Source organism: Schistocerca serialis, chromosome 5, assembly GCF_023864345.2.
Source record: "Schistocerca serialis cubense isolate TAMUIC-IGC-003099 chromosome 5, iqSchSeri2.2, whole genome shotgun sequence".
In the NCBI taxonomy this organism is placed as follows: domain Eukaryota; kingdom Metazoa; phylum Arthropoda; class Insecta; order Orthoptera; family Acrididae; genus Schistocerca; species Schistocerca serialis.
Genome location: NC_064642.1, coordinates 757,605,809 through 757,677,897, shown reverse-complemented (window position 1 = coordinate 757,677,897; position 72,089 = coordinate 757,605,809). Strand labels below are relative to the sequence as shown.

At 42.1% G+C, this 72,089-nt stretch overlaps 1 long non-coding RNA gene across 1 annotated transcript; it reads right to left on the bottom strand.

Moving 5' to 3' along the window:
* Window positions 1-30,303: 30,303 nt before the first annotated feature.
* LOC126482276 (uncharacterized) lies at window positions 30,304-53,385 on the bottom strand. The gene is made up of 3 exons (XR_007587619.1): window positions 53,324-53,385; window positions 42,230-42,300; window positions 30,304-30,567 (listed from the first exon to the last, which is right to left on the bottom strand). It is a non-coding gene; the product is annotated as an uncharacterized LOC126482276 (long non-coding RNA).
* Window positions 53,386-72,089: the final 18,704 nt, after the last annotated feature.

Genomic DNA, 72,089 nt, shown 5'->3' with positions numbered 1-72,089 from the left:
GCAAAAGTGGGGAAAGTAGCTGCCCAATAAGCTGAAGGAAGTCTTCCCTGGTGACATGAAATGATGGAGGGACATAAATGGTACAGAGGTAAAAAGTCAGGTAGGGAAGGAAAAGGCAAACTGCAAAAGCCTGAATGTGGGTAGTGAGGGCGATGGGTTGACTATGGATGTCATCCTGTATGAGCAGCATGATCCTCCCTTGAAATGGAATGCCAACCTCAGAGGGAAGGTCAAAACAAATTGGTAATAAATGTGAAAGCGGTCATGAGGGCGCAATTTCGTTTCTTGAAGGCAGAGCACAAGGGGATGCTGTTATGCTAAAAGCAGCCACAAATCCTTTTTGAGGGAATGAAGGCCGCGAATGTTGCATTGGAGGAGAGTCATGATGAGGAAGAGATGTAGGGATGTCACCTTGGTGGCTGCCGAGTGGCAGCCGGTGAAGAGTCGCTACTAGATGGCACAGAAGTAGGAGGATCCTGCTCCATGGGGTCCACAGAAGCATCAACTACCTTGTGCTGTCGACCTTTGGCGTCCAACGCTGAAAAGCGGTTGGTGGTGTGCACCGGCGACATGGAGGCCAGACGGGCTAAGGTATCACGTGGCGATACCATCGAAGACGATCTTCGAGTTGGCGAAGGAAAAGACTGTTTGCCTTTTGTGGACTACTTCGAGCCTTTCCGGTTAGAGGAAGACCCGGGTGTTGTTTGGCTGGAGGGGCAGATGAAGTCTTCACGGCACCACTCGTCCTGTCCTTTCCAGCCTACCAGTTGTCCGGGCTACGAGTTGTGTAGCCGGTGGCTTCGCCGCTTGAGGCGAGAGTTTGATGGCTTGTTGCACAGGTGGACAGGGTGATGGCGATGCTACCTTAACACTGGGCGATTTCACAACCTCAGAGCTGAATTGGAGCGCGCATGTCTGCATCGCCATGTTCTTCATGGAGTGAGGGGTAACAAAATCAGAACTATACGTACTAGACGGGAGAATACAGGGTTTGCGACTAGCCAGTAACTTGTGAGCGACTAGGTAAGGCACTTTTTCCTTTACCCAGATCTCTTGGACAGCCTGCTCATCAAGATACATGGGACAATCCCGGGAGGAGAAGGCATGGCCATCATTGCAGCTGATACAGCGGGGAGAAGGATGCACACAAGTGTCCTCATGCACATCCTTATTACAGATTACACATTTGGCTAGGTGTCGACAAGACATTCTTATGTGGTTGAAATGGTGATGACACTGGTAGCTGTGTATCACGTTCGGAATGTGCGGCCAGACTGATAATTTCATAGCCAACTTTGATCTTGGAAGGAAGCATTATTGTAACAAAGTTGAAAAAAAGAGTGTGGGCGGCCGCTGAGGAGAAATCTTATCTTTTTTGATTACAAGATGGATGGCAACGACACCCTGATCAGAGAGGTAAGATTGGATTTTAGCCTCAGTTAGACTGTCGAGCAGCCTGCTGTAAATTAAACCATGGGAAGAATTCAAAGTTCTATGGGCCTCAACAGAAACAGGGTAGCTATGGAGAAGCAAGGCAGCAAGCAGTTTTTGCGCTTGAGGATCAGAAGTAGTCTCCAAAAGCAAAGTGCTATTGTGTAAATGAGAGCAGGATTTCAATGGGCCAGCAAATGCATCAACACCATTCCGAATAATAAACGGTTTAACTGTGGTGATGGAATGACCATCTTCAGTATGTAACACCATGAGGAACCATAGCGCAGCGGAAAGGGTCTTTGAATCATTAGCCACACTACATATACGTTTCGCAGACTTCGATTGGGAAGATGATTGACTCATTTCGAGAAAATACTCCATGGTTGCCAGTGTCTCCGATAGAGTGCTCCTTCCAACTGGGGGCCCCCTTCACAAGTGGGCGCACTCTCCTTAGGTGATTCTTCACACGTCAGGTCACACCTCCCAAACACCTGACAGAGGGACCAATCGAGAGTTTGGGAAGGTTGCAGCTCAGGCAACCACCTCTCCCTGGGCCTGGCCTGTACCAGAGGGTATGTGTGAGCCCTACCTGTCGACCTGGGGTGGGGAATTACGCGGTACCCATTCACCTGTTATGCGTTAGACGTGTGGGCCGACCTTCAGCAGCGCAGAGGGAGGAAGAAAAAAAACAGAGGAACCTCAAACGCTGAAGTGGAGGAACGAGTGGAGAAGAGAAACAAAAGAAAGGAAAAGGGAGCTATAAACAAAGGTGAGACTGTTCCTACATCAGCGACAGACAATGCAGAACATTCCCAATAACATCCCAGACATGTTCCCCAAGGGAGGGCAAAAAGAATAGCAAGAAGATAGACATGCTGCACGGAGGTAAAAAAATAATGCTGCAAAGGCTGGGGTCCCGTGGTAGCCAAGCACGATCCCAGTAAAGAGTGGCGAGCCTCCTGGGTGGCTGTTAGACAGGGATGTTCATTATCGACAATACTGTACGCTTTAGCATTAGAGTCTTTGTTGCGCGCTCTGAGACACCACCTCATTGGTTTGTCTCTTGTGGCTTCGTTTTTAGGTGCACTGCTTATTCAGATCTGATGTTAACTCTTCGTGATGAATATGATGTTTGCAGAGCCTTAGATTGGTTAGCTGTTTATGGTGAAGCTTTGGGGAGCCGTAAAAATGTACATAAATCGATGACTTTGACTATTGGCACTGGGATGAAACGTGCAAGCGTCGCCCCGATCAGACTATGTGATAAAATCCGTAGCCTTGGTATCGACTTCACAGACGACATTTCACGCACGACGATCGTTAATTATCGGAGCCTCCTGCAACACATCCGCGATAGACTTGGGGATCATCGACTTCGTGCATTGGACCTTGATCAACGAACCTAATTTGTTGTCTATGAGGCATCACGAACTCCGCATGTAGCGGAAATACTACCAATGCCTAGACACATAGCTTGGAGCATCATGGCATCATTCAGTTCCTTTGTCAGCGCTGGAATGATATTCAAGGTGCGATACGCCTCCCTCACCGTTCCTAAAGAACGGGGCGGACTTGGTCTTGTCAGCGCTCGTGGTCGAGCCGCGTGTCTATACGGTAGTATGCATCTCAAGCTTTGGCGACTGTGCCCCACCAGCCTCATGGGATTACTGATGGAGGCTCTGGCACCGTATTCCCTTGACCCTCCTGTGCCGCTTACTGAGATACCAGTCCCCTTTTCCTACTTTGGGATGTTTTATCTGGAATATAGCTACCTATGGGACGTTCTCTCCGCCTCTCCCTTACCAACGACCAGTGACATCTATCACACACTGCTTCACGGCCGGTCGCCTAATGTCGTCAAAGTGACATATCCTGCCGTCCATTGGAACGTAGTATGGCGAACTGTCAACGCGATAACGCTAGACTGAGACGTGTGTTCGACCACCTGGTGCTTTCTCCTTTGTGTGTGAACTGCAGTGTCCAGGATACAGACGAACACCGGCTCCACTGTGGGCCGGTGGAAGACATTTGGTATTTTGTTTGTCAAATTTTGGCGCTCTTTTTACTGGTGTCGCCCTCTTACGTCGATTCCCGCAGTCTCCTCTACCGGAATGCTCTTTAATACGAGAGGACGAAACACAACGCTGTCACGTGGATCAGAAGTCACGCGATTCATTATTTATATGGGGATGGTGTCATAAAACTCATGGATTTTTGGAACTATTTGAACGATCGTCATTGTGCCATTGTAAAGAAACATAAGTACAGTCAATACTTTCAAGACTTCTTGCGGAACATCTTCCACGACCAGTCCTGCAGCTGGAATAGTCATCGCAGGAGATAAATATTATTTGTCAGTAAATAAATAAATATTCGCCTGTAGCCGTTTATCCCTTCCATACGTTCCTGTCTGGCGACCTCGACATCGTGGCCAGGCCTCGTACAATGACCCCTCCCCACCTTGGCCCCGAGACCATTCCTTCTATTCCTTTACTCTTACAAAAAGTGGTTAGCGTTTGAGTTCGTAAGACGAACGCATAAGTGGCGACGGTTCGAGTCCCGCTCAAACCTTCGTTTTTGTAGTACAAGCATACATTTTCACGTACACTATTCATTCTTGCTACGTTAGCAACGTCCCACCGCCACGCAGGTTAACTGCCAAATGGGGCCTGCCTCTGTGTCTGCAGCTCGAAGCGTCGAGGTGCAAAATAGTTCCTGGTACCTTACCCCATTGCATGGATAAAGGATTTCAGAAACAACGACAGGCATACATTTTCAGGAAAATATGCGTTTCTTCATTTGCTTGTCGATAGTTAAAAGTATATTTGAACAATTAAATTTAACTGAAAATAGTAAGAAGCCGAATAAGATAAAATTCACTAAAACTTCATGCAAATACACGTCGTTTTTTAATTATATTACCTCTCAAATGTCATAAATGATAGGATCAGTGATGGGAAATAGATTAAAAATTAAGTCTGAACGGGAGCCGAACCTTCGCCACGTATACTTTCGTGTTACGTAACTACCGCAAACCAACTGACTACCATGAATTCTAACGTCCGGCACCTACGCACAAATACATCACTTACATATAGTACACGTGTAAAGCTTCTCTTGCCATTTTCTCGGAACTATCTAAGTAGTGCAACTTGCTACTAGTACGTTACGGCATGGCGTTTTAATGGCCTACTAAAGGTGTACAAAGTTTGAAATAAATCTGTGATGCCAACGTTGTGCCTCCTTTTGTTAGTTGGCTGTCATCATCCGTTGTTGAAGCGCCAAGAGACTAACAAGGAACGTATTTAGATTTTTCTATTTCTTTCCATAGCTTAATTCTTAAGTTAGTAGTACTGGATGGATAAGAAGCGTGCGTGCTGTAGCAGCAGCTGGCCGCAGTTCGAACAGCAGAGGACGCTTACGACTGTGGTCAGGCGTCTGCAGGCAGTTGCCTCGGGGTGTGCCGGCAGCGGACAAGCGGGGCCTTCGCGAGGGACACTTCAGGTGTGATAGTTGAAATAGAAAAGAAAGTTCACTGAAGATTGACGACGAGGATGATCCGTGGAAAAATTTATTCAGCTTTGAAGACGAACAAGGACAGTAAATATCGGAAGTACTGGGTATATGTTAAGGATTAGTTACCAATGTGAATATCCAATTGGATCTACACAAAACCAAACGTGTGTTTTATAATTCGTAAGAAAGGCACATAAGGCAGATTAACTCTGCTGAAGGCAATAAAGGTTTATTGAAAACAAGAAAGAGATGAAGGAAGGTCAAGTTTTAAGAGACAAGTTTTTCCACATCTACTGTCAGCTGTACTGTGTAAGGAAAATTATCCATGACACTGTCGTAAAACTCGTTGGATGCCCCCCTCTGGAGACAAAAAATTCGAATGATACCTTTTTTGATCCGACGCCTAGTTTCCGACATATTTCAGTGTCTTCAGTTGAAACACCCAGTATGTAATCGTAGATCCCTTGAACAAAACACTGTATCCCGTTCTTGAAAAAAGCACAATTCACACACGTCTACAAAAGGGTAGTACAAGTGATCCGCAGAACTACCGTCCAATATCCTTGGTCTCAATTTGTTGTAGAATCTTAGAACATATTCTGAGCTCAAACGTAATGAGGACAGAACGACCTCCTCAGAACAGAATGACCTCTTCAGCGCCAACCAGCATGGATTCCGAAAACTTCGATCATGCGAAACCCAACTCGAACTTTTCTCGCATGACGTACTGAAAGCTTTGGATCAAAGGAGTCAGGTAGATGCAGTATTTCTTGATTTCCGAAAAGCATTTGACACAGTACCAACCCTACGCTTACTGTCAAAGATACGATCACATGGGATATCAAGTGAAATTTGTGACTGGATTGAGGTTTTGGTAGGGAGGACGTAGAATTTTATCTTGGATGGAGTGTCGTCTCAGGATGTAGAAGTAACTACAGGTGTCGTTCAGTGAAGTGCGTTGGGTCCCTTGCAGAATACTGGGGAAGTGCAATCAGTCTACAAAATTGATTATTTATAAATCACCGGTGCGACCTCTTCTAGAATATTGCTTAAGTTTGTGGGACCAGTACTAATTAGGACTAACTGGGGATATTGAATGTATACAGAGAAGGGCACCATCAGTGGTGACAGGTTTGTTTGATCCTATGGAGAATGTCACAGAGATACTGAAGGAACTGAAGTGGAAGACTCTTGAAGATAGACATGGATTTTACCGAGAAAGTCTATCAACAACGTTTCAGGAACAGCCTTTAAATGATGATTCTAGGAATATATTACAACTCCCTACGTATCGCTCGCATAGTGATCGTGAGAATAAGATAGAATAATTACTGCACACACAGAGGCATTGATAGGAACATTCTTTGCGCGCTCCAAACATGAATGGAAACGGAGGAAATCCTAATAAATGGTACAGTCGGTCGTACACTCTGCCATATACCTCGCGGCGGACTGTAGAGTGTAGATGTAGATATTTGTACCTGCTGAGATCTACCTGCACTCTGTTGTTTAATAAAAAGATAACCTCCCTTACCCCCCTCCCCCATTAGGCGATTTTCAAATCTGCATCTCCCGTGGATAAACTTATGTTGTGGTCGTTGCTTGTCCTGGGTAGCAGGTCGACAGACCTCTGGTAACCTTGACTGAGTCCACACACGTGAAACAAGATTCCGAGATAGTGTGATAAAACGAAACACATTATTCCAGCAACACATAAAATGAAAGGATTCACGACCAGTATCATCAGGGGCTGATGACACGCAGAGTAATAAACGACTTGATTTGAGTTTAGGTAAAGAATAATAGGTGTGTTTAGTTCGTTGGGTGATAAAAACCCTTCGAGTCTGAATGAGTCCGGTCAAACGTCAATCACTGCTCACAATTAACTGTTACAATTCTAATTCCAGTCAGACGCCTGTCAGTGACGGTAATTTACTGGCAGGATTGCAATATCTCAGTAAACTGGCGTACACCGGTGGAGGAGCACAGAGTCCGAGTGAGACCGGAGTCAGGGGAAGCGAGGCCTCTGGCTGTAGCTGTTGGCCACTTGCTCTGGCTGCTGTGGTGAACCTCCGTGGTCGGTACTGCATGTGGAACTGCTAGGACGCTGCGCTGAATAGATCCTGATAGCGAACTGAAATTTTAGAAAGCACTCTTTCAATGGAAAATTAACAACAGTCGGTGTAAAATATTAAAATTCTGTAAAACAGTCTCGAATGCAACAGATGTTTAATTTGGGTGGCAACCGGGTTCGGTCTATAATTTAGACCATCTTCAGGCCGTAAGCGCTGCAAAACAATAGTAGTACACGTTAACATAGATTTCTATACATCCCTAAAAACGCCTAAAATAAAAGCTAAAGTACTCATGATGGCGTGTGGTGGTGGTGGATGTAACAAGATCCGTAAGAACACAAAAATGTTGAAATGTGTGTGATATCTTATGGGACTTAACGGCTAAGGTCATCAGTCCCTAAGCTTACACACTACTTAACCTAAATTATTCTAAGGACAAACACACACATCCATGCCCGAGGGAGAACTCGACCCTCCGCCGGGACCAGCCGCACAGTCCATGACTGCAGCGCCTGAGACCGCTCGGCTAATCAACGTAAGAAAACAGGCGTCGCCTTCTGAATAAGGCAGTATTACTCGAGAGTATATAGTCACAGCCCCGCCCATCGCATCCGGCATTAGATTACTGACAATCAATCATGTACTCATTACAAGAGGAATGTTACGTTAAATAGTTTCACTGAAATTTTTTAAAAAGTTTATAAAATAAGCATGAAAGTTACATGCACAATGATTCACTTCTCATCCAGCCGTAATCTGTTTAAAGTAAAGAAACGCAATAACAGACATGATTTGATCAGTTTTGTGTATAGACTGCTGTCTGTGGTCATTTGTATGAACTCGTTGAAAGTAGTCGTAGCAGAGATGCCTGGATTGGTGATTCTAGCTATGGGTTGCCGGTGTCGATAGCTCCACTCCAGCGAGGCCCACCACAGAAGCCGGCAATTTTCCAAGTTTACTACCAGGTTCTTTGACGGTAGTGTACAGACCTTGCGAGTCATGGCTTTGGTAGTTTCTTCTGACCACTGGGAATGGAGTTCGCTACCATCGTCAATCGAAGTTGAAACACAACGATCGACTTGCAAGCCATCGGAAAGTCGCCATTTCCTCAGCCATCCGTCCTCTTTTGTCGCACATCGAGGTATTTGGCCTTAGTACCTGTGGTGTTCAAATTACTTCAAAATGTCTTTCAAAGAAATTGTCGAAACGTAAGATCAGCAGTGCTCTCACACTAGGTTTTGCAAGAATACTTCACTGGAGCTATATCCCACAAAACCGATTATGTCATTGTGAATAAGAGGTGGTTCCGACTTTCAATGAATGTTAATAATGCTGTTGGTGCCAGTTTCCAAAATAAAGGAAATAAAAAAATCTGAACTAGGTCAGGATGTTAACGCTTAGGTACTATTAAACAAAGAAGCTTCCTTCTGAAGCAGTCGATTAGGAATAGATCGAGCGGTTGCAATCGATCTTTGATTTATGAAAAGACTGGAGAAGTCAATAGAATTATGTCACACTACCACGAGTATGCTCTACAGACGCTGCTTATCTTAGCTGGTTGTCGCTGCTCCTTCTTCCAAGAACCATTCATAAATGATTCAAATGGCTCTGAGCACTATGGGACTTAACATCTCAGGTCATCAGTCCCCTAGAACTTAGGACTACTTAAACCTAACTAACCAAAGGACATCACACACATCCATGCCCGAGGCAGGATTCGAACCTGCGACCGTAGCGGTCGCCCGGTTCCAGACTGTAGCGCCTAGAACCGCTCGGCCACCCCGAACCATTCACAGTACTCAGTATTACAACTTGTTCGAGAAAATGATCTCCTGTGAATAGTCAAACTCTGATACTGATACAGGTCAAAAAGCTGTGTTAATGCCCACGTCTACTTCTGCATTTGTAAACTGCGCCCAAATGAAAAGGAGACGTCAGTTATACGTACAGAAATTTAAAAAAAAGTATTATAATTGTAGTTCATGGAGAACGGTACAACTACACGTAATTGCCATTTATATTCATATACGGATCCCAGCGCTTAGGAAGGGAGTGGATAGCTTCAGTGCAGAAACTCCAGCGTTGATGACGGATCTGGTTTTCCGACGTGTTTCGCACTTTCTTGTGACAAGTGTACCTCAGACCTATCACAGATTGTTTGAAGGGGCCCAAAATGTCCGAGTCACATGGGATCATATCGGAGCTGGAAGGAGGATGTTCCAGGTACTCCCATCGAAATTTCTCAAGTAGCTGGAGGCTCTTCTTGGCCACATCCGACCTAGCGTTGTCCTGGAGAAGCACTATGCCCTTCGAGAGCTTTACTCGGTGTTCGTTCTTGATGGCCTTTTTAAGTCTCAGCAACGTGTCGCAATACTGCTCAGAGATAACAACTGCACACCGTGCCCGCCTGCTAAGCTGAGTGGTAACGTGTTTGCCTACCATGCAGCTGGCCCGAGTTCGATACCGAGCGGTGTTGGAGACTTTCTCCGCTTGTGGACTGGGTGTTGTGTTGTTCTCATTATCATCCAATCATCACCAACGAGCAAGTCGCCTAACGTCGCGTCACCTAAAATAAGACTTGCACCTGGCGGCCGAACTTCCCCGAAAGGGACCTCCCGGCAAACAGTGCCACGCGATCATTTCATTGTACCCCGTGTTAACCAGTAGATGAGTAGAGGTTCTTCTTCGTCGAATAAGAAATCGAGTATCACTTTTCCGGCCTTAGGGGCAACGTGGCCTTTTTTTAGATGACGGGAGTCATAATGAGGCCACTCCAGACTCATCAGTTAGGGGGCACAGTAGAAGTGGTGATGTTTCCCCACATGATGCAATCTGAACAACGAAATTCGCTCCTTCGTGCGCGTATCTCAACAGTTGGGTCCCGCAAATTCGCATTCTCGTCGTTTTCTGAGTCTCTGAAAGATGCTCGGGCAACCACTGTGCACAAACTTTGCCATAACAAAGTCTCTCGTGGAGTATGTGATGCACAGTTCCTCTGCTTATCGACAGTTCAACAGCAATGATATTGTTCATTGTGCGAGACACTACATCTCTTTCATCATACAATAAATTTCTGAAACATGCTGCCCTACTGTACGAAGAAACCGGATAGCCGCTGTTCGTGCTGATCTAGAGGAATCCATCATTCAACGAACTGTGCAAACAACTCTCCAAAAACGAGTAAAGTGCTGTGAAGCAGTTAACTCTGCTTGTATGATGGTGTATGTTATTTCGGACATTCCTGAAAGAACAAATACCAACGATACACTTACGCAGTCTTACGTTCGTAACTCGAGAGAAGTTTGTATGACGTAGCCCTGCTGGGCGTTGAAGTAATTCAAAAGCTGCACTTGAAAATCTGTGACTGGGGTGGGACTCGAACCCAGATCATCTGCTCCTCCAGAACTGCCTCTGCCATCCGGCATTGTTGCCATATCCAGGTGGGACCTCGCTGGGACACTCCGAGGTGGTGGTACAGAAATGAATTATAAATGTATTTAACATATTTACTTTTTATTTAACTTAATTACATGGAACTTGTTGCAGCAGAAGTAGTTGGTACACCCTACTTTTCGGAAGATTTCACCTTTTTCAGTATGTCTTTTTCCCTTTTTATGTATTTATAAAACTCCATGCAAGTCACCTTGTCGTTTAACTGGCACTGCAAGATTGATTCCACAGTCCCTGAATGCAGTAAATTTCTTTCATCAGTATAATGGGCCGACATATCAGAAAATACTCCTTGCACAGTGGCGTTGTGTGTGGGAACAGAAAAGAAATACTCGCAAATTTTAGTAGTTGGCATTTGCGTTCAGGATTTTCGGTTTCCTTAAGAAACTAAATCAGGCTTTCTTCCACGGAGTGTTTAGACTTCCGTTCTCCAGAGTCACGCTTGGTTTCCGAAAACCTATTTAGATACATATATTCCTGAAACAATTATCACACTAATTCTAGTCAAGTATATACAGTAGAGTCCCGTTAATCCGAACTAATTGAGACCAGGCCTTGTTCGGATTACCAATTTGTTCGGATTAGCCGGAATTACAGTGACGAGTGTCTAGAATGAAGTATACCAATCAGATAAGTAGGTACACCAAGGTAACAAGTGGGAACAAGTGTGGGAACAACGGCTCACTCTCACTCTCTGTCCTTGTTGTTTTGCGTTGTTGAGACCTTTGTAGTGTCTGAGGTCAGTGCACTGCCAGTGGGCTCGCAAAGCGCTTGGTTATGTTAGTTATCGATCGCTGGCACGCGTAACAGTTGTATTGTGTACGTTCAGGTGTAGTAGTGTACGTATTTTCGTCATGAGTAAACGGAAACATACAACGTTAACTCTCAAAGACAATGATGAGAATGTATCTAAACTGGCAACGGAACTGGGTGTTGGTAAAGCAACCATCTGTGATTGGAAGAAGAACCGGGTGAAGCTTGAACAGTCCTGTGCAACGTCTTCGGGAAAAACACTCGAAATTCGGCAGACTTTGAAACAGTCCCAGTACGATAAAGGGGATGAAGCTCTTTTCCTTTTGTTTACGAAGGAAAGAGACGGGGGAACTCCTTTGAGTGGAGCACTGCGTCAGGAGACGGCTGTTTACCTGAACGAGTTAATGAATGGTGGTGAGTCTTTTACTGCGAGTATGGGTTGGTTCGACAGATTCAAAAAACGTCATGGAATTCGTCAGCTAACAATTACTGGGAGAAACTTTCTTCTGACCGTGATGCAGCGAAGGAATACTTGGGTGAGTTTGAAAAAATGACAGGTGAGGGAAAGTATTCTCCCCAACAAATTTATAAAGCTGACGAGACTGGCCTTAATTTTAGGGCATTGCTAACAAAAAGCCTGGCATCAAAAACAGAAGATCATGCTCCTGGTTTTAAAAATTGCAAAGATCGTGTGACTTTATTAGCGTGCAGCAACGCTGCCGGTAATCACAAGCTGCCTTTAATGCTGATAGGCAAATCTGCTGGGCCCAGAGCTTTTAAAAACTGCAACATGAAGTCCCAGAAAAAAGCATGGGTGGATGGTAAGCTGTTCAAAGAATGGTTCCGAGGCCAGTTTGCTCCCTCTGTTCGACGGTTTTCTAAGGAAAATCATTTGTCTCCCCATGCAATCCTTTTGACTGATAACGCGCCACCTCACCCCAGCACTGAGGAATTATGTGATGAAGAAATTGTGGCGAAGTTTTTGCTGCCGAATGCTACATCACTTCTACAGCAGATGGACCAGGGTGTACTGCAAACATTAAAACTGATTTACAGAAAACAATTCTTAAGAATGCTGATCCAAGATTATAGCATTCCTTTAGGGGACAAAATAAAAAAAGTCCGATGTGAAGGATGTTGTTTATTGTGCCGCTGAGACATGGCGGAATATTTCAGAAAATACTCTGAGAAAATCGTGGAGAAAACTGTGGACATCTCTTGAATTTGACAACCTAGTGGAAAATGAAGATTAAAATCTACTACAAATGATACAGACAATTCCTGGATGTGAAGAAGATAGTGAAGATGACGTAGACGAGTGGATGGCAGCGGATGGGGCATGAGAGGAGAACCTTACTGACACTGATTCAGTTGCTGCTGTGACTCAAGACCAGGAAGTGGACTGCGGTGACGGATGTGACAATGAGTCTGAAAGCGACAAAGGAGAGCTGGTGCCACACAGTGATGCAGCAGAAGCCCTTGACCTCGCGCTACGTTATTCGGAGCAATAGCCCACTGCTACACCTGCTGGTTTTATGTTTATGAGAGGTGGCGAAACTATGCGTCATACAACAGACTGTCTTCATTACGCCAAAAAACAATGACTCAGTTTCTGTCATCTAAAAAGTAGGGATAATATATCCGCTGTATTTTAGTAAGTTTGACAGGTTTTCTTTCATTGTTATGCATTGTTTAAACCTAATGTTTTCTTGCCAATTTTTCTAATACATGTTTACTGCACAGTGTAAATTAAAATAGTTAGCAGTTTACCTCACAGTTTTCCTTACTTAGACTAACATTTTTCGCTGGCCGGAGTGGCCGAGCGGTTCTAGGCGCTACAGTCTGGAACCGCGCGACCGCTACAGTCGCAGGTTCGAACCCAGCCTCGGGCATGGATGTGTGTGATGCCCTTAGGTTAGTTAGGTTTAAGTAGTTTTAAGTTCTATGGGACTGATGACCTCAGCAAAAAAAATGGCTCTGAGCACTATGGGACTTAACAGCTGTGGTCATCAGTCCCCTAGAACTTAGAACTACTTAAACCTAACTAACCTAAGGACATCACACACATCCACGCCCGAGGCAGGATTCGAACCTGCGACCGTAGCAGTCGCGCGGTTCCGGACTGCGTGCCTAGAACCGCCGGCGACCTCAGCAGTTAAGTTCCACAATGCTCAGAACCATTTGAACTAACATTTTTCATGTTCGGATTAACCGAACGTTCGGATTACCGGCGTTCGGATTAGCGGGACTCTGCTGTGATAGAGTTTTCAATCATCACCCAATCTGGGGTTTCAGATAGCGTCATCCAATCAAACACTTGATATTCATTAAAATAAATACCCCATTTCCCTAAGTAATAAAATGCTATAGTAGAGAAAGCTATTGTCTCTTTCTCAGATTTCGAAATCAAATTAATTATTTCTTGCTTAGAATTCTCATTCTTTAATTTGCTCAAATTCATCTTTGTTTGCATACCAATAAAATTGGTAGTCTTCCTGTCATTCAGACGCCGGCCGAAGTGGCCGTGCGGTTAAAGGCGCTGCAGTCTGGAACCGCAAGACCGCTACGGTCGCAGGTTCGAATCCTGCCTCGGGCATGGATGTTTGTGATGTCCTTAGGTTAGTTAGGTTTAACTAGTTCTAAGTTCTAGGGGATTAATGACCTCAGCAGTTGAGTCCCATAGTGCTCAGAGCCATTTTTTTTGTCATTCAGACATCTTTGAGAGTCGATTAATATATTTCTCATTTCAGTTATCGAGAGTTTATTCTTCTCCAAGCTTTTTATTCTTCTCCACGCTGTTTACATTCTTTTTTTTCGAATAGATTCATGTTTGACTGCAGAAATGTGAAGTAAATTTTTCTGATCGGACCTGTGAAAGAATCAGAAATTACATTAGAGGCTTGTCTTCGGCGTCAAAAAATTGTTTTAACGGTATGCAAAGCTTAAGAATTCTCTCAACCGTTGGGATTAGCAACACTCATCTTGTTTCTGAGTGAGATGGAAGAGTCTGATGACTGACATCAACGTATAAGGAGAACTCTTTCAGCTTCTACGTACTTAAAGCGTATATTGAAAAATAATTAAATATTTTCATGAGGATTATTTCAATGTCGACCGTTAAGATTACAGCAGAGCTTGCCATACTATTGCGGAGATTATGGGCAGAGTATCCAATTCCTTCTATATTTTTTCCTAGTTACTGAGATGAAACAGCTACAAATGTTACACAGCGCTTCCTGATCCGTATGCCACTTCTTAAGAAAGGCCACTGTTTTGCGTAATTGTGCCAAAAGTGATACACTCTCTTTCCACTCTTAGGCAGTTTCGCAAGTAAACAGTCGACAATAGCGCTTTAGTTATCGAAGCACACTTCACTATACACTTCTTGGCCTGTGTACCCGCAGTAAATACTTGAAACATTACTAACTTGCACCTATTTTTTGCATTGCGTTTAGAAAGAATCGTCTCATCCGATCGGGTTCAAATGAGAACTGAACGATACTTCCGCGTGGCGCTGCATAAATTTGTAGTTTCAGCCCCGTGCTACTGCAGCGATCTGGTATTTTCTCGAACGATCGCGACAGATCTAGATACATGCAACGCCATCAGTGAGACGACCTTGTCAACATAAACTTATTGACACAAATAAAACTAAATGAGGCTGTATTTACATGTTGAGCTAACAGATGGCGTTACTTCAGTACTTGAGGCAAGGTCGTAACAGTAATTTGCAAAACCGGGCCAAAATTGGGTCTCATCGGGATGTCGGGACAAGAAGATCTATAACGGTGACCATCCTGATATATTGGACGAGTGACAAAGCTACCACCCAGACACGCTTCCTGGTGGACTCATATTTCTAAGTGTTCCTCACCATTGACTGCCATGCCCAAAAGTACAGACACCACACATGTTACTGTATAGATACGCATCGATAGGCATACTACTATTTCGCTGCGGATGTGCTGGGGACAGCTTACACCAGCACGCTTACATTGCTAAATAATTTCTTTGCAAAATAGTCTTGAACACCAGGGAGAAACAAAATGAAGTTCCATATTTTAAATGGGCTGAACTGATATTCAGTAGAATGAAGGCTTCAATTTACATACGACCATATATGGCCATCTTAGTTTCGGTTTTCCATGACTTCTCAAAAATGCTTTGGACAAATGCCGCAATGGTTCCTACTGGAAGGCTATGGCCGACTACCTGTTCCATCTTACTCATGTAATTGTTGAATTGTAGTAATACCATGACAAGTCCAATGTCCTTGTTAAAGTGAGCTGTGAACGAATAAAGCAACTTCTACCTATACTGCTACTACTAATTTACGTATTTAAGTTGAATCATGAACGAGAAATAATAAGTCCTGAGGAAGGGTCAAAATACACATAATCGGAAGTACGAGGCTGGTTTCTTTGAATTACGTAACTTGTAGTGAATCTGAAATTGTTTTTTTGGCAAAGCAGTCATATCTGGAAAAATATTTACTTGGTTTTCACAATGATGTTATTTTAGCGTATGCTTGCAAGAATTGTTTCAGAATTCATTCAAAATGGAGCGTAGACAATATCAACGTTTTTGTCTTAAATGAGCCTTTCTGATACGTCCAGAACATTAATTGTTCGTTCTGGAAGACCAAGTTAAGTTCTGTACGAACAGTTAGAGACATGAAGGCTTTTTTATTTTGAGATAACCACTAAATCCCTAAGAACTGATTCAGTAACATCAAATAGCTGTTAGTAAATAACATACAGAATGAGTATGGAGGCACTCTCTGATGGGTCTCATGGAAGAAGATCTAAAAATTTATGGAAAATCAAACTTCACACTAAATTGTTGGTCTCAGTTATATGGGATACAAGATGTTATACGGGATAAAAGAGAATCTTGTGAAGGAACTGCTAAGACTTGAGACGATGCACAGTGCAGTGTGACAAGATAGTGGGACTGTGGCACTACTGTTCTTCCCCCATAAGCCATAATTGGTGGAACGACTTACTAGTAATGTAAAACACGTCAAATCAATTTTGTGTGAATTCAGATTCTTTTATTTGTTTGTTAAGGTATTATTTAAAACATACTTAATAGACTTTTTTTTATTTTTGTTACATGTCGAGCGAACGAGTGGCGCAACTGCCTACAGCAGCCATATAGGGTGGGGCGGCCACTACCACAGCTTACATGACAGCCAACAATCGCAAGAACACCCCATCGTTCACAGTTGCAGATCTTTGATTTCACTGTGTTAATTAAAAGACAACTATAAACGTTGAAATAATAAAAAAGTGTCAAGTAATATGACGTATTGCTGCGCGGTGTGGCAGCGCGGTCTGAGGCACCTTGCCACGGTTCGTGCGGCTCCCCCCCTCACAAGTTCGAGTACTTCATTGGGTATGGGTGTAAGTTAGCTTAAGTTAGATTCAGTAGTGTGTCAACCTAGAGTCCGATAACCTCAGCAGTTTGGTTCCCTAGGAACTTACCACAAAAAATATGGCATATTTACTTTCTCATGATCTCGGTGTTCCCCAGTACTAAGTTTGCTATGTGTGGCTTATGACTTTTTTGCATGGTGAAACTGTGGGCAGAAAGTTCTTGTAATTACATGTGTAGCCTGTAGGGAACATGTACCCAAGGGGCTACACTGGAGGCATCGCAGAACAGGGAGAGGGATCAATTGGAGGCCATAAACGCCAAGTGCAGCGACCAAGCTGTGTGAGTGATCATGGGAAGCAGCGGTCAGTGAATCACATCTGCAGAGGGACTTCTGCCAAAGCGCTGTCCTCCTTCCACTTAGTGTCGCACAGAAGGGCGCTGGTTCTCAAAATATTTTTTACCTGGGACAGATGGCAGTCTGCCGTGAAGGCGACCGGGTGGCTCAAAGTGGATGGAGGAAGCCATTTAAGAAAGACTGCTGTAAGCCGAGCTCTTGTGCAAACGGTGGGATGCACTCCGTGCATTGTCATGTTAGAAGCTGGGAGTATACGGACAGAACAGCTGGTGTGTCTGTCTAGTGGAGGTAGGACTGTAACCTCCGTGACGCTAGGAAGTCGTCAGGTTCTTTTAGTGAGTGGCGAAAACATACATTTCATTTGCACGACTGTCTGGAAAGCTTAACAGCCTTGTTTCAGAAATTGGAATCGTCGACCAGAATGATCACTTCGTAAACGAGGGACTGTGGTCCCATCTAGGTAGATGGTTTTTGCCAAAACATGCCCATACTTTGAGAACGATCCCTCCCTAGTCTACACTCTTCTTTTTTCAGACACGAGAGTCACTAATTGGCTCATTTCAGGATGTGAAAAGTAGAGACTTGTTCCCCAAGTGCGGGAACTCCGATGCTGTTTCTGGATTGGCTACCAGGCCGGCAGAACAGTTAAGAGGGGTGATTCAACAAGTAGAGGCTACTTACCGGGTGATCAAAAAGTCAGTATAAATTTGAAAACTTAATAAACCACGAAATAATGTAGATAGAGAGGTAAAAATTGACATACATGCTTGCAATGACATGGAGTTTTATTAGAACCAAAACAGAAACAAAGTTCACAAAATGTCCGACAGATGGCGCTGGACAGCAAAACGTCAGGGACTGCTACCGTGCCGGGTGAGAGGTGCGCCGATATGTTACAGAATCGCATTATCCCCAGCCCTGCTGGAACGTACGATGTTTATGCAGGATGGTGCTCCATCCCATATTGCTAGACGCGTAAAAGATCTCTTGTGCGCGTCGTTTGGTGATGATCGTTTGCTCAGCCGTCACTTTCATCATGCTTGGCCTCCCAGGTCCCCAGACCTCAGTCCATGCGATTATTGGCTTTGGGGCTACCTGAAGTCGCAAGTGTATCGTGATCGACCGACATCTCTAGGGATGCTGAAAGACAACATCCGACGCCAATGCCTCACCATAACTCCGGACATGCTTTACAGTGCCGTTCACAACATTATTCCTCGACTACAGCTATTGTTGAGGAATGATGGTGGACATATTGAGCATTTCCTGTAAAGAACATCATCTTTGCTTTGTCTTACTTTGTTATGCTAATTATTGCTGTTCTGATCAGATGAAGCGCAATCTGTCAGACATTTTTTGAACTTTTGTATATTTTTGGTTCTAATAAAACCCCGTGTCATTCCAAGCATGTGTGTCAATTTGTACCTCTGTATCTACACTATTCCGTGATTTATTCAATTTCAAATTTATACTGTCTTCTTGATCAACCGGTACATTGGATTGTGCAGTGTGGGGGAGGTTTCTTGTCTGCCAATTCGGTTTCTGTACCACGGCTTGGTGGAAAGTGTTTGTGATTCTTTGGCTTCTTCATCTCCTGGTCCTCCACTGCTGGAGAACTTCAGATATTTCCCTAGAGGGCAGACTTGTGGTCTGTATCTAGTAATGGACTAAGAGACAATGGCAGTTCTCAGCTGTACCGACAGTGGAACTGCATATAATCTCAGACATATCGTGTGTCAAAAGGGTGAACTTATTCGTCCTGAGTCGGCCATCCAACGTTTGACAATTCTAGCACGCAGTGTCGTGCCTGTGATTCAAAGTGCTGTGGGCAGATCAGGGAACGGGTGCACCTCACACTGAAATCCGAGGGGATAGCGAAGTTTCCAGCGTTCTGATAATCAGAACGCCAGGCCGCGTAGTTTGCATATTTTCGTGGACACATCAGAACACTAAAGCTGTCGCAGCGCGCCGCTTCTCGCCCACAGCACGTCGTATTCTGCTTCCGCCTGAATCAAGGTGCAAGGGTAAAGTACTGCTGCAGCGGCGTGGGGTTGTTAAATTATATTCGCAGCTCCTTGTTCTCAGGTGAGCCATTGTTTGTCGTATACTTGATTGTAGTTGATTCCATTTGAAAAGAGTTGGGCATCACATTCGATTCATGCGAATTAAGTCAGATTGCAATGTAAAAGGGATTAATTCAGTGGAGAATTAGTATAGTTTCCACCCCAGTGTATGCTTTGCCTATCAAACACTTTCCTTAACTGATTTCTGTTTGTCAGTTTTGCGAAAGATTTATCAGCTGCTTCTCCAGAAAGTTGTAGTTACTAAAGGTTTAACAAAACTTGTCATTACCTTGTAAACTTAAATGGGCCACTGTTCTCATTCATACCCCTTCAATCATTCACTGTTTTTATTTTATTGTGATGATAAATGGGTACACCAGCAATTTAAGGTTCAGTCGTATTAAGTTTATTAATTTGAGTTCTCAAAGTGACTGCAGGCATGGGGCAACGAAAGTGTGTAAATTCACTAATTCATAAATAAAAATTAAGGGTGTAGTACACGTTGTGAAGGCTATGGCCAAGATAATATTTTCCTTCATGTAAAGGTAATAAAATTTAGCTTCACCCAGACATATATTTACGATTAAAGCAAGTGACTTTTTGCAAATACTGCATGTACAATCTTAAGGTGCCATATTGATACTTTATGTTTATTAATTAGGAATCAGTCAGGCAATATTATGCTTTTCCATGCCTCTTAGCTTCCGGTTCCCATCAGATAAACGCAGTTAAGTGTTGTCGGGCTTGGCTAGCACTTGGCTGGGTGGCCGTCCTGCCAAGCACTCTTGGCATGCAGGGTGAAGTCAGACCTCATGAGCCCAACTGGGGAGCTGCTTGACTGAGTAGTCACGGTCACGAAAACTAACTGCGGCCAAGAGAGCGGTGTGCTCACCACATGCCCTTCGATGTCTGCATCAAGTGATGCCTATTGGCTGAGGTCAGTACCGTTGTCCCTTCAGTTACCTATTTGTACAGAGTTAGTTGATAAATTTACTTATCTGGGCAGTAATATTACCAGGGATGGAAGGAGCAAGGCAGAAGTGAGAAGCAGAATTGCTCACGCAAAGGCTGCTTTGAACAAGAAGAAAAACATCTTTGAGAGCATCAGCCTTGAAATCAGGAAAAGATTTTTGAAATCATATGTGTGGAGTGTGGCATGCTATGGGTGTGAAACATGGGCTCTCGGGACAGAAGAAGACCAGAAGCTAAATTCTTCTGAAATGTGGTGCTATAGACGCATGCTCAAAATAAAATGTATCGACAAGGTCACAAACGAAGTGGTTCTGGAAAGAGCAGGTGAGAAGAGAAGCTTCTGGAGTTTCATTGTTAAAAGAAGAGTGCAATTTACAGGCCATCTATTAAGACATAAAGGACTCCTGAACACAATCATAGAGGGATAGGTCGAGGGAAAAAGACCAAGAGGAAGGCCACGGCTGAGATACATGGATCAAATCGTGAAAGATGTGGGATGTAACACCTATAAAGAAATGAAGAGAAAAGCTGACAGACGCACAGAATGGAGACAAGCTGCCATTGTAACTGTTGCAAACCAATCCTTGGATTGACCACTACAGAAGAAGAAGTTCAGTTTATGCCTCTTATCTTGGAGGAAGACCGTCAGGAGTCGCTTCATGGGTTGGGTCTTTGGGTGAGTTTGACTAACTTCTGGGATGCCAAAGACGTCACAAATGGGTATTGTTATTTGGGAGCACCTTTTTCATTTTTGAGCGGGGAAAAAAGGGTGACACTATGCAATAACAATTAATTTTTCTCCTTGCAGTCATATTTATTGATACTGGAAATGTGTACTCGTAGATGAAACTTCGTACCCACCTAGTGGTGTAGGTCGGTCCTGGTGCGTTCTCTGGTGTCCTATGTCAGCAGAAGCATGTCTGTGAATGTCATTATGTCAGGTTTATTCCCCCGGGGTGTTGAACCACTTGCACGGAAGCCAGGCTGTGGCACACTCTGCTGCCACTGTGTGAACACAGCTGGCGCCAGTTCTTTGCGCTGGACAGTGAACGCCGCACCCATTTTGCTATCGCCTGGAGATATTGAGCATGACATATTTGCTTTTCTGCACTACTTCAAAGGGTCACACATGGCTATGCAGTTCGGCTAGCGTGAGGCTGTCAGTTGGGGTTTGCTCCAAAAATTTGGTTTACCCAATGAGACAGTGTCGCCCCACCTACAGCATGGCGTTCATTGGCCGACCAATCAAAGTAAAACAGTTTCAGCCAAATGACAACCTCGTGATAATAAAATGTGGATCTTGAACTCAAAATGTGGGTGATTTGTTTTTCTTTTCCCGAATTTTCGTTAAGTTTGCTACAATTCTCATCCGTCACACGGGCAACATGCCGTGTCCTGAGAGGGAGTGAGACCGACAGTCGCTGCGCGAGACAGGGGAACTCACCTCAGTCGACGATTCCGATGAGGCACTGCTCGTAGGTAGCCCCGACCTCTGCTGAAAAGTAGACTATTGTCTAGTGTAGAGTGTGGAACTCGGTAGGAATCTGCCGGCCGGTGTGGCCGTGCGGTTCTAGGCGCTTCAGTCTGGAACCGCTTGACCGTTACTGTCGCAGGTTCGAATCCTGCCTCGGGCATGGATGTGTGTGATGTCCTTAGGTTAGTTAGGTTTGAGTAGTTCTAAGTTCTAGGGGACTGATGACCACAGTTGTTAAGTCCCATAGTGCTCAGAGCCACTTGAACCATTTTTTCGGTAGGAATCTGGTCGGTTGGAGGATGAAAGTCATGTGATCGTGGACAAGTAGTTACTTTTCCAGGAAGTACCACCTGGCACATTCCCTAACTATATACACGTTACTATGTACAAGTACCATAAGTATGAAACTTTAACACCCTGGCTGCTACACGGAGGCGAGTGGAGTTTTACTAAATATTTTCTGCCATGGATTGTGACAAGGCCGGGTCCTGATCCCGACCGACATAGAGGTGCACTTTAATAGTTTAGTTTCTTGAGTTTCCGCATGTTTGTGCTGTCACCGCCAGACACCACACTTGCTAGGTGGTAGCGTTTAAATCGGCCGCGGTCCGTTAGTATACGTCGGACCCGCGTGTCGCCACTGTCAGTGATTGCAGACCGAGCGCCACCACACGGCAGGTCTATAGAGACTTACTAGCACTCGCCCCAGTTGTACAGCCGACTTTGCCAGAGATGGATCACTGACAACTACGCTCTCATTTGCCGAGACGATAGTTAGCATAGCCTTCAGCTACGTCATTTGCTACGGCCTAGCAAGGCGCCATAGCATTTGATATTATTTTATATTGTGGTTATAACATGTACCGTCAAGAGAGATGTTCTACAATTATGGATTAAAGTTAAGTATTACAGCAACTGCGTCCGTTTTTCTAAGTTCTCATTTCCTTGTAATGTTCCAGACCTCACGCCAGTCTGCGTGAGCTTATAAGCGTGCATTTCGGCCTCCTCTAGCAACACAGTTTGGCTCTTCTGCCAACACTTCAATGTTAATATCTAATAGTCACAGTTCTCGCGTTTTCGTTTGCATCGGAAAGTAAACCGATTTTGTGACATATTACAAGTTACTAACCAGAGCCGAATTATTTAGTTGCACCTGAGTGCTTCAGTAGTTAGGTTTTTGAATCTCTACGTATTAATGTAATTTATTAGACACAGCACCTGCGTTTTCCTCAGTGTCTACAGTAGAGATGCGAAGCACGTGTCGATAGTCCGTATATCGGCATAGTTTAGTTTCCCACGGTCTTTAGTATGTACAGGGACTGTGATTGTTGTGTGCAGATGCTAGCCGAGTTGGTGCTACTCCCCTCTCAGCTTCAGGCTGTGACGGCTTCGATTACACAGTTTGAGGCTGCAATGGATGGACACCACTGTTGTGGGCCGGCCATGGGGATCCAACGGACGTCCAGCACGTCCGAGTCCTCTGATCGGTCCTCACCGGTGGCCAACCCACTTACTGCTCGCACTGAGGTTGACCCTTCACCTACCGTCGAGTGGAAGGTCGCTCCAGGGCGTAGCAGGCGGCGAAAGACTTCCCAGGCGGCCGTAAGTAAGGCCTCCCCTGTTTCTCACAGGTTCCAGGTGCTGACACTGTCGCTGAGCCAGATGCCGTCGCCTGTCTTCTTTCAGAGGAAACCTCTCAGTCTGTAAGATCCGGACGATCACGGAGGGTGGGATTATTGGTAGTTGGGAGCTCCAACGTTAGGTGCATTATGGGGCCCTTTAGGGACATGGCTGCCAAGAAGGGAAAGAAAACCAATGTGCACTCCGTGTACATACCGGGAGGAGTCATTCCAGAATTGGAACGGGTCCTTCCGGATTCCATGAAGAGCACAGGGTGCAGCCAACTGCAGGTAGGTACCAATGATTTGTGTCACTTTGGATGGGAGGAGATTCTTTCTGGTTTCAAGCGGCTAACAGAACTGGTAAAGGCTGCCAATCTTGCTTGCTAGATGAAAGCAGAGCTGACCATTTGCAGCGTAACTGACAGGACCGATTGCGGACCTCTGGTACAGAGCCGAGTGGAGGGTCTGAATCAGAGGCTCAGACGGTTATGCGACTATGTAGATTGCAGATTCCTGGACTTGTGCCAAAGGGTGGTTGGGTTTCGGGTTCTGCTGAATAGGTCAGGTGTCCACTATACGCAGGAGGCGGCTACACGGGTAGCAGGAACTGTGTGGCGTGGACTAGGCGGTTTTTTAGTTAAGACGCTCTCGGGAAAACACAAGAAGGGCTTCAGTCACAAAGGGTGCAGGCTGAACACAGGAGGAACGTACATACGGGAACCATCGGTATAACAGTTACAAATTACCGTAGTTGTGTTCCGAAAGTACCAGAGCTACAAGTGCTAATAGAAAGCACTGATGCTCAAATCGTTATATGCCCTGGCTATAGCCGGAGGTAAGCTCATCCGAAATTTTTGCGAAGAACCCAACGGCGTTCCGAAAGGATAGGCTAAACACGATTGGCGGTGGCATGTTTGTTGCTGTTGGTAGTATTTTATCTTATAGTGCAATTGAAGAAGATAGTTCCTGTAGGGGCAGAGGTCATTGTTGGCAACCGGAATAAAATAATAATTGAATAATTTTACCGACCTCCCAATTCAGATGATACAGTTGCTGAAAGGTTAAAAAAGACTTGAGTTTGATTTCAAACGCGTACCCGGTTGTGAAAATACACTTGACCTCTTGGCAACAAATAATCCTTAGTTAATAACGAGCATCAAAACGGATACAAGGAATACTGAATATAGGGTTGTCGGAGCTAAACTGAATATAGTAACTCATAAATCCTCCAAAAATAAAGGAAAAAGATACCTGTTAAAAAAAGCAGATAAAAATTCACTTGACGCCTTCCTGAGAGGCAATATCCACTCCTTCCGAATTAATAAGTGTAGACCAGATGTGGCTTCAATTCAAAGAAATAGAATCGGCAGCAATTGAGAGATTTATACCAAATAAATTAACAAACGATGGAGCTGATTGCTCCTTGGTAACTACACAAAACGTGTCACAACACTATTGCAGAAACAACGAAACAAACATGCCAAATTTAAACAGATGCAAAATCCAAGAGATTGGCGATCTTTTACAGAAGCTCAAAATTTAGCGCGGACTTCAATGCGAGATGCTTATAATAGTTTCCACAACTAAACTTCGTCTTGAAACCTGGGCGAAAATCCAAAGAGATTCTGATTGTATGTGAATATGTTGGCGGCAAGAAACCACCAATGCCTTCTCTGCGCGACAGCAGTGGAGATAATATCGATGGCCGTGCTGCCAAAGCAGAGTTACTAAACACAGCCTTCCGAAACGCCTTCACAAAAGAAGATGAAGTAAATATTCCAGAATTCGAATCAAGAACAGCTGCCAACATGAGTAACGTAGAAGTAAATATCCTCGAAGTAGTGAAGCAACTTAAATCACTTAATAAAAGCAAGTCTTCTGGTCCATACTGTATACCAGTTAGGTTCCTTTCAGAGTATGCCGATGCATTAGCTCCATACTTAACAATCATACACAACCGTTCGCTCGACGAAAGATCAGTACCCAAAGACTGGAAAGTTGCACAGGTCACACCAATATTCAAGGAAGGTAGTAGAAGTAATCCACTAAATTACAGGCCCATATCATTAACGTCGATATGCAGCAGGATTTTGGAACATATACTGTGTTCGACCGTTATGAATTACCTCGAAGAAAACGGTCTATTGACACACAGTCAGCATGGGTTTAGAAAGCATCGTTCCTGTGAAACACAACTAGCTCTTTATTCACATGAAGTGTTGAGTGCTATTGACAGGGGACTAAGAACTGATTCCATATTTCTGGACTTCCGGAAGGCTTTTGACACTGTACCACACAAGCGGCATGTAGTAAAAATGCGTGCTTATCAGTTTTGTGACTGGACCCGTGATTTCCTGTCAGAGGGGTCACAGTTCGTGGTAATTGACGGAAAGTCATCGAGTAAAACAGAAGTCATTTCTGGCGTTTCCCAATGTAGTGTTGCTCTTCCTTATCTGTATAAACGATTTGGGAGACAATCTGAGCAGCCGTCTCAGGTTGTTTGCAGATGACTAACAAAGTCATCAGAATATCAAAACAAATTGCAAAACGATTTAGAAAAGATATCTGAATGATGCGAAAATGACCCTAAATAACGAAAAGTGTGAGGTGATCCACATGAGTGGTAAAAGGAATCCGTTAGACTTCGGTTACACGATAAATCAGTCAAATGTAAAGACCGTAAATTCAACTAAATACGTAGGAATTACAATTACGAACAACTTAAATTGGAAGGAACACATAAAAAAGTTGTGGGGAAGGCTAACCAAAGATTGCGTTTTATTGGCAGGACACTTAGAAAATGTAACAGATCTACTAAAGAGACTGCCTACATTACGCTTGTCTGTCCTCTTTTAGAATACTGCTGCGCGGTGTGGGATCCTTACCAGACAGGACTAACGGAATACATCGAAAATGCTCAAAGAAGGGCAGCACGTTTTGTATTACCGCGAAATATGGGAGAGGGTGTCACTGAAATGATACAGGATTTGGGCTGGACATCATTAAAACAGAGGCCTTTTTCGTTGCGACGGAATCGTCTCACGAAATTCCAATCTCCAACTTTCTCCTCCAAATGCGAAAATATTTTGCTGACACCGACCTTCATAGAGAGAGACGATCACCACGATAAAATAAGAGAAGTCAGAGCTCGTACGGAAAAATATAGGTGTTCGTTCTTACCGCGCGCTGTACGAGATTGGAATAATAGAGAATTGTGAAGATGGTTCGATGAACCCTCTGCCAGGCACTTAAATGTGATTTGCAGAGTACCCCTGTAGATGCAGATGTAGATGTAAATGTAAAGGTAGCGTCCCTGACGTCTACCCATCTGCCCTCCCTCTCCAGTCGGCGGGTCGCCTATTTATAAGGGGGGTTGCATTCGACACCACCCTTCTGGAACGTTCCATGAAGGCTGTTTCTTTCGTGACCGTCATGAGGCTAAAACGTCACTTCTCGCTGCTAGCACGTGATTTTGCTCGACGTCTTCTGCAAATGTCCCCCTTGTGCTGGTGCTTATGCCGTCCAAGGGTCAGGCGAATGTGCTTGCTACTAACCTAGCGATGCTCCAGGGTTCGCTCCTTGTTAGCAGAACAAGGTTCGCATAGTGGCTTCCGGCGTGTCAGAGAGATATTTCACAAGCCTCTCGCTCAGCAGCGGTTTCTAAACTTTCTGACAAAATCTGAATACTTCCCACTTATCCATTTTACCATTCTTAGAACTGAATATTTTACTATATACGACAAACAGCTCGAAATTGCCCCCTCCACATTAACTTTTTGAAAGTTTGGAAGCTGGGCAGGAGAAAGGAACATTTACTGATGTATTCAGAGAAGAACGACCAAGGAGTCAGGAGAGAGTTGAGGGCGGAGCGTCAGACAGATGGGAGTTGCCAGACGTCTGGGGCTGTGTGGCACACTTTGTTGATCTCGACGAGATGTGTTTGATGTCCGTTGTAGCACGATCCACAATCCGAGCAGCTCACTTCTCTTATGTTTCTGATACACATCTTATGTTGTTGATTTAATTCGAATCTGTATTTTGTTTCGATTATCTAATCTGTGACCTACACAGGTAAGGATACATTGGTGCTTCGTATTTCATACTGATAACACCAAATGGGCGTCTTTATGTTGGTGACGCAATGGCAATTAAGAGACCACCGAAACGCCAATGAAGGTATTAAATCGTCATATAGAGTACATTTGCATAATAGTGAGTATATCTCCAATAATAATGGCACATTGGAGGTTCTCTGTAGACTTAATAATGGCAAATTAATCACTAGTTTTGAGGAAATTGAAATGTATACAGCCTTAAATAAACACCCTGAAAGTGTTGCAAATGAAGAAAGCGACTTTAAAAGTATAGGATTCCTGGGGAACTTCAGGCTTCTGTTGGATTGATGGTGGATGCCACATTGGCAGCACCGCTTAATTCTGTTTTACTGTAACAAACATTTACCTCAGTAGGTCGTCTACGTCCTGTCTAACTATATTACTGTGTCCCTTCCCCCCACCTCTCCCCTACATCACCCTGATGACTTTAAGCAATACTTACGATATGAATGTGAATCACGTTCATAATAATTTATGTAAATACTTTATGGGCATGGCCTAGATATATGCTCTCTCTATGTGTTTGGTGATTTTATACCCTATCTTAAGCTACGAATATGAATGGTTTCCTTGATATTTTATGTAAGGAATTTAGGTCCACGGCCTTATTCTTATTATATTAAATCTGTGACTAAATATCATACAGGGTGTATCGGGTTTAAGTAAAGATATTTTTGTGTGTATTACCTTAGTAGGTACACACGTCAGTGTGTTGGTTGTTTTTTGTCTACATTCCCTCAAACACATCATATAATTTACTATCAGATTTTTCTGCGTGATCTTAATTGCACCACTAAGTGGACCATGCCTGTCAATACACATTAACCGTTAGCGTCCATGTGTCCGCACTCCAGCACCTTATCTGCCCTCCAGAGGAAAGTCGGCATTAATGGCTTGCTTTCAACACGTTCTTGGAGGTATTACCCAGCCTAAAAACATATGACTTGTAATAGCTATAATTATTACTCTGCATATGACGTAAATGTAATGTTGTTCAGTACACCGTCCTCGGCCACCAATAGAAAGATCTGCACTTACACTTGTTACATCCTGTATATGGTTTTTTTTTTTTTTTTTTTTACAACGAAGACGCGGTTAGTGGTTATAATTTTATATTTCAGCCAAATTGCTTCTATGGACTGGGGCAAAGCCACAGAAGTCTTCAGTTTTAACTGTGACAGAGATCACTCCTTTCTTATTTCTTTACTTTCCCCTCCTTAACCGGATTTGGTGCACTTTCATATTTTGTAACATGGATGTGCGTTTAGTGTTTTTTAGATGCATGCAATTTGTGTAAGTGCACAGGACATACGATACAAATGACGTTTTATATGTGTATCACATGTCCTTATTGTACTTAATACAAAGTAGTAAACATCTCTGTTATTAGGTTGAGGAGTTTTACCTTATTTTGCAAAGGGAGCAAGTCGTTGTCGCTGTCCTTACCTACGTTTGATGCGTGCCACCGATGAGACATCCTTTATCCATACAGACCTGTAGCTTAATAAAACATTTGGGTAAGCTTTAGGTCAGCTGTTTGATGTCTGTCTGCAAATGGACATACAACAAGAATAAGATTGACACTGGTGCATGAAATGATGGGGTGCATAGTGAATTGTTCTTCAATATGTACTTAAGTTATTTTGTGCATGGTTCTGTCACTTGCATTATAAACAATCTGTCCTTACGTAATATATATCGTGAAAGTGTTTCCTAGTAACACCTTCCACTTCCCACCCTGATTCATTAAGGAATCGAACCCTGGCTAGTTTTACAAGCATCTCAATATTTATGACGGCTTATCTCCTGAACTATGCGTAGTACAATGATACAATTTTGCAGATACATTTAATGGTATATGCGGATACTGTCTGCATAAAGTGTTGCAAATAGAAGTAGTAGTAACGAAGTGATAAATTATATCATCATGCCTGATACTGAAGTTTTAATGCACGAATAGAGAAAATATAGTAAGGGATAAAGCGTTGTCCTTTTCTTATTTTGTGAGAGGTATCACTGAAAAATGTTTCGAAAAAGTTTGCAATTGTATGCGAAGCTTGGTGGAAGTCGTTAAGTGGTATCATTCTCCAATACTGGATGGATATAGTCTCAACAATTTGCACACTGTTAGTTACATTGCATCGAGACATATACACAGATGGTAACTTTAATAGACTGATTATGTTAGATCTTTAACATAGAATTAAATCTCTTTATGAGTAGATTATGACGAATTTTAAATTTTTAAATTCAGTCGATACTTAGATGAAATATTCAAAATCAAATTTTTGTTGGCCCTTTAAGCCAATAGATAAGCAATTTGCATATGGGTTTGTGCCCCACTTAGGCGTTCAGTAATATAGATTCGTAGATAAGTGGTTCCACAGGTGGGCTAGTGGGTGAGTTTGCGCGCTAGACACGTTGCATTCTGTTACGTACAGGTTATAATGAATGTAAGTACTAGGCTGAAACTTATGATGAGCTGACGACGCTACCATTTGGTTCTTTGTTATATGTAAGTTTAACATGCGTTACATGTTTTATTCTGTTTCTGATTTGGTATATTTAGAAGTTATTTCATAATGTCTTGGAAGTTGGAATTGTCCAGTAGCAAATAAATTTGAAAATTTTGCAGCCCATAACGGACATTGTTTACGTTTAAAAATATATCATAGCTGTGGACCCATGTATAAACAAAATTGTAAACCACATTATCTTTCAGTGGGTACTCCTTCTTCCTTTATATCGTCGCTTGACTGTCCAGGTTTCCCCCATATCTGTAAATTGCTTCCAATCGATTATCTTCTTCTGTTCAAGAACGAATAACGGGAAGTATTTATTCCCCTTTGTAGACTCCTGTTTTCGTATCAAAACTCTCAGATTATCCAATACAGAAATTTATGTGTTGAAGTGTTGTTGCGTAGTGCTCGAACTATTTTCTTATAGTAAAATGCGTGTCTGTGTATTGTGTATTATCAACAAATGTAGCTATAAGACTAGTGAGATTGTCTTAAAGTTTAGGATATGTTGGGCACAAGATCTGCGCAGAGTCCTTGTAAACTAAAAATATTTTTTTTATTTATGGTCAACAATTTTTGATTAGGTCTTCCAACACAATGAGCACAGCCGATTGCACTCGAAGGAGGAGGCCGCCATATACTACTATTAGAAGATATTTTTACAGACAGCTACCACTATCTGGGTTCAGTAGCTGCAGCGATTATGGTGGTGGTCGCTAAACTCAGTGGAAGACGTGGTGGTGGTTGCCGTGCCCTCCGTGGTCGATGATCTTGTAAATAGTGTGCGTGTGGTGGATCTTCTTCACGTGGTACGGCACTTGTATGATGATGTGGTGGTGCCTGCAACAAGAGCGCCCATGGTGAACGGCTACTGGAGAGCAGAACGAGGTAGTTAAGCTTCCATTAAGGTTCCTTGTGCAGATGTTATTTGACCATGAATGCTTCTCAGATGCTATTAAAATAAAGAAAAGCAAGATATTTGCTACAGATAACATGAACATTCTATGCGAGACGTACCATAGACTAGCTGTTTCTACAGAGCACAATTACACTCTGGGACCCACTAAGTTAACTAACATGGTGATTCTCAGGATGTTCGGTTACTCCGTGGGATTTTGTTTCACTCGGATTGTTTCAGCACGAACAGCGCTGGAAATGTTTTTAGGGCTATTATTTCTTGCTTTTCTTTTGTGTCAGGAACCCGCAATAAAGGTTTACAACATGTATAATTCTTCAGGATTAGTAAGATTTTGATGGAGGTTTTCGGGTCAGTAGCCGCTTTCAGACAGATATGAAATAACTCTTCCTGATCTAGTCTGCTTTGTTGCATCACAACAGATGGTAGTGATGAGGCTGTGAAAAACGCAACTGTATGAATTAATTAACAAAAGAAACTGCTCTTCATTTCATTGTGACATGAGCGATTTAGGGTCTTCTAGTGTATCTGATGAGGAGGCTAGAAGCCTCGAAATCGGACACGGTATAATAAAGTCAGGAGCAATTAACTGTCATCACAGGCGATTATTTTTTCAAATTAAGTGGAAAAGATCTTCAATCGCACACTGTGTTAATGTCTTTAACATAATGAGGACTATTTTTACTAAAAAATTGATAGCAGAAGTGATCTGAGTGGCAAAGGTATTCGTTGTGTTCTGGTGCGATAGTTCGCAGTACTTACACTCTATAAGAATGTGACATTCACGAGATATACACTACTGGCCATTAAAATTGCTACATCAAGAAGAAATGCAGCTGATAAACGGGTATTCATTGGACAAATATGTTATACTAGAACTGACATGTGATTACATTTTCACGCAATTTGGGTGCATAGATCCTGAGAAATCAGTACCTAGAACAACCACCTCTGGCCGTAATAACGGCCTTGATACGCCTGGGCATTGCGTCAAACAGAGCTTGGATGGAGTGTACAGGTACAGCTGCCCATGCAGCTTCTACACGATACCACAGTGCCTCGAGAGTAGTGACTGGCGTATTGTGACAAGCCAGTTCCTCGGCCACCATTGACCAGACGTTTTCAATTGGTGAGAGATCTGGAGAATGTGCTGGCCAGGGCAGCAGTCGAACATTTTCTGTATCCAGAAAGGCCCGTACAGGACCTGCAACATGCGGTCGTGCATATATCCTGCTGAAATGTAGGGTTTCGCAGGGATCGAATGAAGGGTAGAGCAACGGGTCAAATGGCTGTGAGCACTATGGGACTTAACTTCTAAGGTCATCAGTCCCCTAGAACTTAGAACTACTTAAACCTAACTAACCTAAGGACATCACACACATCCATGCCCGAAGCAGGATTCGAACCTGCGACCGTAGCGGTCGTGCGGTTCCAGACTGTAGCGCCTTTAACCGCTTGGCCACCACGGCCGGCGAGCAACGGGTCGTAACACATCTGAAATGTAACGTCCACTGTTCAAAGTGCCATCAATGCGAACAAGACGTGACCGGGACGTGTAACCAATGGCACCCCATACCATCACGCCGGGTGATACGCCAGTATGGCGATGACGAATACACGCTTCCAATGTGCGTTCACCGCGATGTCGCCAAAGACGGATGCGACCATCATGATGCTGTAAACAGAACCTGGATTCATCCGAAAAAATGACGTTTTGCCATTCGTGCACCCAGGTTCGTCGTTGAGTACACCATCGCAGGCGCTCCTGTCTGTGATGCAGCCATGGTCCCCGAACTGATAGTCCATACTGCTGCAAACGTCGTCGAACTGTTCGTGCAGATGGTTGTTGTCTTGCAAACGTCCCCGTCTGTTAACTCAGGGATCGAGACGTGGCTGCAGCCATGCGGATGAGATGCCTGTCATCTCGACTGCTAGTGATACGAGGCCGTTGGTATCCAACACGGCGTTCCGTATTACCCTCCTGAACCCACCGATTCCATATTCTGCTAACAGTCATTGGATCTCGACCAACGCGAGCAACAATGTCGCGATACGATAAACCGCAATCGCGGTAGGCTACAATCGGATCTTTATCAAAGTCGGAAACGGGATGGTACGCATTTATTGTCCTTACACGAGGCATCACAACAACGTTTCACCAGGCAACGCCGGTCAACTGCTGTTTGTGTATGAGAAACCGGTTGGAAACTTTCCTCATGTCAGCACGCTGTAGGTGTCGCCACCGGCGTCAACCTTGTGTGAATGCTCTGAAAAGCTAATCATTTGCATATCACAGCATCTTCTTCCTGTTGGTATAATTTCGCGTCTGTAGCACGTCATCTTCGTGGTGTAGCAATTTTAATGGCCAGTAGGGTACTAATTACACTCTCTATTCAGCCGCAAATTTCGCTTGATAATCCATGCGATTGTTCTTTTGATAGCGAGTGTACGTGCGTTACTGAGTTGAATTCTTTTCGGCAGTCAGGGAATACGCCATCTGGCTAACTGCCTTGATCAATGGCTTTCAGAATGTCAAGTGAGAAAAGGGCAAGTTGTGGATCACACTGTTAATGTTTCGGAATCCATGCTGGTCATTCTGTTCGAGATGTCGGTGCAGGCTGTTGTTCCATCAAGGCGAATTACTTGACGTTGTGCGTGATCTTCATAGTCGTCGGGCAACCTCACGTTTACTCGAATTTACTAGAAAGGAGAGAAATACGTTAGCCCCGAGGACGGCTGTCAAGAGACAAATATGTCAAGAGAGAAGGGGCTGCTAAAATATGATATGGACGAACAATTTGTTTACTGAATCGATGAGAATGACCGCGTTGAAACAGTAGGACGTGCGAATATCGCAGAGAAATGGAAGCTGTTCATTGACAGCTCGAAGAGAAGTGTGTCTTGTTGAGTGATGGTAACGGACTGGCATCTGATCCTGCTGGTCAAAAAAATGGTTCAAATGGCAAATGGCTCTGAGCGCTATGGGACTTAACATCTTAGGTCATCAGTCCCCTAGAACTTAGAACTACTTAAACCTAACTAACCTAAGAACATCACACACATCCATGCCCGAGGCAGGATTCGAACCTGCGACCGTTGCAGTCCCGCGGTTCCGGACTGCAGCACCTAGAACCGTCCTGCTGGTCACCCAGTGAAAATGAATGAAACCGACGTAACGAATTTTTAATGTGAGAACTCTCGAAGCTTTTTAAGTAAAACAAATGTTATTAATATTCTACAACTTTATTGTTCATGTCTCCATATTTATTTCTCAATCACCCTGGAGACGAGCATATTCCTCCCAACGAGAGACCAGTTTGTTCATACCGTGACTGTAGAACGTTTGACTTTCTTGACACAGCCACAAATTCACTTCTCTTTGCACCGCTCCATCGCTATCAAAGTTAAGGCATCGAAAGCATTCTTATGTTTTGGAAATACAATGGGGAAGACGATCAAAGTCAGGGAACCCAAGGCGTCGGATTGTTGCCGATGTCGCAACGCTTGTGTGTGGTCTGGCAGTGTCTTGCTGAAGAAAGGCCTCTTTCTGCAGTTAAAAAGTCCATTACAGCACTCTGGTTCTCTCGCACAATACGTTACTCACCGCCATGTTATAAGCTACAATTTTGTGCTTCTACTGGTAGAGGGCTACAAATATGCATACAGGAAGAAAAAATATGTAGGAGGTTAACAACGTTTGTTTTATTTAATAAGCTTTAAGAGTTTTCACGTGAAAAATTCATAGACATTACTTTTAAGCACGTCCTAGTAATTCCGCATAACATAAAGTAATCTAGTCAGAGGCGGAATGTTCGTGGTGACGCCAAGGTAAAATGGATGCCATTGGGTAAATAGAGAGAGTACACAAAGTATTCTTGTTATACATAGCTATGGAACATCTGTGCAACGGAAGAAGACTACAGAAGAAGAATATGGCCTGCGAGGGTATACATGACATGTTGGCGACAAGAATATTACGGACGAGCCTCATTTTGACCGCAATAAAATACTATCCTTCCCCTTCGTCCGGCATATCAACCATATCAAGCCAAGCCTGTGAATCAGTTCGTGTAAGCTCCGGAAAAAGATGGTGCTTGCTGCGACCATGGCCGCTCGATATTTCCTACAGTGACGCACGAGAATTTAAAATCCGGCATTTTTGATGGCCCTCAATTAAGCCTTTGATGAAAGACAATAGTTTTTGGAAAACATGAGTAACTTGGAAATATTTCTGAAATGACAACATTTTTCATATTTCTTTGTAATTAGTATTTTCCACACTATTGACCAGTTTCGACTATTACGCCGTATCAAGCGGTAGTTGATGTACTTGAGCACGTGCTACGAAGCTGTCCAGACATGAGCATATGGGAGACAAATATAGAGCTTAGGGCAAGTATCCATATGTGCAACTGTTATAAACACAATAGCTGAAACGAGAACACTACCCAGCGTTAGTCAGTTGTGATAAAGTGAACTGGCCTGCAGGGGTGGCCGAGCGGTTCTAGGCGCTACAGTCGGGAACCGCGCGACCGCTACGGTCGCAAGTTCGAATCCTGCTTCGGGCATGTGTGTGTGTGATATCCTTAAGTTAGTTAGGTTTAAGTAGTTCCAAGTTCTAGGGGACTGATGACTTCAGAAGTTAAGTCCCATAGTGCTCAGAGCCATTTGAACCATGAAATGAACAGACATAGGAATCAACTGGCGCTTGGGAGTATTTTCGTCTCAGCTATTACTTTGAAATTAATTTTGTACCAATAGTACACATGACTACTTGTAAGTATAATGGCTGTTATTTCAGCAGCTTCCTGACTGGTGTGATGCCAATCCTTTCATCTTAGAGTAGCACTTGCAGCCTACGTGCTCAATTATTTGTTGGATGTATTCCAATATTTGCCTTTCCCCACATTTTCTACACTCTACAGCTCCTTCAAGAGCCGTGGAAATTAAATCCTTGATATCTTAACACATGTGCTACCATCCTGTCCCTTCTTCTGGTCAACATGTTTCGCATGTTGCTCTCCTCGACGATTCTGCGCAGAACACAACTCATTTCTTTTCTTCTCAGTCCACCTGTTTTCAACCTCCTTCTGTAGTACCAAATTTGGAACGCTTCGATTCTCTTCTTTTCCGAATTTCCCTCATTCCGCGATTCGCTTGCATACAATGCTGTGCTCCAAATGTACATTCTCAGAAATTTCTTCCTTAAATTAAAGCCGTTGTTCGATACTAGCGGACTTCTTTTGGTCGGGAATGAAGTTTTGCCTCTGTCACTCTGCTTTTTATGTATTTCTTGTTTTGTCCGTTATGTGTGATTTACTCCAAAGGTAGTAAAAGTCCTTCACTCCGTGTAACTCGTGGTCCAAATTTTGATAGGTTGGTCGCTAATCTCATTTCTGATACTCCTTATACTTTCACCTCTTTTCGGTTTACTCTCAATCCGCAGAGTGTAGTCACTAGTTTGTTCGTTCCATTCAACAGGCCATCCAATACTGCCTCAGATTCAGTATGTCATCACCGAATATTATCAATGATACCCTTTGACCCTGAAAATTAATCACATTTCTGGAACTTATTTTTTATTTCCGTCATCGCCTCTCCGACGTCCAAGTTGAACTGTAGGGCAGATAAGCTACGTCATACCTTAAAATCTTTTTAATCAGATCACTTCTATGTTAGCTGCTTTGTACGTTCAAGTACATCTGACTGTTGTTTAAAGACGTAAAAATTGTTGTTCTTGTACGTACAGTGTACAATACGTCTTCCACTAGGGGTTCTACCTATTTCAACCTATTTTTGTGTCCTGAATGGGGTGATTTCAACAGAAACAAGCGTAACTTCAGGTGTGCCCCAGGGCAGCGTTATAGGTCGGCTGCTTTTTACGATTTACATAAACGATCAGGTTGATGGTATTGACAGCGGCATTAGACTGTTTGCCGATGATGCTGTAGTCTACAGGAAAGTAGTAACACACGAAAGTTGTGAACAAATCAATGAGAATTTGCAGAATACAAATGCGTGGTGTAATGACTGGCAGTTATCTCTCAATATTAGAAAGTGTAACCTACTGCGTATAACAAGGCGAAAATCCCCATTAATGTAAGAGTACAAAATAAATGCCCAGTCTTTGGAAGCGGTAACATCAGTTAAGTATCTGGGTGTGACCGTTCGAAATGGTCTCAAAAGAAATGATCACATTACACAAGTAACGGGCAGGGCAAACTCTAGCTTGCGTTTTATTGGTAGAATCCTGAAGCTATGCAGTCCTTCAACAAAGGAAATTGCTTACAATACGTTAGTTCGTCCAGTATTGTTCATCTGCATGGGACCCTTACCAGTTGGGTCTGATTCAAGAGATTGGGACCCAAAGAAGAGCGGCTAGATTCGTGACTGGTACATTTAGCCATCGCGAGAGCGTTACAAATCCCATAGAAAGTCTGAAGTGGGACACACTTGCAGATATACGACTCGCTAAACGGAAGGAGCTGCTCACTAAATTCCGAAATCCAATCTTCACCGAAGAAGTAGAGCATATATTATCACCACCAACTTTCAAATCGCGCAATGATCGCTATTCAAAGGTAAGGGAAATTATAGCTCGTACTGAGGCGTTCAGTCGTTTTTCCCTCGCGCGATCCGTGAGTGGAATAGATGGGGGAAGTATGACTTTGGCGCGAATTGTGCCCTCCGCCACAAACCACTTGGTGGCTAGCGGAGTGTATATGTAGATGTAGATTTTCACTTTTCATTTTTCATTGTCCAACTGTTTTTCTCCAGTTCGACAAATCCAGTTAAAGTGTCTTGGTTTTTCTTATGTCTCTCAGTGTAAGAGCTTGCTCTCTGATGTCTCTACCTTCACTACAGCAAAACTGATAGTGCTCTTACTTCTCTTATCTATTATTCTGTGTATTATTGAGTTTAGGAATAGATTTTCCTCTCACTGCGAAAATGACCTACAATATTATTATCTACAGCTTGGAAGCATAAGCTGTTAGCTGAATATACCGTAGTTCTCGCATCATGTCTGCTCATAGTAGCTGCGGGATTGTGCGCATGATATCTTACTGAAAGTCTCATGGTATGTCTCCATATTCATACATTTTGCAAGCAGAGTTGAATAGCCGTTGGCTGCCATTTTCCCGAACGATTTTAGAAGTCTCTTAAGGCATACTAGCCAAAAAAAGGCCAATAGTGTAAAATGAACACTAGTTACTGCCTATAGATTACGGGTTCCTGGGTTCGATTCCCGGCCGGGAGAGTTCCTTCGCTCTGGGACTAGGTAACTGTGTTCTCATCATCACTTCCTCTCATCTTCACCTACATGCAAGTCGACGAAGTGGTGTCAAACAGAAAGACTTGCAGCAGGCCGCTGAACGACGCCGGGCGTGTATTCCGGCCAATAATACCACGCCATCATTTTCACAGTGGAAGGCGGAAAATATTGTCGTTTCAGAAATTTTGTGAGATTGTGGTAGCCCTACCTGCCTGAAGAAAAGTAACCTTGCAGAAAGATGCTTGGTGAACTTTTTTGTAATGTAGTGAGGAACCTACTTGGTAACATATGGGCAATCAAGTACGATGTTTTAGATGAAGCACTGCTGATGTCAACGCAACGGCTACGCAATATCACTGCCTCAAGCTTGGTAAAGACAGTATTTTACTGGTTGTCGCACTTTTTGTGCCCTTATAAGTGTCACATAATGTCTTACTTTGAAATGCGAGACAATAATCACTAGTCACAATTTCTGCACTAGTGATACTAGTACTGCTGCCATGTGATTGCACCAGTCACGCTCTAGACTTAACGTCTTAATAGGTTCCTTGAAAAGTTATGACATATGGGAACTTAAAAGAGTCTGTAACATAGTAAAATACAGGGTGATTCAAAAAGAATACCACAACTTTAAAAATGTGTATTTAATGAAAGAAACATAATATAACCTTCTGTTATACATCATTACAAAGAGTATTTAAAAAGGTTTTTTTTTCACTCAAAAACAAGTTCAGAGATGTTCAATATGGCCCTCTCCAGACACTCGAGCAATATCAACCCGATACTCCAACTCGTTCCACACTCTCTGTAGCATATCAGGCGTAACAGTTTAGATAGCTGCCGTTATTTCTCGTTTCAAATCATCAATGGTGGCTGGGAGTGGTGGCCGAAACACCATATCCTTAACATACCCCCATAACAAAAAATCGCAGGGGGTAAGATCAGGGCTTCTTGGAGGCCAGTGATGAAGTGCTCTGTCACGGGCTGCCTGGCGGCCGATCCATCGCCTCGGGTAGTTGACGTTCAGGTAGTTACGGACAGATAAGTGCCAATGTGGTGGCGCTCCATCCTGCTGAAATATGAATTGTTGTGCTTCTTGTTCGAGCTGAGGGAACAGCCAATTATCTAACATCTCCAGATACTGTAGTCCAGTTACAGTAGCACCTTCGAAGAAAAAGGGACCAAAAACTTTATTGGCTGAAATGGCACAGAAAACGTGCACCTTCGGCGAGTCACGTTCATACTGAGTTGTTTCCCGCGGATTCTCAGTGCCCCATATACAGAAATTGTGACGGTTGACTTTCCCGTTAGTGTGGAAAGTTGCTTCATCACTAAACACAATCTTTGAAACGAAAGATTCATCTGTTTCCATTTGAGCAAGGATAAAATCACAGAAATCGATTCTTTTAATCTTATCAGCTGCAGAGAGTGCTTGAACCAATTTCAGACGATAAGGTTTCATAACTAACCTTTTTCGTAGGACTCTCCATACAGTTGATTGTGGAATTTGCAGCTCTCCGCTAGCTCTGCGAGTCGATTTTCCTGGGCTGCGAACAAATGCTTGCTGGATGCGTGCTACATTTTCATCACTCGTTCTCGGCCGTCCAGAACTTTTCCCTTTGCACAAACACCCATTCTCTGTAAACTGTTTATACCAACGTTTAATACACCACCTATCAGGAGGTTTAACACCATACTTCGTTCGAAATGCACGCTGAACAACTGTCGTCGATTCACTTCTGCCGTACTCAATAACACAAAAAGCTATCTGTTGAGCGGTCGCCATCTTAGCATCAACTGACACTGACGCCTAGTCAACAGCGCCTCAAGCGAACAAATGTACAACTAAATGAAACTTTATAGCTCCCTTAATTCGCCGACAGATAGTGCTTAGCTCTGCCTTTTGTCGTTGCAGAGTTTTAAATTCCTGAAGTTGTGGTATTCTTTTTGAATCACCCTGTAGTATTTGGGTCAAACAAACATAGTTTATGGATTAACAATATAGTTTATTAACGTGATGACAAATCTAAGAAAGTCTTTTCTTTTTGACGAAAATATTCGACATCCCGCAATAGGTGCTGCAGCCGACTACAGGACTGTCACTTCCCCGCCCTATATCACAGAATTCGTAAAGTAAGGATTGCGTGACGTTACTCATAGACTTAAAAAAGATTCGCAGTGTGACTGATGTTAACCCGCTTTCTGAAAGAATTAGATCTGCACACTAATGCATGAACAATTGTTCAAAAAACCCATTGAAAACAACCTGTAAAATAAATTATGGGGAACAGATTGTGGATAGCTTTGAACTCAAGACAGAAGTATTGCGAGGATGTTAACTCTCATCTTTAGTTTTGTTCTAGAGAGTGTTATTTACGAGTGTTGCAAAAGATGGAGTAGAGAATGTATTGAGTATGTGTACAGATTACATTATAATAACAGTAAACTGACACTACATTATTTACCTTGGACAAATGATGTTGTGAATTTTTCAGGTTATCTTGACACAGCTGCTAAATAGTTTACTTCGGAAAAAACTACAAGTTTAGAAGACCCCGAATATCAGTTTAGAAAACAGTCTGGAAAGTTCAGTAAGTCAATATCCAGCGGCCTAATGGTAAAGTAGTGAGTAATGGAACCGGCAGAAAAGTCTAAGTATGTAAGAAGTCAGATGGAGCCCAAAAACAGTAAGAAAGAGGCTCTTAAGGCAACTGTCAACAAGATGGAAATGAAGTATGTGCTGTGTTGAGACCTTGCACCCACTCAGCGAGCAACCAACAACACAGACAGGTTATGTGAGCGTGGACTTCACAGGGGACATTTCTTAAGAGATCTGGGAAGAGATGGCTAGCCTTCCGTACCGGCCGCTGTGGCCGAGCGGTTCTAGGCGCTTCAGTCTGGAACAGCGCTGCTGCTACGGTCGCAGGTTCGAATCCTGCCTCGAACATGGATGTTTGTGTTGTCCGTAGGTTAATTAGGTTTAAATTGTTCTAAGTCTAGGGGACTGATGACCTCAGATGGTAAGTCCCATAGGGCTTAGAGCCATTCGAACCATTTTTTGCTGGCCTTCCGCGTCACCACCAGGCAGCAACCCAAGTGCCGCCCGAGGTCACTGGCCCCACAGACATTTTCTCCTCCACTGGTTATGTGATCAAAAGTAGTATCTACAGTATCTGGTGACAGGGCTACCAGTTCGCTCTGATGTTTCCTGGGACAGGCACCGATTGCAAAAGCGTTCGCACAATCAAGATCTCACTCTGGAGCCATTGCTACGACGCCACTGCTGTCCATGTCAACCTTTGGCTCCAGGAGCTGCCAGCTATGGATCTCCACCATCTGTGGCCTCTACACTTAAGAAACGTGGCCGCCGACGCTGTGAGCAGCAATTGGACGTCATAACATTTGTCTTTGTTTTTCATCAGCAATACACCGGATATAAAGTTTCGTGTGTCACTGTGGGACTTTCTCGTGCATGTCCCTTCAGGACTTCAACTTCCGGACGTCCCTTCCGGACTTTGACTGTGCCCTTGCTTATTGCATGGATATTGGATTTCTGGACTTTCAATTTACTGTGACTTCTTAGGCCCTCAGCCTTCTGACATTATTATTATTCTTTAAAATTCAAGAAGTGAATTGTCTTCAGTTATTATGTTCCAGACTAGCTCCTATCGGAGAAGATTGTTTACGTGTGTTACCATAAATTTAATGCTCACTTTATACCTGGGTATTTTTCCGGCGCCGCCTTCGTTGGACATATCAGTACCACCACACAAAAGATGTTTATAACAAATGTCCATCAGCGCCAAGCTCATTCTATGCAGTGCAGTAATGATGAGTCTGAGTGAGATACTGAATCTAGTCGAAAAAGAGATTCATGTGGCAGAAGATACATGTGAATAAAGTAACAAGCATAATTCGGAGGAAGAGTTTCGTCTATGGTCATAAATGAAATCGTTCCTATCGACCCGTTGTCTAACTTTTGAATCATAAAACCGGAAAATACTCTTCCGGAGAAATAGAAGAACTAGAACATAGTATCTTGAAGCATTGCTCTCTAAAGAAAAGAATTTCCACCCAAAAGGTAAGAAAAAGAGCAGTGAGACGTGAACCATGGAATACAAGGAGGCACACCGAAGGAGAAGGCGAGAATACTGGGAGAAAGATCTGAAAGGAGAACGGAATGGGAGGTGATCGATTGATATGTTTTCCGTAACTGGCCGTAGCGTAAACATGAAAATCGTACGAAGATGGTACTGTGGATGAATATAAAATGTCCTTTGTGTTGTTTATGCTACATTTGTGGAGGTACTTACTTTTTGCCACCACCGTAACCGCCGCAAAGACAGACCATGGCACCAGCCAACAGCAGCGCCAACACGCGCACCTGAAGACAGGGGCAAGCATCAAGTTCGAAACGCCATGCTAATATATCTTTATTTTCCTTATTTTTACAACTTTTGGCATGGCTCAAGAATTGATAGAAACACATTAAAGATATGAGAGAGTTCTTCACTGTACGAGTCACGTATTTTTGTTTTCAGGGAACGCAAATCACAGCATAAATGATGAATCGCTTTGTAATAAATAAAGCTGCATTGGAACCAAAAGGATAAGGTTAATCACGAAAGGAGGGAAACTGAGGGCGAAAACTAATCACTAATTGTAAATAATCGTAACGATTTCCTCACAAACTGAAGTGAGATTTAAGTACAGAAAAAGACTACTCGATTTCCAACAGACGTTTGCTTAAAGAGAACGAAAAGCATTGCTTTAGACATACAGTGCCCTTGTAGCGTTATATTTTCGTTGGGACCAAGCGCTAAAAGTCTCATACGCAACGTAAGGGCTGTTTGCTTGTATTTAATGTTAGGGGTGAGTGCTCCTATCTGAGGATAAAAAAAGGCGAATGAGCAAAATTTTGGCATGCGAACATGCTAACGCTCGCCGGCCGGGGTGGCCGAGCGGTTCTAAGCGCTACAGTCTGGAACCGCGCGACCACTACGGTCGCAGGTTCGAATCCTGCCTCGGGCATGGGTGTGTGTGATGTCCTTAGGTTAGTTAGGTTTAAGTAGTTCTAAGTTCTAGGGGACTCATGACCTCAGAAGTTAAGTTCCATAGTGCTCAGAGCCATTTGAACCGTGCTAACGCTCATTTTAACATGCAACTCATCTCTCGCTCCCACAAGCTCCTCTGTGACTGTAATTCGCTCACACCCACAAGTTCATCGCTGTAACTCGTTCATACCTATCCACTCCCGCTTGCCCATTCTCACTCACTCATTCAGGCCAACTCATTGTCATTATCTCTCTGTGTCTCTCTAACTGCCACTGTCTCCTGTCTCACAGCCACGTTCTCCTTCGTTCAGTCCTACTACTGTTTTCTCCTCTCACTGCCACTGTCTCACTCTTGCTCTCTCTTACTGCTCCTATACAATTCATTTCTTTCCACTAGTGCTGATTCTTCTCTCCGTCACCCTCTCTTGCTCCTTGCCAGTGTCAAAGACTCTGTCTCTCACTATCACTGGCTCTCACTCAGTTTCGCTTTCTCCTTCTCTTTCGTTCTCTCCCACTGCCACTCACTCATTCACTCTTTTCCTAGCAATGTTTTATCACTGTCAAGTATGTTCCATTACCTACTGGTACCTACTCTGTAGGAATCAGCATGGGTTTCGAAAAAGACGACCGTGTGAAACCCAGCTCGCGCTATTCGTCCACGAGACTCAGAGGGCCATAGTCACGGGTTCCCAGGTAGATGCCGTGTTTCTTGACTTCCGCAAGGCGTTTGATACAGTTCCCCCACAGTAGTTTAATGAACAAAGCATATAGATTATCAGACCAATTTTGTGATTGGATTGGAGAGTTCCTAGATAACAGAACGCAGCATGTCATTCTCAATGGAGAGAAGTCTTCCAAAGTAAGAGTGATTTCAGGTGTGCCGCAGGGGGGTGTCGTAGGACCGTTGCTATTCACAATGTACATAAATGACCTTGTGGATAACATCGGAAGTTCACTGAGGCTTTTTGGGGATGATGCTGTAGTATACCGAGAGGTTGTAACAATGGAAAATTGTACTGAAATGCAGGAGCATCTGCAACGAATTGACGCATGGTGCAGGAATGGCCATTGAATCTCAATGTGGACAAGTGTAATGTGCTGCGAATACATAGAAAGAAAGATCCTTTATCATTTAGCTATAATATAGCAGGTCAGCAACTGGAAGCAGTTAATTGCATAAATTATCTGGGAGTAGGCATTAGGAGTGATTTAAAATGGCACGACCATATGAAATTAATCGTCGGTAAAGCAGATGCCAGACTGATATTCATTGGAAGAATACTAAGGAAATTCAGTCCGAAAACAAATGAAGTAGGTAACAGTACACTTTTTCGGCCACTGCTTGAATACTGCTCACTGGTGTGGGACCCATACCAGACGGGGTTGATAGAAGAGATAGAGAAGATCCAAAGGAGAGCAGCGCGCATCGTTATAGAATGATTTAGTAATCGCGAAAGCGTTACAGAGATGAAAGATAAACTCCAGTGGAAGACTCTGCATGAGAGTCGCTCAGTAGCTCGGTACCGGCTTTTGTTGAAGTTTCGAGAACATACCTTCACCGATGAGTCAAGCAGTATATTGCTCCCTCCTACGTATATCTGTGAAGAGACCATGAGGATAAAATCAGAGAGATTAGAGCCCACACATAGGCATACCGACAATCTTTGTTTCCACAAACAGTACGAGAATGCAATAGAAGGGAGAACTGATAGAGGTACTCAGCGTACCCTCCGCCACACACCGTCAGGTGGCTTGTGGAGTATGGATGTAGATGTAGATGTAATTTTTTTCTCTCACACCTCACACCTCCATTGTCTTCTGCTCTCTTTCTATACCACAACCAATGGCTACTGTCTTCCAGTATTTGTTACTTTTCCTTCTGTTTCCCACTGCCACTGTGTCTGTCACAGCGTAAAAAAGTGCGAATATGTTCGCACGTCAAGACGAGAAAAATTTTAAGATTGGTGAGGAAGGCAGAATGAGGCAACTGGTACCCCACTTTTCAGTCAGAGCTATTAAACGGGAGCTTATTCATCTTTTTTATGCATTGATAGGAGCACTTTTCTCATTTTTATGCTGGTTTCTTTTTCTTCCCCGCTACAAAAGGGGATGTCACTCACACGAAAACAAATTCATGGGACAGCAAAATTGTGATAGTTTACTTAGTGGAATTTAAAAAATGCAAAACTAATTTTCACCTCAGACTGGATTTTACGCAGAGAAAAATTTAGCATTATAAGGGGCTTAGTTTGTGCTGTTGCCCCAGATGATGATTACACGAATATTTTGTCAGGATTTGTAAGCGGTGGGTCCTTGAGGTACGGCACTATGCGAATACCGAGAAGTAAGTTTAAATATTTTTATTAACAAAGGAGGATTGTAAAACACGCACGCTACGTGCGCCCATCATCACTGTGTGTGACATTCTAACACCGGCTAATTACGGTCGTGTCGAAAGGCTCCAAGGTGAGCTAAGAAAAGAGACATATTCGCGCCCAAGGCCACGCTAGTTAATACGTGCGGACAGCACCCAGTCGCGTACTCGCTCTGCATCGCAGTGTGGCCAGATGCGCATCTGCTCACCAAGCAAATTGTCAGCATTCCAGATAGGCCAGCTGACGAGCGCGTATCCGTACCGTACGGCTGCGTGCAATCCGTAGACCCTTACAGCATGTACTTCACTACTACAGCGTGGAATTTCCAGAACCTTTGTGATGATAACGGAGACTCTTTACAGCGTATGTCTCCCTGCTACATCACTTTGTAAACTACGTTTTCGCCTCACACCGCATTTTACGCGTACAAGTAGGATAACTTTGAACCTCTCTGTCTCGGAAACGAACAAAGATGACAAGTTTGAAGGCTGTTCCAGATCAGAATCTTAGGAATATATAGCAAAAATTATTGCCATTTTCTCTGCGTAGCCATCTTGGAATCGGCGGCTCGGTTTTGGTATCCAAAAACCATGTTTTTATGGTGTTTTTCGATAATGGATAAAGATTTTTGGTAACCGGAAGATCGGAGTTCTGTTTAAACGTCTAGAGAATATACCTTTAAAATCCGACCAATTATCTGCTGCTAGTTGTTTAGATATCCTATGCTGACACCGAAAAAAGGGGGGAAACACATTTGTCGAGTTTTCTCAGGAACCGCCCATGAACCAAAAAGTGTCTACATTAGCGCATTAAGGCGCACTGTAGGAGGCGTCTAATCCAAAAACAACTAACCGATTTGTTTCATTTGCCTAAGCTGGAGGAAGTAATATTCCAGCTTAGACTGTAAGCCTACTATAGGATAGTTACAGCAAGGCGATCCTTCTGATGTATATACAAATGGTCCCTAGCCCAAGGGTTGTCCAAAGCACTTGACCCTACCTTTCTGTCGATAACAGAAACAGAGGTACGAACCCTGCATAATTCCATTTTTACGTGTGGCGTTTCGGAACACACCGATTAGCACCCAAAAACGAAATTGTACAAATGCAAGATCATCGACTAAGTTTTTATAAAGCCATAAAAATCATAGTTTTGATTGGTTAGTCGCTTGACTGTGGGTGAAAGCATTGAACAATGACATCGAAAATCGTTGCTCTCGTCATTTGCGAAGTTCACGCTATTAATCGATTTCTGTGTGCATAAGAATCTACAGCTGCTGTTAGTTATCTAAAATTGAACCAAACCTACATGAATGAACTCAGCAGACTGAGGCGTGCCACCAAAAATCGGGAAAGTGTCGACCGAAATAGTCTCCCTCCACGCCAACACGTATCGACCCTCCGCTGCCCGAACAAGCATGAGGTTCTTCTTGCAGCTGAGACAGTAGCTTGACGGACGACACTTAGAAGAGGACGAGTAGCTCAAGACCGCCTCCATCAGCTGGTTCAATTTCCAGGTGGATAACTTCCATGCAAACGGCTGAAGAAACCAGTGCAACGCTACGGAAATGTTTACAATGAACGCCGATTATGTGCAAAAGTAAAGTAGGTTTGTAGACACTGAAATCTCAATTAAATTCTTTCCCTAAAAAACATTACTTTTATGACTTTTCGAATACGCATCGTAGTATCTCAGTGATGATTCCAATGATATACCATTAAGATGACATTTGGACACTGTTTTGCCGCGTAGAATCGTCATTATGCGCCTTGAAATAAGTCACACACCTCACAGTATGAAAGGGAAGATTGTGCCACAGTGTGTCATTTCATGGCTTTGGTAACAGGGGTAAAACAAATCGACACAATTTCTTTTAACAACATGGGCTTCGGCGTCTATTTCACGTACTGTTCCGGAAAGGCACATCGAGAACAGATTGCGTCTGCACCATAACACAGTTTGATTGAAAAACATCGCGCACTAGGTATACTTACTGATTACAATAATACAGTTCAGAAGTTAAGCAGAATCAAATTATTTCAAGTCTTACTGTTCAAGTGTTTTTGTCAGCAGTAAGTAAGACGAATGCAAAGTTTGTGTGACATAATATATACGACGCAACCTGAAATAGCCCAAGAACTTAGATAAGGGTGTCCTCTATCATCTCCTCAGTTAAATTTATATGTTGTTGATATCATAAATATATTACAATAATTATTACATTAAAAATAATAACACCACACAAGACACAATGCTCTCTGCCGGCGAACGAGTGATTTTATCTGTAACCGGAGGAGATCTGCGTGCACCTGCTCATGAAACTAGCAAATGAGCGGGGGAGAGTGTTCTCCCTTCCAGCACATTCAGACTTGTTTCCAGGCTTATGCCTCTAGCCGTGACAGTAATAAAAATTTAAAATGTATTTTCTTATTCCACGTTTAATGATGGTATTCAATTTTTTGTGCTGCACTCTTCTTCTAAAATTATAAAATTACTCCAGGAAAGTAAGGCTTTCCCAAAAAAAAAAAAAAAAAAAAAAAAAATCGAAGGTGCAGCGTGGTCATGTACGAAGAAACAAATATTCCATTGAAATTGAAAGATGTTGCTGTCGAGAAAACATTGTCAGTATTATATTTAATGGGCTACCTGTTACATGATTACTTTACCACAAATCAACAGTCAGTAAATGAGATCAAATCAAACAGAAGTATTATCAGAAACGAGCTACAAGTGAAATACACACTGTAACAGAATCCATTGGAAAATAATAGAAATTCTAATTTTCAATACAGATAAAATTCTTAAGATGTTAAGGAAACTTAGTTTATTTGCAAATATCACAAGTTGCTTGATAAAGGCTTCCTTCCATCTCAAGATTCAAGATGGTACACGGCCGACGAAGTATAACTCAGCTGTCCAAACGTTATATAACTGGTAATAAAATTTGTAGAATTTTACTTGCCATAAAATTCTGTTACTTAAAAATTATCTTCTAAACAGCTTTAACGTGTTGTATTGCGCAGCACTTAAATGTGTAGAGCTCCTCGAGATGTTTACAGATGCGGCACAAACCACAACCTCATATCTCTCTCTCTCTCTCATAAAAAAAAAAAAAAAAAAAAAAAAGAAAAAAAAAATAATAATAATAATAATAATAATAATAAAAAAAAATAAAATAGGAGGGGGGATGAGTGTGAAATGTGGGAAACTGTTTACGGCGTTTTCCAGTGCATAATCCTTCATGTGATTCTAAAGTCCATCATTAGCTTGAAACACTTATCAGGAAGCATCATGTATTCATAAGAACACTGTCCCCCAAGTACGACACTTCTTCCTCTACACTCTAATATATTCAGGTCAGAAACATCAGATCGTTTAGAGGTTATGAACGAGTTAGGGCCAAAATAGTCATTAAGGACAGAGTAGCAAAATACATTAGCAAGCTCCTGTATCTTGGGTGTAACAGTAGTCGTTTATCAAATGATGATGTGAGCCGAGAAGCACAGGAATATCTGTGTGACACAAACGGTGTTATGTAGATAGGAGAAAAGATACATTGCTTCAAGTTTGTAAAGCAATGGCGATAGTAACGTTCTTCTGTGGACGTTAGTGTAACACATTTACTAAATAACAAATCACATGATACAATGTACAGTGATGAGATTTATGAGAGCAGTAGCTGACTAGACATTACTTAACAAGAAAAGAACTGAAGATATCAGAAAGAATTAAACATATTTTTCTTGAATGAAGAAATAGTGAAACTCAGGAACAACTGAAAAGAATTTGTAACAAGTCATCAACAAACAAGAAGACTGAAGCCACTGCTGAATTATAAGTCAAAACAAGGAGAAAGATCGGTTGGCTGAAGGAGGGATGGAGGAAGCAAAATGTTTGAAGGCGTTGCAAGACTGACAAGGCTGAATTCTTTGGGCTAATTGCTTGTATATAGAGGACATGTTTCCAATATTTGTTCATTATCAAATCCGGGAGATTGAAATAAATGCGCGAATCTGCCTCTGAGGCTGCTGATAATGAACTCAAAGTGTGCAGTGCTACAGCGTCGAGTGCACGCTGACAAGCGCTGCGCCACGAAACGACATCAAGAAGGCGCTGACCCGCACACTGATGGAGAGAGTGTGCAGCGCTTCGACCATAAATATAACAGACTGGCCCTGACGTCATTTTCGTGGGTCCAACATCTCTGGGCTAAAGTCACGTGAATGTTAGCAAAACATGGTTGTTTCGTGTTGCGCTTATGGCTGTACTCAGCGTTTTGTCGGGGGAAATGGCATTACATTTCACGTGTAAGTGTTTCTATGATAGTGCAGATGCGTTTATTGAAATCTGCTGAAGTGACTTTTATATGTTTTTACACTTGAAATAGAGTATCACGTAAATTAAAGTGTTGAAAGTGATGCCTGTAAAGTCAGACTCATATTACATTTTGGAAAGTATCTGTGATAATTCGGTTCCAGAAGTAAGTATAACTGTTTCTCGTTCCTACACATAGGTTCCCTAAGGCTGAAAACCGAAGGCAGCTTTGGATACAGGCCCTGAAACGGAAAAACTTTAAGCCATTTGCACATACACGCCTTTTTGTATATACAAGTGAGATTATAATAATAAGGTAAGAGCACCTATAGTCGACACGTGAAGAGAATTTTTTTCTACCTTCTAATACTATTAAATAAATGTAGGCTCCAAAATTATTTTCTAAAACTTCAAAGTCTCACCTTTCACTTAAAATATCAATTTTTTAAACTGATAGTTTAAACTTTTGTAAAAATAGTAGGAACTGAACCTTTGAAGTGCACCTAATATTGCTACTCTAAAATCGACCTGCTCCTAAAGTCGACAATTTTGGCACCTATAGTTGACATAATTCCCACATCCCATTTTCTTTTATAAGTGACTAGAGCTCAAAACGTGGCGAATCCAATGTTTAAAGTTTTGACATGAGCCCACTCTTACTGTTTAAAAGAATTTTAACGACATTTTAATTGATAGTTTATAGTAATTTCGTCCCGCTGCCCGATGTATTTGTTAGATTTTATAAATGGCTCTGAGCACTATGGGACATAACAGCTATGGTCATCAGTCCCCTAGAACTTAGAACTACTTAAACCTAACTAACCTAAGGACAGCACACAACGCCCAGTCATCACGAGGCAGAGAAAATCCCTGGCCCCGCCGGGAATCGAACCCGGGAACCCGGGCATGGGAAGCGAGAACGCTACCGCGCGACCACGAGCTGCGGACTTTTATAAATGGTACTGTGAACAAATCCAGGTGAAATGTAGTTCTGACATAATTTTTTGCAAATAAAAAAGAAATTTTGGTTGGAAGCGTTTGGCAGTATATGGGAAATATGGGTAAAATACGATACAAACATAAGATGGCAGACCGCTCATTTGAAATCCCGCCACGTTTTGCCAACAGTCACGTGGTTTATGTTGGAGCCACACCAGCCCTATAGCTGCTGCACAGCAAGGCCAGTCCACTAGTATCTACGGCCGAAGGTGCAGCGTGACACCTCCAGGAAGACACAGTTCAGCGATCCCTGTCAACGCTGACTTAAACCAGTCGCCTATCGCTGGTGGCGGCCCAGTTCGGCCGCAGACTTCGAGAGCATCAGTACTGAGAAAAAGGAAGATGATACTTAGCCTGCGTTCTACAAGTAGTAGTACTGAATAAAGTAATTGCATTTAGCAGACACAGGAAGCTCAGGAAGCCGCTTCATAATGACAAGATTACTTTTCTTTCATTTTTAGAAATGAAGAGTTCTTTTAGTTTGAAAGTGTTTTGTAGAGTTCATTTTGTATTCCTGCCACCGGCCATCGTAACTTCTTCCGTTTCTCTGTCGGTGCTGAATCCCACAGTAGCGGACACAACACCAAGATCGAAATACACCTAGTATAAGAACAAAAAGTATAAATTTCAGTTAAGAAAGTGAAGGAGATGGTATTTAATGAGTTCATGGGTGCTGTAAGATTAGGGTCATTCAAAGAATCTATAAAACGAGAGTGTCATGATGTAAATAACAAAAGGCTGCAATATTTACGTTTTTTCATCTATAGCACGATACATTTCTAAATACTAAACAACAATTATTTTACATTCAATGGTAACACTGATCAAAAACGAGATGGGCTAGCCGTGGCCTCATCCATATCTGGCACAATTGCAGACATTTTCATTAATCAGCTACAACAGAAAATAGCCAGCAACCAGGAACTCTAATCAAAAACTAGTGTACTACAAAAGACAGATAGACGACACGTTAATTTTAGTCGAAGGTGACACCAGTAACACCAGTAACATCATTAACTTGTTCAGTAACGTAAACAAGAAAATAAATTCCAGAGCTGTATACCAGATAATTAGTAGGTTTAATTTCCTGAATTTGTGCAAGGAAAATCACAATTGGCTCAATGTCAAGATATAAAGGAAAAAAATATCTTTCAGCACCACAGTCCCTGCCACATCACGTCACGCAGATACACCCAAAAAGTTTTCAAAAGAAACGATAGTAGTCAAAACAAACAAAGTTCCCTTGAACAAAGAAAACAGCGATAACCAGTTGGCCACCTTTAAGCAAACTGTAATGCCCAATGATTTCCCCAGCTCAATTACTCAATGATAGACAAAATGCAGAAAGAAAATGAAATGACTGGCTCTATGGAAGAAACTACATATACGGATACAATTGAACTGGTTACCAGAATACCTTCTGTAAGTAATATTTGCCCTTCCCCCACTCCCCCCAAAAAAGCAAACCTACTTAGATCACAAAAACGGAAATTAGCTTTCCCCAGAAACAACAAACTACAACAGAAATTAGTTCACATCTTAAACAATAAGACTCAGGAATACACAAAATCACATGCAAAACGTGCTAACCTGTTACATAGGGCAGTCTGGCAGGAACTTTCATACTACATACATCGAACAGATCAGCTGTTGGAAACACAACCAATTCGCAAAATCAGCCATAGCAACCCAGATACGAGTAAAAAAAAGCATTCGAAGAAGATATTTTAAGATACTCCATGATTTGTTAGTAGCACATACAATGGACTAATTGTGGAGCTGCTTGTCTTTGTACTCATCAAAATGCAAGGAGAAAAAATTCTCACTCATAATTCAGATGGTGAATCAATTAATTTCTTCAAATATCTCTACTGTATGTAACAACTACAGAAAATCCAAAAATATATTCATTACTTCCTACATTGCACTCAATATGTGCAAAAAAAATATTATATAATAGAATACAAATCATAATCGATAATTTAAATAGTAGTGTTAGGACAGAAGTCATAATTTGCAAATTATTCTAAATAATGTAATTTAACAGACATGGCATAACTTTGACTGTAATTAAACTCTTTAGGGACCCAAAATGTCGTAATACATTTGTAACATAATTTGATTTCACAGAAATAAACCACGTGAGTGATGGTTTGCGTGTGTGTGGATTCATGTACAATGAAAGAGGCGCACTACTTATTGGTAGACAGACAAATACTAGTTTCTAACATCAACACGTTGGAAAAACACAAAATTTATGTTTTTCCATTTTCTGATTGCAGTAGAAACACAAAAAATACAACTGCAGTACAAGAGAATCTGAACAACACACCCAAACATAATATACTAATGTAAATATTTGCACTTGTTAATGGGACTCATTTCTCGAACGCAGCGTCCTATACATGAAAAAACTTATCTGCTGCAGTGTTTCAGCACTGACTTTCAAACAACATGAGTGTCTATCTCGTTGGTTGCACATTCAGGAATCCCGCAATGTGCTCGGCACATAGTTTGTTAAACGTATGCAAGTCTGTCTCTTGTTAGCAGCATATACGGAACACCGATGTTATGAGACACTCTTCTTCGTCTGAGACGTGTGATAGTTGGTAAACAACTGACACCTGCAGTGGCAACGGTGGAAATAGATGGTGACGTCTCTTACCAGGGCGGTGATCTGCATTGCTGGAGCCGGTGCTGTTACGAAACGAAACGCCCTGAAGAACGGGCGCCGCTTTTATAGCACCTCCCGACGCGTTTCCGCCTTTCTTCCGCCAGCTGTTCTCCTGTTTCCCTCTCTCCTAGGCTTTCTATTATAACCGTCTCGGCAGCTAGCCAGCGTAACTGATGCATTCTCCTGACTCATGGGCTGCCAGTTTCTTTGTGCATATAGAGAAAGCTGTGCTAGCCACTTAGGTTTTGTATTCCACGGTCCGAGTCTCCTCGAAAGCCTAAACCCGCAGAAGATAATAGCTGTGGAGCGCGGATGCTGCTAATCGATTTGATGTATCAAGCACCACACACCTAGTACCTTCTGCAACGGTGATTCAAATGAAAACCTTAACAATGCCGTCAAATTGTTGAAAGTTATACCATCGATTTGGTAGTTTGCAGCACCTGTCACTATTTCGACAAATGACCAACAGTTGGCAGCCTGTTGTTGCGTCGAGGACATGGAATTTGTGTCAGTGGTAATATGGCCGCCCCACGTCGACTTGCACCCCTCTGGAGCAGCTATTTTTGAGCGTTTTCTGAATAGTGAAAGGTGGCTACACTGAGCCACTGCGCCAGAGATTGCGCCAAAGAGTATTATTCAGCCGCCTCCACTGGCAGTGCTTGGGGAGAACTCGTAGTAGTCAGTGCTTGGGGAGAACTCGTAGTAGTCAGTGCTTGTTGAGATGTGCTGGTGAAAAGTGGTTGCTGAGATGTCATAGGGAAGAGTGCTTGCTGAGATGTGATACTGAAAAGTTCTTGTTGAGATGTGGTAGTAGCGAGTCGGTGTGGAGAGATTGTAATGTTTAGAGTGCTTTTCATCAATATAAACGAAGGTAAAAAAAAAAAAAAAAGTTCTTTTTTTCTCTCATTATTTCAGTGTCCTAAATAATGCGTCATTCCAGGTTCAGTCAACAAAGCATCTGGCGTGTGTTCTTGTATTAGAGTGTAATTCTGGGTTTCTTGCGCAATTATAGTATTTCTAATTTTTTTTCTATCACGTCAGTATAAATGGTATTTGAAATTTCTTGTCTTGTTGAAGAAGAACCGTGCCAGATGTGTACGTTGAGTCACACTCCCACACACAGAACAATTACACTTGTGCTTTGGTTTCGTAGGTTTTATAGTTGCTGGGGACTTAATTAATTAATTGTGTTAACGAAAATTTTCATTTCATTCTTTGTTGTTGTTCTATGCAGTCAGATTGCGTAATAATACTAGTCAGGGCCAACCGATTACGAAACAGCGTAATCGGACATACAGCTACGAACGAAAAATAAACATTATTTTCATTTTATATAATTAAGCCCCCATGCACGTGGCGACCGCTGCTTCGGATCGTCCCTTGGAATTCTTCTGATTGTAAAAAATAGTAGATAGTAGTATTGTTGTAGTAATTTGTAGTTTAGTAATTGTAGTCTATATTGCATGTGCATATTTGGTAATTGGCATTCTTCTAATGGTATTTTTCAAAATTTAATTTGTGTTGTCTTGTCTACGCATTTGACAATTTAGTGCAATTATTTCAATTGTTCATTAATCGTGTTTGAAGGAAACATTTCGTGTGAATGGTATTGTTGGAGATAAAGTGTCATTGTGTGCAATTTTCATATAGTGACGAGTTTTGTATATTCTGTAAATGATTACGCGATCAATGAAAAAGGCAAAAATGATGAATAGTGAGGATGACGATATTGTTAACATGGCGAACTCGCCAACACAGGAGAACAGTATGATGAATAATGGTGTTTAAAACAATTTAATAAGTCGAGAAGATAGTCCGGAACCATTTCAAAATTTTTCTCAATCAGAAAATTCACAGAATACGAGATTAACGATAGAAGATTCTGAAATAGTATCGAACACAGATGGCCTTACAGCTATGACGAAGGAAGCTGGTTTTTTGGGAAATGTTAGGGGTGAAAAGAGTTTCGAACCAGTTACTATGGAGCAGTTGATGAGTGCTATATTAAATTTGGGATCACAAATAGGAACAATTGAAACAGGAATAGGAAGAATTAACACGAAGATAGAAACTTTGACAATACAGTTAGGCTCACAAATAGGGACATGTTTCAAAAACATGAAAGACGAATCAAAGAAAGAAATTAGAGAAGAAGTACAACCGATTTTGAATGCTCACAATAATACTTGAATGTCAACAGAGATTAGACAAGAGGAAGAGGACCGAGAACAGGAAGAAAAAGATCGCGTGATAGTACAAAAATTTTCAGAGTTGAATTTACAACGTGCGTACGATAAGGAGGAGATGTTTGAGAGAATCGAGGAATCCGTACCAAATGACAGAGTGAATAAACAGAGTGAATAACTTAGCACAACAATATGAACAGTTAACTACCAAATGTGTCAATACCGAAACCCGATTCGCGACACTTACGGCAGACGTAGATAAACAGAAAGAAAAAATAGGTGACTCATCAGAAAGAGTTGAGGAGATCTCAGATAAACTGATAAGTCTTAGTTTAAAGGGGGACAGAGATCCGGATGATACAGCTCCATTACCATTTGCAGAAACCGAAGAGTACCAGAACATTAATAAGCATGTTGAAAAACAGGGAAAATTTAATGAACGCGCTAAAAGGGAATTTGAGGCATTAAAAAAGCAAGTCAAACAAATTGAAGGGGAAATCGTAGGAAAAGATAACAGAAGAAATTTAGAATCACAGATACCAGAGGGCTTTGAAGAAAATAATTTGTTTCATTTACGGGATGCAACAAGAGAGCGCCAGGCGCGCGAACTTGACAATAATCAACATTGGGACTGGGACAGACGCGGTAGGTCTTTGTCGCCACGAGGCGAAAACTTTGACTATAAACACTTTTTGACTGTTCGGAAATTTAAGATCTTCCGTTATTCTAAGAATGAGATACATCCATGTGCATGGTTAGATCAATTTACGTACGCACTTCCGCCAAAGTTGCCATTAAGTCACAAACTGGAAATTATGTGCGGCTATTAATGTCCTCAGGGGATTTACTACTCTAAGTGAATATGTGCCGTAGCGTGCATAGGGCCCCGAGCTGTAATGGTGCAATTTCCCTTTTAGTTTTCTGCACCGCTGCCTACTCTTTTACTATTCTTTGCATCTGTCAAAACAACTCTTCGACTATCAACCTATCTAGAGAGTAAGTAAACAATAACCGGATATGACTAATTTACCCAAAAGAGATTTCGGAAATTACCGTTTGGACTTACTGTACCTTCAGCAGCATTCATTCCTAGTTTAAACGAAATTTTACCTGTTTATCTTCGTGACAATATTACTTCATATGTTGACGATATTCTTATTGCTAAATGTTCTTGGAGTGAGCACAACAAAATTTTGGATTCATTATTACGTATTTTTGCAAGAGTTGGCATTACAGTGAACTTAGAAAAATCTGAATTTGGTCGTTATTAGGTGAAATTTCTCGGTCACATTATTTCTACAGAAGGTATTCTTCCTGATCCAGAGAAATTAGACGCTATTCGTAATTATGCTGTTCCTACCACAAAACGTGACGTTCGTAGTTTCCTTGGTGTCTCTAATTTTCCTAGACACTTTGTTAGATTGGACAATTTGGCCACACCTCGTTTTTGCGAACTATCTGGAAAGTTCTTTTTAAACGAAAATCGGTCGACAACTCTGTTTGGTTAGTTTGTATTCCTGATGAGTGGGTTAATAAGCTGATTTGGTATACGCATTTCAGTTATGCACACTTTGGTCCCAGAAAATGCTTTCATAAATTACGGGAAAATTGCTACTGCAGTAATATGGAAAAACGTATTCGATCTGTTCTTGCCAAACGCAAATTATGTCAAAAGGCTAAGCCGCCAACAATTTCTCACAGAGCACCGTTGTTTCCTATCATTCCAGCGAAATTAAAGGACATGGCTGCAGTCGATTTGTTTGGTCCAGTGGTTCGTTCTACTAATGGTTTTGCGTACATTTTCGTAGCAGTGGAGTTGACATCAAAATATGTGTGTTTTACACCGTTACGCAAAGCAACAGCTCGTTCAGTATCTAATGCTTTCATCAAACATTTTCTTAAAGAAGTGGGTCATGTTGATAAGGTTATATCAGATAATGGATCACAGTTTCACTCTAAAATTTGGCTTCGTACTCTACGGCGTCGTAAAATTAAACCAATTTTCATTTCACTTTTTCACCCTCAATCTAACGCTTCAGAGAGATGGATGAAGGAAATCAATAAATTGTGTCGTCTTTATTGTCATCAGAATCACAGAACGTGGGATCAGTATCTTCATATTTTTCAAAACATTCTGAATGAACTCCCTAATGATTCAACTTCTTTACCGCCTACACTGATATTAAAAAACAAAGCACCGACAAATCGCATATCTGAAATCGTTCCTTTTCCGCCTACACGGAAACTGCGGCATTCTGAAGTTGTGAACATGGCTCTGCAAAATATTGAATCTGCGGCTGCTAGAAGAGAGAAATCAGCTAAACATCCTGGTCGTTTAAAAATCTTGTCAGTTGGTCAGAAGGTGTTAATTAAGTCTCATTGTTTGTCTCACAAAGGAAAAGGCTTGTGTCGCAATTTTTTTCTGCTTTATAACGGTCCATAAAGAATTCGCAAAATTATACATGATAACACTGTTGAAGTAGAAACTCTTAAATCACGACGCTCTAAGGGAATACATCATATATCTAACGTAAAAATTTTTGCGGAATGACATACATTTGAGAAACTAACAGCTACATGTAAACATGCGGAGAGTACAAGGATACCGCGCTGTGTTTTGGCGGCGGCATATACTCAAAGCAACAGTCAAGTCTGCGCGCCGCACAAGGCAGTCGTTGACCGCAAACAATTGCTTCCTACGTCACGCGCCTACAGCTGATCGAGCGCTCAGTGTGAATGCACTGACAGCCGTAAACCATTACGCAGTCTAATTTCTCCGATTAAATTCAGTATAAAGCTATAGTGACTTGATGAATTATGTTATTAACATTCAGTATTTTTCAGGATACGGTTCTATAAAATATTTAAGAACTTCAGGTAAATTCTGTGTGTCTCCGACGTTAAGAGGACTTGCTATCGAGAAAATTTCAGAAAGAATGTAATTTCCAAGAAGAAACTAATAAACTAAAAAAGGTAACTACTAATTGAGTTCATTTTTCAGGTAACATATTTCCACTTAGGTACGTACTTTAGACGTAATTTGCTGCTCGCGATTACGTGATTCATACTTTGTGCTAATTTCATGTTCTATGAAATTACTTGTGAAGCGATGTGCTTGCGTACGTTAACTGATTTTGACAACGATTATTAATGAACTGGGTTGTAACTTGTGTATATTATGCATCGCTTGGCTGCACTGCTTTTTCACTGATGTCATATTTTTTTATTATGTGCCTGCTGTGCTTATTTATTTAAATTATAATTGTAACCTGATTAATTGTGCTGACTGTGATTATGTATGTAAGTTATACTTTGGGATTTATCTGCTTGCGCCTTCATGTTTACTTATTAAGATGACATATGAACATTTATTTGCTTATGCTGATATGATGCTAATGACCTGTTTATTACTTAAGATATATGTTTACTGCTATGCGTATGGATTGCATATTTATACATTTCTGTTTGTCGTCACAACTACTCTTTAATTTGGTATATAGAAATGCTGATATACTGTGTACGAACATAGAGTGTAGGTCGCACTATTGTATTAATTATAGATTGTTCGCTTGGCAGAGCCTCGTTGTAAGAATTGTGCTGCATCCACTTGTTGACATTCTGTTCTCTACTGGTATATTTACTCGCTATTGCTTGTTTTGCTTACGCTCAGTGCCTTATATTTTTAAGATAAGAAAATGAACTGCTATAATTCGACGAACAACATTAGTACAAGAAACTTCATAGAAGTCACATGAGGTGGAGGTTTTATGGAAGCTGTATAAATTTATGCTAATAGGAAGGAAGCTAACGACGTGACATACCAACACTAGGTTTAGACCATTGACAGTTATTACACTGGATTTTTCGTGAGCAATTGAAATAGGAAGTGACACTTGACACAAGAAATACTCCACATGTTTGCTTCTGCCATAATTCTTGAAGTGGTGTACACACTGTGAAATATTATGATCATTCACACTCCGTAATCGTACTTAATTACTGAGAGTTATTCGAACTAAGTCTGTTAGAGGTCATGTATGCATTTCTTTGTTTATAATTCATAATGAGTAGAAGATTTGGCTCAGATGGATTACACAGAGGTTGTGTGTTGACAATGTGTCTTCGGATTGTATGGGATGATGAGGTTTGCATTAGGATTTTATCTGTGCTTGTTCGAGGAGACTGACTAGAGGAAAGAGTTGTTATGGAAGTGAAATGATATTGGCAATAAGGTTTATATGTATCGACGTATTGAAGAGGTATTATTGAGATTATGTGAAGTTGATGATTATTGGAGTTTTGGTGGACAAGAGGTAAGGTAAATGCTATTAATGATAAGGTTTATATGTATCGATGTAAGAGGTATTATTGAAGTATTGAGATTATGTGATGCTGATGATTATTGGAATTTTGGTGGATAAGAGGTAAAGTAAGTGAGGTGCATATTTTTTTTGTTGGTCTATATGGAACAAGGAGGATGAAGATAGCAGACTAGAACACTCAAGTAGAAGGAAGATTGTCTACACACACACTTTGTTAAATCACTAAGCATTAAATGGCTCACTGACAGTTGTTCAGCAACAGTACATTTGATTTGGCTTGGCAAACATTGGTCTTGACATGATGACTATGACGTTGACTTAACTATTATTGACTGTTATACATTGCTGCCACTACTACTTGATACACAAGATGAACATCAAATTTTGACAGAATTGCATTTACACAGTTAACACTATTCAATTACACAGTAGTACTTAATGTGGATGAAAGATGAGTGAGTGTGTTTTGTGTGTTTTCCTTTCCTAATTCTACCCACCTATCTCCTAAATATTATTTTATTTGTTGTAGTGGCTTGCACTGACACCCATAAATATTATAGGTTTACTGATATTTGAGTATTTGTAATAGTTAATATGACAATTATCTGACATCATTTGTGTGTTTGTTATGATTTGTATGTTTAGTGTAAAAGCATTTGTATGTGGATTCAAACTATTGTTCATGCCTGAACTGTCTGATTAGTGATGGTGAATATTATGAACTGTTACCTGCACTTGTTCAACATTGATGTGTGACGCTTAGGAATGTTTAATTTCTGTTGATGAGCTGTGTGATTAGGATAGTGAATATTATGGACTGTTACTTGTACTTTTTCTACATGATTGTTGCCACTAGGACATGTTTAATTTCTGCTTATAAACTCTGATGAACAGTGTGATCAGTGATAGGGAATATTATGGACTGCTCTCTGCACCTGTTCAACATTACTGGGTGCCACTGATGAACTGCTTCTACTGAAATAATGTCACTTGTTGGTGTCTGCACCTGTTCAACAGTACTGGGTGCCACTGATGAACTGCTTCTACTGAAATAATGTCACTTGTTGCTGTCTGCACCTGCTCAACATTGCTGGGTGCCACTGATGAACTGCTTCTACTGAAATGATGTCACTTGTTGGTGTCTGCACCTGCTCAACATTGCTGGGTGTCACTGATGGACTGTTTTTACTGAAATAATGTGACCTGTTGCTGTGTGTACCTGTTCAACATTGCTGGGTGCCACAGATGGAACTGCTTCTACTGACATAATGCCACTTGTTGGTGTCTGCACCTGTTCAACATTACTGGGTGCCACTGATGGACTGCTTCTACTGAGATAATGTCACTTGTTGGTGTCTGCACCTGTTCAACAATGCTGGGTGTCACTATTGGAACTGCTTCTACTGACATAATGTCACTTGTTGGTGTCTGCGCCTGTTCAACATTACTGGGTACCACTGATGAACTGCTTCTACTGAAATAATGTCACTTGTTGGTGTCTGCACCTGTTCAACATTGCTGGGTGCAACTGATGGAGCTACTTCTATGGAAATGATGTCACTTGTTGGGGTCTGCACCTGTTCAACATTGCTGGGTGCCCCTAATGGAACTGCTTCTGCTGAGAAATGTGACTTGTTGCTGTGTATACCTCTTCAACATTGCTGGGTGCCACTAATGGAACTGCTTCTACTAAAATGATGTCACTTGTTGGTATTTGCACCTGTTGACCATTGCTGGGTGCTACTGCTGGAACTATCAACTACTTGTTTTTTTTGAATAATTAAAAGTATTTTATGTGAACATTTGTATAAACTGATTTTTTGTGTATTGTGTAAACTATTATGTAAAGTCACATGTATGAAAGAATTTGTATTGCTTACTGTATTTTATATATTAGGTTATTGAAAGGTCAGTGCAAAGCCAAATTTTATCTAATTATGTGATATTTAGGTATTAATATTATCTTTTATTTTTGTCTGTATTTTTGTGGACGAATTTGGTGGTATTTTCATCACCAATGCTGGCAAAAATACCATCAAATTCTGGCCCGTGGAGGAGGGGCATATGAAAGGTGGCTACAATGAGCCACTGCGCCAGAGATTGCGCCAAAGAGTATTATTCAGCCGCATCCACTGGCAGTACTTGGGGAGAACTCGTAGTAGTCAGTGCTTGGGGAGAACTCGTAGTAGTCAGTGCTTGTTGAGATGTGCTAGTGAAAAGTGGTTGCTGAGATGTCGTAGGGAAGAGTGCTTGCTGAGATGTGATACTGAAAAGTTCTTGTTGAGATGTGGTAGTAGCGAGTCGGTGTGGAGAGATTGTAATGTTTAGAGTGCTTTTCATCAATATAAACGAAGGTAAAAAAAAAAAAAATTTCTTTTTTCTCTCATTATTTCAGTGTCCTAAATAATGCGTCATTCCAGGTTCAGTCAACAAAGCATCTGGCATGTGTTCTTGTATTAGAGTGTAATTCTGGGTTTCTTGCGCAATTATAGTATTTCTAATTTTTTTTCTATCACGTCAGTATAAATGGTATTTGAAATTTCTTGTCTTGTTGAAGAAGAACCGTGCCAGATGTGTACGTTGAGTCACACTCCCACACACAGAACAATTACACTTGTGCTTTGGTTTCGTAGGTTTTATAGTTGCTGGGGACTTAATTAATTAATTGTGTTAACGAAAATTTTCATTTCATTCTTTGTTGTTGTTTTATGCAGTCAGATTGCGTAATAATACTAGTCAGGGCCAACCGATTACGAAACAGCGTAATCGGACATACAGCTACGAACGAAAAATAAAAATTATTTTCATTTTATATAATTAAGCCCCCATGCAATAGTTAAGACGTTAAATTTGTGGATGAAAGCATTATACGGTGCTTTGTGTGTGTTCCTTCAGCCAGTATAATGGGTGACAGTTATTGAATTATATCAAATAAAATCTTTATAACTTCTGAACGGTTTGCGCCAGGACGTCCAAACTGCACGGTTGGCCGCGAGCCATGATGGGAATTAGTATGCGCACGCGCACGCGTACTGTTGGTGTCGGCCTTGTGCACGTGAAAATGTCACGGTACAGCGTGCCTGAGCGTATAGCGTATGTGAAAGCCTACTATGCGAGCAATAATAGCCCAACTGCGGCTCAAAGAAAGTTTGCGACCCATTTCAAGCTCAAGACCACCGGTCAAAGTGTGCTAACAATCATGGATTTGATTCGCAAGTTTGAGAGAACGGGTAGCATTATTTATGGCAGTGTTGCCAATGTCGGTCGTCCAAAAATGGTGAAAACGCCTGAAAACGTCGAGAAGACACGCGCTGTGTTTCAAACCAGCCACAGGAAATCGATCAGACGAGTTGCACAACAGGTGGGAATCAACCAGGAGACACTGCGACAAATTGTTGTTGAAGACCTGCATCTTTTCTCACACAAAATTCAAACGCGTCAGCCATCAAGCCCCAGGGCCTTGGAACGGCGGTTGTGTTTCGCCAACATTACTGTCCACAGAACTGACGAACAGGATTTTGATGTGAATACGGTTTGGTTTCGCGATGAAGTCCATTTTCATTTGAATGGGTTCGTCAATAACAAAAATTGGCGCTTTTGAGGGACTGAGAATCCGCATTTCGCGATCTAGAAGTCTGTTCTCCTTCGACAGGTGACTATGTGGTGTGCAATGTCGAGTCACGGCATAATGGGTGCGATATTAACTGATGGCACAGTGACTACCGAATGGTTAGTGAAGTTTGTGGAAGATGATTCCATCCCCATTATCCAAAGTGACCCTGATTTCGACAAGATGTGGTTCATGCAAGACTGAACTCGACCCCATCGAAGCAGCAGAATTTTCATGTCCCTGAGGAGCACTTTCGGGACCGGATTCTGGCTCTGGGCCTCTGGTATGGGCCTCGATTGACCGCCATATTCTCGGGATCTAAACACATGCAACTCCTCTTTGTATGACTATATATTAAAGACAAGGTATACAGCAATAACCTCAAAACCATTGCTGAGCTTAAAACAGCCGCCCAGGAGGTCATCGACAGTATCGATGTTCCGACACTTCAGCGGGTCATGCAGAATTTTACTATTCGTCTGCGTCACATCATCGCTAATGATGGCAGGCATATGGAACGTGTCATAACCTAAATCCGAATGTCTGTAGTGACGTTTATATGTTGAATAAAGTGTGTGCACGCCGTAGTTTGTCACTAATTCACGTTATTTTTTCTTTTTCTTATAGTTCCTGGTACCCTGTACAAGTGGTGCAGTAATTTTGAAAACATCTAATAGCACCTGTGGGAGACTCAGCGCTCGGGCCAGGCACATCGCGTCGTGACGGACGAAAACATTATCGCAGTTGAAGAACTTGTGAGGGAAAACAGGAATGTTACTGTAAACTGAATAGCCACTGTTTTAGATATTAGTGTTGGTTCAGCACTCAGTATTGTCAACGATGTGCTGCGAATTAATGAAGTGTCCGCAAGATGGGTGCCACAGCAGTTGACTGGTGAACTGGGTGATCGTCGAATCTATATCCGTAAGGAACTTTTGTGTCGTTCCCAAGGTGAATGTAATTGATATTTGTATACGACTCTTACAGGAGATGCAAACTTGGTTAGCTGTCACGAAAGTGAAACGAAAAGTTCGAGGAACAGTTCCTCACCAAAATAAAATTTCCACTCTCAGTCATCGGCAGTAAAACTCATCCTCAATCTCTCTTGAGGTGCAAAAGCACCAATTTTGGAACACTACATGGAAAGAAGATGGAGATGACCCGTCTCCTATGAAGTGTTCTATACCCTGCAATCAGGAGTAAATACTGAGAACTCCCGACGACAGTTTTCGACCCCAAACTCACCATTCAACAATTGTGACAATACTGCGTATGAAATTTGATTATCTTGAACACATCACCAGATCTTGCCCCCGGTGACTTTCATCTATTCGGACTGCTTAGAAAAGCGCTGAGAGTAAAGCGGTCATAAGTCGGGACCAGTATTTAAACTACCTCTTCCTACGGCATTCATTCGACGGTTTTAAAAAATTTAATTAGTTTGAATGTCGTTAACGTATACCTGTACTCACTATGGTATTTAAATCCAGTTACCTCACTTCGGTGTCTATAATGCTCTGATAGTAAGTGTTCATTCTATTACTATCGCAAACACTTTGGTCAACAGTGCACAATATAGACACAACCAAACCTTCCTGTCCAACATTATTTCATAGTACTACATCCCCGTGACCCCACAACACGATTTTTCTAGTACGTTAATACTTTTCCATTAAGTGAGTGATCTTTGCAGCTCAGTAACTGCCAAAGCTAAGAAAGTCACATCGTTAATTTCGTTCATCTTTTGTTAACTTCGTTATCCGAGAGAGGAGTGATCTGTATCGACTCTGCTGGAATTTTGCATTCGAAGGAGCTGGATGCGAGCGTGGCTGATCTGAATTAATTACAAACGTTGGGTACATGTACGGCAACATCCGTATATAATGAACACGGTCGATTGGCGGTCTCTGGAGAGAAATTGCTGTACTATAATACTATGAAACATTGTTCATTTGGAGTCAACTAATGTAAAACCTCAAGCTGTGTTGACTATGCGTAGCTCATATCCCATGAACGTATCATTCTTTACACACGTTAAATACATCTGTACATAACGGGCTCAACCGAGAAACTGATGAATACTGTGAAACACCGTTAATTTGGAATCTACTAACGTTAAAGCTCACGCTGCGTTCACTATCGGTAGCTTGTATCCCATGAACATATCATTGTCGATGGTGAACCTGATTTCTGTGGTAAGAAATACACTGAAGCGCGAGAACAACTGGTATAGGCATGCGTATTCAAATACAGAGACATGTAAACAGGCAGAATTCGGCGTTGCGGTCGCCAACGTCTATATAAGACAACAAGTGTCTGGCGCAGTTGTTAGACCGGTTACTCCTACTGCAATGGCAGGTTAAATGAGTTTGAATGTGGTGTTATAGTCGGTGCGTGGGCGATGGGACGCAGCACCTCCGAGGTAGCGACGAAGTTGAGATTTTCCCGTACGACCATTTCAAAAGTGTGCCGTAAATATCAGGAATTCGGTAAAACATCAAATCTCCAACGTCGCTGCGGCCGGAAAAAGATACTGCAAGAACGAGACAAACGAACACTGAAGAGAATCGTTCAAGGTGAAAGAAGTGCAATCTTTCCGCAGATTGCTGCAGATTTCGTTGCTGGGCCATCAACAAGTGTCAGCGTGCGAACCACTCAAAGAAACATCATCGATATGGGCTTTCGGGCCGGCCGGAGTGGCCGAGCGGTTAAAGGCGCTACAGTCTGGAACCGCACGACCGCTACGGTCGCAGGTTCGAATCCTGCCTCGGGCATGGATGTGTGTGATGTCCTTATGTTAGTTAGGTTTAAGTAGTTCTAAGTTCTAGGGGACTTATGACCACAGCAGTTGAGTCCCATAGTGCTCAGAGCCATTTGAACCATTTTTTGAGCCATGGGCTTTCGGAGCCGAAAGCCCACTGGTGTACCCTTGATGACTTCTCGCCTGGGCCCGTCAACAGCGACATTGGACTGTTGATGACTGGAAACATTTGCCTCGCGGACGAGTCTCGTTTCAAATTGCATCGAGCGGATGGAAGCGTACGGGTATGGAGAATCGCATAATCCATGGACCATGCGTGTCAGCAGGGGTCTGTTCAAGCTGGCGGAGGCTCTGTAATGGCGTGGGCAATGTGCAGCTGGAGCCATATGGGATCCATGATATGTCGAGAAACGACTCTGACGGGTGACATGTACGTAAGCATCCAATCTGATCACCTACATCTTGCATTCATTCAAGTCCATTTTGCATTCCGAGGAACTTGGACAAATGCAGCAAGACAATGTGACACCCCACACATCCGGAATTGCTACAGAGTGGCTCCAGCTTCTGAGTTTAAATACTTCCGCTGGCACCCAAAGTCCGCAGATATGAACATTAATGAGCATATTTGGGACGCCTTGCAACGTGCTGTTCAGAAGAGATCCCCACCCCTCGTACTCTTACGGATTTATGGACAGCTCTGTAGGACTCATGGTGTCAGTTCCCTCCAACACTTCTTCAGACTTTAGTCGAGTCCATGCCACGTCGTGTTGCGCCACTTTTGCGTACTCGCGGGGGTCCTACGCAATATTAGGCAGGTGTACCGGCTTCTTTGGCTCTTCAGTGTTTTATCTGTGGTGTCACCGCCAGACACCACACTTGCTAGGTGGTAGCTTTAATCGGCCGCGGTCCATTTAGTACATGTCGGACCCGCGTGTCGCCACTGTGAGATCGCAGACCGAGCGCCACCACAAGGCAGGTCTCGAGATACGGACTAGCACTCGCCCCAGTTGTACGACGACTTTGCTAGCGACTACACTGACGAAGCCTTTCTCTCATTTGCCGAGAGACAGTTAGAATAGCCTTCAGCTAAGTCCATGGCTACGACCTAGCAAGGCGCCATTAGCCTTACATAGTTTGATAGTTATCGTATGAAATGTCTCATCAAGAACGTTGTAAACCAATGACGGAATAAAAGTTAAGTATTCCCAAAGCAACGTACTTTTCTTGTTACCACTTATTACGTATCCTGTTTCAGACCTCTATCTAGCCTAAGAGAGATTACGCGTGCCTTTCGGCTACTTCAGTGTGGCGTAGCTGTCTTGTTACTCCACAACATTATCTATTGTGGTGAGCCGTGCTGTGTAACAGCGACAGCTCAAACCCATGAGAACATTTTGAGTCGCAGGCTACAACTTTTGTTCAAGCATAAAAGAGAGACTACTCAAATACACGGTATTGTTAACTGAGATTAAAGAAGAAAAAAAACATGGATGTACATAAATGAACTGACTGAGAGACTATATATGATTAAAATTTTAATTACTATTCTGAATGAGCCTGAACCTCTTTCACTATGAAAATATAGTAATTAATAATTACAGTATATTAATATGGTAGTTAACAATTAAATAAGTTTGATCAGCGGACGCCACAGAGGCGTGTGAACACGTATGTCGGGACGAAATATACCAAGCAGAAAGAAAGATCGCTACATTCCGAGACTGTACAGACGACGAAGACTTCTTCCATCATTGGAGGAAAAAAAGGCAGGAGTTTTCATTTTATTAACAGCTAGATCTTTGCGCAGAGTAGCGCTTCATTTCAAAATTTACAAATTTACTAATTCTACCTCCTGTGACGAAGTCATTTCCGTTTAGAGCACAATGGCGGTAATTTGTGCACGAGGCTTTCGAACCAGAATGCTCCGAGATTGTGTTGGTGCCAACTAGCAGCCATTATATGCCGTTGGTGCAATGGGTGCTTCAATTTTGAATTTATCGCTTTCTTAGAGATGAATATCAGTTGTTGCATAGTCATTTGTGGGTTATGTGTTGAATTTAACATCCAGTCAAAACTGAATCATAAAGTGAGGAAACCCCAGCAGTGAACTCTGACAGGTCAATGAAATGTTAAAGAAATTACAAGCCTTAACATTAGCAATGCAAACGGTGCTAACTAGACAGGAACAGACAGAAAACTAATTACTGACGAAAGTACAACAATCGTCAAAAACTGAATTATTGACGAAAGTTACTGACATTTCTCAAGCGTAGTACGAAATTTCTCGTATGCAGGAAGAATCAGCTAAAGCACTAGATCAATTTTCAGTCGCGAATTCTAAAATGTAGAGCGATTTTTCAGTTGAGATAGCAAATATTTTTTGAAAAAAAAAAAAGAAAGTCTTCATGAAACCTTTTGTCATGCTTCCTAGTGTTGCCTGGGCCAAGCGGCCGGCAGTCACAAAATAAATTCGACAAATGCTGGACAGGAGTATACCGCTTCAGCTCAGAACTAGGCTAGAAAAGCTAGAGCAGAATATTCAGGGTTTTTATCGTGTGAAATACCTCTCATGTATTGATCTTAGAGCGTCACGCTGACATATTCCACAGGCCGGAGAATCACGCAACCTGACACCACACAGTAAAGTGCTGTGAGAAATTTTTTTCTTTCCTGATCTGGAAATCAAGTAATGTTGTTCCTCAGATTATTATCATTCTGTTTCATGTGAAACGAGTTACTAAATAGAGAAGCTCTTTGACAATTGCTAAGAAAGCATGCACAGTAGTACTGGTCAAGCCGATGTCAGCCTGACTTTGAAAAAATTAAACAAGCGCTTTCCAGAGCTACGACTGTATCATACTAACATGAGCCCGGATTTTTGCCTGTCAAATAATGAAGCGAATATTGGTCTAGGAGCCTGCCTATTTCAGATATGCTCTACTGATTGTAAGCCAACAATCTGTATCATTGGTTTTGCATGTAGGATTCCTACGACAGGTGGGAGATCCTATTTCACTACAGTACTACAAACTCTGGCTGTAGTGCTTTTCTTGCTTTTGCTTGCGCCTTTGTCCCACAGTTTTCGCAGGGTAGTCGTGGTTACTATCGGATTTGGCATTGTTAATTGAAGGGGTGCCTTGATGCCGTTCCTGCCGCCACCCCACACCCCCGGGACGGAATCAGTGTACCCCTGCTGTCTGAGTCTAGTGTAAACCATGAAATAGTGCGATCGTGTTTCAGATGACTGCGAGCCGTGTAACTGAAGCCCGGTATTCACCTAGTGGGATGTGGAAAACCCACTAAAAACCACCTGCAGGCTGGCCAGCATACCAGTCCTTGTCGTTAATCCGCCGGACGGATTCGATCCGGGGCCAGCCGGCCTACCTGTGTCAAGCAGCGCATTAGCGCTGTCGGCTAACCTGGCTATAGTGTGGGCGCTGGAAAGATTTTATGCTAATATGTATTGTAACTACCAAGCACTCAGTTTTCTGCTGACCTTTTCTCTTTCACAGTATCGAATTCAAGAATTGCTCATAGCTCTTAAGGTGTGCATTTCAGAGCCCATGTTTAATTGACATTTTTGTTTCGTATGATCATTCTGTCGTATCCCTGAATACTGACCATCTGTTCTGCAACACCCTGTATTAATTCTATTGCAAGTGTTTATTGAGCGAATGTTTGTTTTCTTTGTGGAGACCGAAGGCGATGCAATACATCGACGGCAGAATCTTCGCTGCTGCGGCGAGAGGTGCTATACTATCCGCTGCTACATTCGCCGTGAAGGCCAGTGATAGCAAGAAGATCTTACCGTTGACTGCCATGAAACTCTGGTTTTCATTGATTATCAGTTTCTGATACCGCAATTTAAAGAAAAAAAGAAAATCTAATCGTACCTGTAATGAAATCGTAATGATATACAGTCAACTGTTGTCTGCTATTCAGGATTTACATTATATATATATATATATATATATATATATATATATATATATATATATATATCGGGATGGCGTTTATCATACACAAGAGCGTGCTCAGCTCCACCAAGGAAGTTACTCCCGTAAATAATAGGATAATGACGATGCGCTTACAATGTGCCAACAAAACATACACAATGGTTAATGTTCATGCTCCCACAAACGGAGACAACAAGAAAAACCCCATAGAAACAGAAAAGTTCTGGGAAAATTTGGAGAATATAATGGCCAAGATTCCAAAAGATGATACAAAAGTTCTACTCCGCGATTTTAATGCCCAAATTGGTAGAGAGAAAATCCACCAAAAAACCGTAGGCAAATATCCTGCACATAAATTTACCAATAAAAATGGTACAAGGCTCGTCGAACTATGTAAGCAGAATAACCTGAAGATAATGTCAACATCTCTAAGAAAATGTCCAAGAAAACAAAAGACATGGACATCTCCTATACAACAAATTGGCGAGTTTCAAATAGATCATGTGGCGATTTCATACCCAGTACAAAAAGAAATTTACGACGTCCAAGTACGCAGAGGAGCAAACATTGATTCAGACCATTACCTAACTAGAATTAAAATCAAGTTTACAGCACGAAGAAGTCATCAGAAGAAAACAGAAATATGACACGAAGAAGATTAAAGAATCTAAAGTAAAAGAAGAATGAGAGAAGGAAAAGGCAAACACATGGGAAGAATTTCATTCTAAAATCACGCGAATAGCTAAGGAAACTATTCCCTTGAAAAAGATATTCAAACACCCTTGGTGGGATTCAGACTGTGAAAATGCATTGGAAAGGAGAAAAAAGGCATTTCAAGAATATAACAGTAAAAAATCACAAGAAAGTCAACATTTATTTAACGAGGTTAGAAAACAGGTTTCAAAATCTATTAGGCAAGCAAAAAGGAAGTACACAAAGGCACAACTGGATGCCATAGAAGAAAATTTCCGAAACTATAATACAAGAGACTTCTACAGAACTTTCGCAGATAAAATACGAGGATATATCCCTCAAAATTTATGTTTCAGAAAACCAGATGGTAAATTAGCCCTAACAAACCAGGAAAACTGTCAAGTATTGGCTCAATATTTTTCTAACCTACTAAATTGCCCAGAACCTAGTTTAAGGTTTCCCAAAGAAATCAGTGCCAACGCTCAACCGGATTCATTACCACCAACACAGGAAGAAATCAAATGTCACATTAAAAACTTAAAAAATAATGGAACATCTGGCGAAGATGGCATTGTTGCAGAGCTATTAAAAAACCTAGGACCAAAGACGTTGCAAGAGCTCACAAAAATAATAACAAAAATATGGGAAACAGAAAAATTACCAGAGGATTGGAAATGTGCCCTTATTCACCCGTTGCATAAAAAAGGAGACAGAACAAATGTCAATAACTACAGGGGAATCTCACTTTTACAAGTCACCTACAAAATTCTCTCAACATGCCTGCTGAAAAGAACACAAGAGCAGCTGGAACGCCAAATTGGTGATTATCAAGCAGGCTTCCGCCCCGGTCGCTCATGCGTAGAACAAATATTTAATTTAAAGACAATATTAAAACACAAAGCAATTAGAAATGCCCCCATAATTTGTACATTTGTAGATTTTAAGAAAGCCTATGACTCAATTGACCGGCAATCTTTGTTTAACGTTTTAGAGGAACTTGGACTTGACTCCAAAACACTAAGGCTTATCAAAGAATCACTGACAGACACTGTATCTAAAGTTAAATTCAGGGGAGAAATCTCTGAACCTTTTCTCATAAAAACTGGAGTACGTCAAGGTGACGGGCTATCTCCACTTCTGTTTAATATAGTCCTGGATAAAGTCATTAAGGAATGGGAAAAAGAATTAAAAAATCAATCCTACTGGAAACCAATCCATCTTGG